This window comes from Eschrichtius robustus, chromosome 6 (assembly GCF_028021215.1).
Source record: "Eschrichtius robustus isolate mEscRob2 chromosome 6, mEscRob2.pri, whole genome shotgun sequence".
Classification (NCBI taxonomy): domain Eukaryota; kingdom Metazoa; phylum Chordata; class Mammalia; order Artiodactyla; family Eschrichtiidae; genus Eschrichtius; species Eschrichtius robustus.
In genome coordinates this window covers 60,009,492-60,081,580 of record NC_090829.1, presented here as the reverse complement: position 1 = coordinate 60,081,580, position 72,089 = coordinate 60,009,492, and the positions used below count along the sequence as shown (strand labels likewise).

The 72,089-nt window shown below is 35.6% G+C and overlaps 1 protein-coding gene across 1 annotated transcript; it reads left to right on the top strand.

Moving 5' to 3' along the window:
• The first annotated feature begins 24,148 nt into the window (after positions 1 to 24,148).
• Positions 24,149 to 69,341, top strand: CCDC39 (coiled-coil domain 39 molecular ruler complex subunit). The gene is made up of 20 exons (XM_068546289.1): positions 24,149 to 24,385; positions 30,284 to 30,403; positions 32,067 to 32,213; positions 33,345 to 33,503; positions 34,264 to 34,356; positions 34,452 to 34,580; positions 37,146 to 37,337; positions 39,937 to 40,040; positions 40,365 to 40,497; positions 43,583 to 43,777; positions 44,866 to 45,030; positions 47,861 to 47,998; positions 49,846 to 50,054; positions 61,506 to 61,629; positions 65,844 to 66,003; positions 66,430 to 66,536; positions 67,215 to 67,355; positions 67,500 to 67,679; positions 67,818 to 67,903; positions 69,061 to 69,341. Exons 1-20 carry the CDS (start codon positions 24,296 to 24,298, stop codon positions 69,212 to 69,214), a joined length of 2,826 nt encoding a protein of 941 aa, XP_068402390.1. The 5' UTR covers positions 24,149 to 24,295; the 3' UTR covers positions 69,215 to 69,341.
• Positions 69,342 to 72,089: the final 2,748 nt, after the last annotated feature.

The following is a 72,089-nucleotide window of genomic DNA, read 5'->3' as shown; positions in this document are numbered from 1 at the left end:
GAACCATTTCCCTATTGAAGAACATTAGGGGTTTTTTTTCACCATAATAAATGCTGTGGCAATGAACATTTTTAAATGCAATATTAGCCTTTGATTGTTTTTTAGGATACCTTCCTAGAAGTGGAATTGCTAAATCAAAAGTTACTCACATCTTGAAGTCTCTTAATAGATAATGCCAAATTGACCTTATACTTTATAACAATATTTTGAGTGTCCCCTGTGTTCTGGGAACATTGTGTTTGAGTGTTCCCAGAAAGCAGAAACATTTCAGAAAAAATGTCTTTAAATCAGGAGTACATAACAGATATCTGAGTTATGGGAAAATGGGTTTTGTTATTCACTTGAAAAGCAGCAGTAGATATACCTGCCATAAAAAACAAGTGCTTAGTGTCTCTTCACACCAGCTGAACGTAGAGCATTTACCACAGCCTAACAAAAGTGGAGACAGTGAAAGAGCTCTAGTATGAAATGATCTTATCATTTTGTTATATGGTCAGTGGAGAGTAAATTAGACAATACATGATCAAATGTTTGACTTATATACTTCCACCAAGAAATAAGTCAGACAGAGAAAGACAAATACTGTACGATATCACTTATATGTGGAATCTAAAAAATATAACAAACTCATGAACATAACAACATCCCTCTGTTAGAGGATGAAGAATGGAAGAGCCAACAAAACCTCGAAGAGGTATTATGATTGTGTAATGTTGTTACAGATGACTATATATACACAAGGTACACAAAGGAGAAGAGCACTTCAGAGGGAGGGAGCAGGAACAAAGCCCTACTCTTTAAATGCTGATGTTTTCAAATCTAGAGGGTTCACCTTCTGCCATCTTTTATTTCTCACTTTATGGGCTATCTGCTAATAGTCTTATCCACTCCAGAGGCAAACACTGGTATAGATATATTAGTCTCAAGCCTATATATCTATTGGATCACCAGAACTGTATTCTTAACTCACTGGATGGCTCCACTTGGATATTCAACACACACTTTATTTTATTTTTAAATTATTGTTTAATTGAATTATAGGTGATGTACAATATTATATAAGTTACAGGTGTACAATATAGTGATTCACAATATTTAAGGGTCATACTCCATTTATAGTTATTATAAAATATTGGCTATATTCCCTGTGTTGTGCAATATAACCTTGTAGCTTAGTTTATACATAATAGTTTGTACCTCTTAATCTCCTACCACTCTGTTGCCCCTCCCCCCTTCCCTCTCCCCGTGGGTAACCACTAGTTTTTTCTCTATATCTGTGAGTCTGCTTCTTTTTTGTTATATACACTGGTTTGTTGTACTTTTTAGGTTCCACATATAAGTGATATCCTACAGTATTTGTCTTTCTCTGTCTGATTATTTCACTTAATAACTCCAAGTCCTTCCATGTTGCTGCAAATGGCAAAATTTCTTCTTGTTATGGCAGAATAGTATTCCATTTGTATATATATATATACCACATCTTCTTTATCTATTCATCTGTTGATGGTCACTTTGGTTGCTTCCGTATCTTGACTATTGTGAATAGTGCTGCTGTGAACATTGGGGTGCATGTATCTCTTTGAATTAGTGTTTTCGTTTTTTTTCAGATATATACCCAGGAGTGGAAATGCTTGGTTATATGGTAGTTCTATTTTTAGTTTTCTGAGAAACCGCCATACTGTTTTCCACAGTGGCTGCACCAGTTTATGTTCCCACCAACAGTCAACACACACTTTAAATGAAACATGATTTGTTCCCTTCCAATCAGCCTTTCCTCCTATATGTACTTAGATTAACCGGATTTCAGAATCTTCTTAGATTTCTTACTGTTCCTCAACATTTAAAATTCTTTGAAAAAAAAAATCAATAGGAACTATTTTTTCTCTTTCTTGAATGTCTCTTGAATCTGCCTTTTCCTCCTATTCTTCCTGCTATTGCCTTAGTTCACGCTTTTATTATTTCTTATTGAGAATATTGCTCTCTAACGGTACAGAGCAATGTAGCATAGATATGGCAAAGTAAAAAGAATATAGGCTTTGGAGTTGAACAAACATTTAGAATATCATTTCCAACTCTTAGTATTTAAATAAATTTTTTGAAGTTACTTAATTTATTTGGGTCATGATTTTTCCCTCTATAAAATAAGGAATCATAATATTTACTTTCAGGGTTATTGTAAAGATTTAATATTATAATGTACATAAAGTACCCAGTACCATGCCTAGTATGTAATAGCTGTTTAATAAATGACAGGTACCTTTTGTATGCAGTTGTAGTGTGAAATAAATGCAATTAAGAGACAAACAAAAGAAGAATGATATTGACACATGTAACTGGGAATTTCAGGACACTGTCACCCAGGGCTGACACAATGTTGTAGAGCTCTTTTCCTTTCACCTCTATTTTTTCTCATATGTTGGCTTCTATTTTACACAGACTCTTTCTGTGTAATGGCAGGATGGCTGTTGGGAACTCTCAGCCTACATCTTTAGACTACGTTTACTGAAAGGATCCATGGCTTAACCTCAGGAAAGAACTCAGATTGGCTCTTCTTGAATCACATGCTTATCCATGAACCAATTGTGCATCCCAGGAAAATGCAGCACTAAAATTGACCCAACCTTGTGGTTCTGTGGGACACTGATTGACAGTCCCACCAAGACTGCACAGAGTGGAGAGGAAGTTCTCACCAGGAAATGAACACTTTCAGACAAAACAACATGCCCACCATACCTTCCCTACCCAATCTCCTTGTCTCCAGTATTTCTATCCAGCATATCCTCCATGAGATAAGATTATTTTTCTAAAATGTAGAATGTATTATGTAACTCTCAAAACCTTAAAAAACTATACTCTGCTTAGAGAACATAGCACCAACTTCTTTACAGGGCTTCAAATATGCACACTATTTGACCTCGGCAACCTTCCCTTCTTTCCCACTGTGTACCACCAATGCCATACAGTCCCTCAACATGCACTGAGTTTTCCCTCTTCTTGCTTTTGCTCAAACTCTCTGCTTGGAATGACTTTAGTTTCCATCTTAGCATGGGGGTAGCCAGTTTGTTTTTCTAGACTGCAGTGGATTTAATTCTTTTGGTTTACCCAGAACTCCTCTTTCTAGGAGAACCTGCTTCTCTCCTTTTGCAGTGATGTGTTTCTGAAAGCCTTGCCAATCACCGACCTAGGCCATATACATCATCATGCTTGTGGCCCCAGTGATTGATCCAAGGGTGAGCAAGTAACCCCAGCTGGGCCAGTTGGAGTCCTTCCAAGATTGAAGGTAGGTAAGGGATACCCTTTCTTTCTGAATCATTACTTTGGAATGATGTTTAGCCCAAAGCTGCCAGTGACCGTGTTCCCTACGACAAGGAGAAAGCTCACATGTAGTAGGAGACAATGAGGCCAACATGCAAAAACATCAGATAAGAGAGGTGGGAGACTAAGGGAGTCAAGGTGCTCCAGTCCTTGTTCTAATAGTGGTAAACCATAATCTCCTTTTTCCTCTTAAACCACTTTGAATTGAGTCTCTGTCGCTTGAAAGGAATAGTCTTCAGGTCCACATTAAGTATTTCTTCCTCTTTGCAGCCTTTCTAGACTGTAACCTTATAGACCTGCTTTATTACACAATTACCATCTGCTTTTTCCAAAGGTATAGTTAAGTATTTACTTATTCCACTAGGTTCAATCATTCAGTAACATTTGCCAAGTGTTACCATGTTTCCCACGGGGCTAGACTGGGAGCTTGTCTCATACCCCACTCAGCACAGTGCCTAGTACACAGTAGAATTTTAAAAAATGTTTATTACTTTGAATTGCTAAATGTTGTTCAAAGAAGGGTTTTCTTCCTATTGTGTCTGATGACATGTATTTCTCTCTCCATTCAGGTTCTGCACTGGTAATAGAATCACAAATGATCTACAATAGTTCACTGGAAATGTAATTTTTGAAAAATATGTGAACAAGTGGAGAACATAAGCTACATTCAAAGCAGAAAAGGTTAGTTTTCAAATAATGAACTTAAGCCATTTCTGTGTCTTACCTCTAAATAGCAGGTACAAATTGGTTTATTTGCATTTTCTTGGTTAATTACACATTTTGGAATGATCTTTCCATGTGGAAGTCATTGATAACAGGATCTAATGCCGGAGACCAAAGTGCCATTAGCTTCATTGAATTGAAGCATTTTCAGAGGTTGGAGTCAAAGCCTGGGAATTAGAAATTGTGGGTCTTAATTACATCTTGGTCACAGATTGGTTGTTTTCTTAGAAGCATACAACCTCAAAAAATTCAAGTGCCTGTAAAATGAAGATGAGAATCTTTTCCTCTTTCAACATCAGGCTTCTATGTGGTTTAATGAAATATTACCTATACACGCCTTTGATTTCCAAGGATGGTGTGTCTTACTTTCCTGAGCTCTTAAATAGAGTGGCCATGTAGCATTATGGACGAACAGGTAAATTAAGGCCTCTGGCGTGGTGGAAAGCAAAGTCTAGCTGTTTGTAAGTGAGGCTCAGAAACAGGAGAGGGAAGGGAGCCACCCTGAATTGGTGGCTCCTCTCCACGAACTGCGTGTTAACCAAGGGTCTTTACTTATCTGTAATCCTTAGAAAAGTTTATGAGATAAATAGAGAACACCTTTTACCCATAATGAGACCAAACTTCAGATACCTTAAATAATTTTCTTTAGGGTCACACAAACAACACCTGGATGATGGTCTGTGTGCTGGTCTTTGTAGAATTAATTATGCTGTCGGAAGGCTGTGCTTTTGGTGCTGGCATATTAAGCCATTTACTCATAACAGTTAATAAAAACTAGGCACCTGTTTTGGACATATTTTCAAAAGTAGTGCGATACATTTTATTATTGATTACTGTCAGCAATAAGAGGAACTTTGAGCTTCAGCGTGTTTTTGCTGTATCAGAATGGCTCATAAATTTAAAAAGTTAGCCCTTGAGTTTGTCTCTAGATGGGACTATAGGAATGCTGTGGGCAGTCTTTCTCAAAGTACAGATTAGGCATCCGATTCACTTGTGAAGCTTGCTGAAAAAACCAACCCTGGAGCCATTTCATGGAGATTCTCACTCTGAAGAATGTGTGTGTGTGTGTGTGTGTTTACACGCTCTTCTCTGAGATAGGAAGATAGCGATCCAAGAATGACAGGTTTCCCTGGGAGAAGACTAAAGCCAGTCCAGGCGAGGTGCATGCGTGTGGGAAGCTCTATGAAATCTAGGTTATCTGTAAGGTATCCTGGAGTCCCTAAACTGTCCCTCCAGTTGTACACATTTCTAAATTGGCTTTGGAATTGACCCGTTCTTCATAAAACTTGTGTGGCAGAGACAACACCTGGTCCTGACAGGTTATCATCGCTCATCCGGGAGCATGTTCAAGTCAAAACAGCTAACAGAGGGGAGGAGAGAGCACTCTGGGTGAACATGGGAAGCAGCGAAAGTGAGAATCCTTTGGCAGCAAGCCCAAAACCTTACCATTAAGGAGGCTGCACCCCTTTCAACCACCAGATAAGACAGCATAATACCTTCATGTTTCAGTTGGCCAGTTTATAATGTGGCACTCAAAGGGAAGCAAGTGTGTCAAGCTGGTGTCTGCATTATCTGATTTCCCCCGCACTGCCCCTGCCGTCCCCCATTGTGTCAGAAGTGCATTACTTGTTGGAGCAGTGAGGCTCAGCAAACCTGGAGGGTGGGGCTGGGAGGATTATGGGGAAGAGCAGTGAGGCTCAACTAATGTGGGGGAGTGGAGAGAGGCAGGGACACATATAACAACACACGCTCTGCTTTGACTCACATGACCAAATCCAGCTGAAAAGCCGGTTCAGATTTTAGTGTAACAACTCTATTGGCAAAAGACAGCAAGGGTTTTCACCAAGCTGTTTCTTCAGAATTCAGAGGAAACAGTGCTGGAAGGATGTAAATACTACTCTCTTAATTTATTTTATTAAAAAGAAGTTTAAGTGTGTGTGTGTGTGTGTGTATGCACACATGTGTGCACTCATTCATTCCTCCCTACACTGGCATGGAAACATGGAAGAAGTCTCTCTTGGAAATGGCCACAGTGTGCTATAGGATAAAGCTATTTCATTGATATTTTTCTTGTCCATAACACACAGAATTTAATCTGATGTTCCTTTCCCATGGAAACTGGCAATAGTCAAACAATATAGCATGGGTGTCTGATGAGGATTAGGGTGTATGAGGGTCCATAGCTTAATTTGAGACTATATGCAAAAGTCTATATGCAAAAACAAACACTGTGGCATAGCCAAAACAAGTATAGATTGACTATGGATTCTGAACAGTTCATACAATCATTATTAATCAATATAGGTATAGTAATCACATTGATTATGAAAACTGATCTTAGGGACTTCCCTGGTGGCACAGTGGTTAAGAGTCCGCCTGCCAAAAAAAAAAAAAAAAAAGAATCCACCTGCCAATGCAGGGGACACAGATTCCATCCCTGGTCCGGGAAGATCCCACATGAGGCGGAGCAACTAAGCCCTTGTGCCTGCGCGCCTAGCGCCCGTGCTCTGCAACAAGAGAAGCCACCGCAATGAGAAGCCTGCGCACCACAAAGAAGAGTAACTCCCACTCGCCGCGACCAGAGAAAGCCCGCGTGCAGCAACAAAAAGACCCAATGCAGCCAAATAAATAAATAAATAAATAAAATTTTTTAAAAAAAGAAAACTGATCTTAGAAAACCATAGGGATCATTTAAAACATTGAGGTTTAACAAGTTTAATAGATCAGATCATAAGTGATGCCCTTTTCCTCATCTCCTTATGAAAGAAAAATTTAAATTCTTCAGATGAGCATACCTGAAGAAAGTGCACAGTAACTTTTACTAGAGAATTCAACTGTACTTTTTTTTTTTTTTTTTTGGCTGTGTTGGGTCTTCGTTTCTGTGCGAGGGCTTTCTCTAGTTGTGGCATGTGGGGGCCACTCTTCATCGCGGTGCGCGGGCCTCTCACTATCGCGGCGTCTCTTGTTGCGGAGCACAGGCTCCAGACACGCAGGCTCAGTAGTTGTGGCTCACGGGCCTAGTTGCTCCGCGGCACGTGGGATCTTCCCAGACCAGGGCTCGAACCTGTGTCCCCTGCATTGGCAGGCAGACTCTCAACCACTGTGCCACCAGGGAAGCCCACAACTGTACTTTTAAAATGAACATTAAACAATAATAAGCAGTAATAATAAAACAGCTACCCTTTACTGAGTAACTACTGTGTACCTGACATAGTGGTGTTTTACATATATTATCTTAATTAATTCTCTCAAAAGCCATAGGGCTTAATGCTTAATGCTGTTAGTATCCCCGTGAAGTCTAGAGAGTTCAAGTTCACACAGCTAAAATAAGTGGTGGATTTAGGAATGGAACCTATAAAAGCCTGATCCCTGGAACCTGGCTCTTAACCATTACTGTATCCTAGAACCACAAACACCTTCAACATAACCCAGAGATGTAGCAAGAGGAGTTAAAAGACTTGCCATATTGATGGATCTAGGATGAGGTTTTCCAAATTCATAAATTAGGGTTGTTCAGTAGATCACATAACTTCATTAAAGTAAATCAAGTAATCCTCCTTGCTTGCTAGGCTGATATTTACAAAGGATGGTCCAGGGAGATAGATTTCCAGTTAAAGTTTGTTCCAAGCATGGCTTTTCCTATAAACTTATGTAATGTAAGCACCATCCCACTTTCAAAAAGACCCCAGAGAAACCTTACTACAGTCTCTTTAGGTTACTTTTAAATGAAGAATTGCTATTTAGAAAAGAAATATACTTTCACTGTAAAAAAAAAAGAAGAAAAATACAGATATATTCAAGAAAAAAATCACCCATCCATAACCCCATCACTGTTTAATTTTGTTGTTCTTATATTCTCCTAGTTTCTGTGTGTTCGTACATAAATTTCTATTGTTTTTTGTAATTTATTTAGTTATTTATTTAGTTTTGGCTGCGTTGGGTCTTCGTTGCTGCACACGAGCTTTCTCTAGTTGCGGCGAGCGGGGGGCTACTCTTCGTTGCGGTGCATGGGCTTCTCATTGCTGTGGCTTCTCTTGTAGCAGAGCACGGGCTCTAGGCGCGCAGGCTTCAGTAGCTGTGGCTCGCGGGCTTAGCTGCTCCGCGGCATGTGGGAATCTTCCCGGACCAGGGCTTGAACCCATGTCCCCTGCATTGTCAGGCGGATTCTTAGCCACTGTGCCACCAGGGAAGTCCCATAAATTTCTATTTTCAAATAAAAATTAGATACCCCATAATATTATTTCATTTACTGTCTTTTCCTGTCAATATATTAATATATGATTTAGCAGCCACAACCCAGCTTCACATCTTATGAATCGTGAAACTTTAGGAAAATTGTTTAGTTTCTAAGTGCCTCAGTTTGCTTTTTTGTAAAATAGAGATAATATAAATATAATGTTGCCATAAAGGTTTATTTTTAATATTTGAAAAATGCTTAGGGCAGTGCCTGGCACATAGTATTATAAAATAAATACCGGAGAAAATTATGTGCACCTTTTAAAGGATTCTCTCTGGATTCTTTTCTTACCTTCCAGAAAGAGTCTACCAATTTATATGCTTAGAGCACAGCATGTGAGTGGAGTACCCATTTTCCTGCTCCCATGGCATAGTGGTTAAGAGTGTGGGAGGTCAGGCCAAAATCTGGCTCCATTGTCCAGTAGCCGTGTTATCCTGGGAAAGTTGCTTGACCATGCTAAGCGTCACTTTCTTTTTCTGTAAAATGGGAATGACAATAAATATCTACTTTTTAGGATTGTTAGGAAGCTGAAATGAGATGATATAAGTGATTAGCACAGTGCCTCACATAGAGAAAGGGATCAATAAATGCTAACTATTAGTCTATGTTTGCAGTCCCTCCACATTAAAGATAAGGAAAATTAGGACCAGAAAGTATGTCATCCATGGCTGAAGAACTAAAGTAATAAGCCAAAATGATACAGGAAATCCAGTGAGAGGGATATTTCTGGTTCGAGGTGATAAATTTTTTTGTGCCTTGCTGACCAATATGGATATCTTTTAAAAAAAATATTTCCAGGTTGCCTTCCTGTGGCTAGTGCTCAGCATATATTCATTAGTGACGTGGACAGTGGCACAGAAAGTATGCTCGTTAAACCTGCCAGTGTGAGGGAGCGAGGGCATGAGCATCACCTTGAAAGAAAGAACCAAGAAAATACGATTCTACCAGGAAAGGTGATAGTAGTCTACTTGAAGAGAAAAATCAGTTGCCCAAGTACCACGTGCGAAATGAATGATTATGTTCAAACCAAGAAGAAAAAGCTCTATCAGCCAATCTGTGCGAAACAACTGTATGATGAATGTAATTCTACAGATTAAGTTAACCTGAAAGCCTTGAGTAGATAGACTGAGAACGGGGTGGTGTCCTGCTCTTTTGGGGCACCACTGATCAGCCTTTCAGATAAGTAACAACATAGGGTTACTTAATTGGGTTCCCTAATTAGGGATGGTCTTGCAGAGTGTAGGACTTCATCAGAGGGGACCTACAATACAAATGGCTAAAAAGATGAAAGAACCGCATTATTCACTTTGAGGAATTTGTCAGACATTTTTGTTATTTTTCAAGTACAGGCAAGACTCTCTTAGAAAGTATACAGTTGTTTATTTTCTCTGAGATTAGAACAATAGGAAGTGGATTTCAAACTGCAGCATGGAAGATTTAAGTTAGAATGATAGAAAAAAAACCTTACAAGTAGTGTGAAATGTAAAACACTGCAAATGATTACCAAGTAAAACTATGTAATCTTTTCAGAATTATTTAAAACAAGACTTTTTTGTATTAGTTTCAAATTATTTTAGTAGGTCTTAACTAAAGGCAGGAGAATAAGCTGGGTAGACTCTCAAGATTCCTTTCTATGATTTGATGATAAAAAAGACTTGATCCTATAAAGATTGCTCTGGCTTCTTTTCTATTGAGGCTACCCAAGGAACAGCTGTTGCCTTGACGACAAGGGACAGTCTTAGGTTCCTCATATGCTAATAGGAAAATGGCCAATTTTCTTGTTCATAAGAGAAAACTGTTGGTTAATGTGTGCATCTCTTTCTCTCTCTCCCCCACCCGTCTCTCTTTCACTCTCTCTGTCCTACCATTATTAGCCACCCTTACATGAACCTCAGTGAAAGTTAGAGTTCAAAGAAGATGAGAAAAAGGTGGTAGAATAGTTTGTATTTTCAGAAATACTCACCGAAACTTAAGAAACTCATTCACAAAAGACTTTGAAGTAAGGTAATGCTATAGGAATACCAAGAGATCAGCCTTCAATGTGTAGAAAAGAAAAACAACGGATGGCGTAAAATTCTTAGAATGTGGGCAGACACACTGAACAGATTCCAAGAGGAAGGAATCAATATACCTTCACTGATGTCTCAACATGGGATGAATGACATAACCATCACTTCCAACTATGTAGGTACACGTATACAGACATCACCCACTTTTGACTAAACTGAGTAGATTGTATATAGACCTAGCTTTACATAAGATTTATGTGAATAATACTACAGAACATAGTAGAAGAACAGCAGTTACTTCACATACAATTCACTAAAGTAATAGGCAACAGTTAGTTCCCCTAGGGCAAAAACCTTAGGATAATCCCTGCTTTCTCCTTTGCTACCTGAAATGTAGCCAAATGCAGGCTAGGAAACAGATTGACAGCTGATAAAAAGTGCTTTGAGTCAACTTACCCATATATTATGTGGGGAGCTATAACGCGTTGAATTAAAGTAGGCCAACTCTCTGCAGTGTCTCTTAAAGCCTCAATTATAAAAAAGTCAAGTTTGTTAGCCCAGTGGAGTGGTGCTTTTTCCATACAGCAGCATGGAAGGTTCAAGCTGCAGCTCTGTACCAGTCTTGTTTTTATTCTGCGCTCAAACGGATGGTGTGTTACAGTATCATGACAACACACATTTTCTTGTATGTTTACCCTACCTTTTTCTACATAGTGATTACACGGTGGGTGTGTTTTTTGTTTGCTGTTTCACCACTCCCCACTACCTCCCAAGGATTTTTTTTTTGTGGGGGGTGGTATTATTGTAGTTAAAAAGTATTTTTTTTCTGGTTATAAAAAAATTCAAGCTTGTTGTAAAGAATATGAAAAAAGTTCACAGAAGAACAAAGAAGGAAATGAAAGAATCTTGGTATTGTTTTGAAGAGCAGTACTGAAAGCAAAGAAAGCCAATACCAATATTTTTTTACTAACTGCTGGGATAGCATAAGACACAGGATATTACTTCCTGCCTGTTTTCTTTATTTTTCTGTGTCTACCATGGTCCCAGGAGAATAACACTCTAATGATGTGCAAAAACATGCAGGTACCCGTAGGCAATGCTATATATTCTGATGACGTAGAGTGGGATTGTCAAACACGTGAGAGAATATATAAGGTTTGAAAGGCCAAGCAAAACCACATTTACACTTTGATGAGATAATGTTAAGGATATTTTGAAAACTCTGCTACTTGTGGCACAATATTGCTGGCAGATTTTGGAGCTAGCTTTTCTCATCCGAAGCCTGATGGTCCCCAATATTTCCCACAGAATGAGAAGACCATCCTCTTGGTTGGTCCCACTTTTAAACAGTCACAAAGTCTTATCTTCTGCCTTTTTTCTCTTTACCTATTTCAGACCCTCATTATTGATCCCTTTTCCATTCATCTCCCCCATTTAAAATTATTCAGTGTGTCCCTATTGTCTATAAGAAAATATCTTTGTGTTGTGGTACCTTTCAATTCTCCCTGCCTCATCTCATGTTACTCTCCCAGGCAAATGCTACCCTCAAAAGTCACCCCATTCCCCTTTCAGTAGTGTTGAACTACTTGTAATTTCTCACTTCTCTTCACCTCTCAGGCTCAAGATTTTCCACATTATTACCTTTTTATTGTTATTCTCTCTACCTGGAACACACTTTCACCTCAGCTTTTCGCCAGGAACATTTATATCCCCATCTTTGAAGTTTCAGAGAAGATCTTATTCTTTTTTTTTATAGAGTGCATATATTTTATTGTTTTCTCATTGGTTACATTATTTTTTTTAATTTTTATTTTATATTGGAGTATAGTTGATTAACAATGATGTGTTAGTTATAGGTGTACAGCAAAGTGATTCAGTTATACTCATACAAGTGTCCATTCATTTTTAAATTCTTTTCCCATTTCGGTTATTACAGAATATTGAGCCAAGCTCCCTGTGCTATACAGTAGGTCCTTGTTGGTTATCTATTTTAAATATAGTAGTGTATACATGTCAATCCCAAACTGCGGATCTAGCCCTCCCCCCCCCCTTTTCCCCCTGGTAACCATAAATTCGTTCTTTAAGTCTGTGAGTGTTTCTGTTTTGTAAATAAGTTCATTTGTATCATTTTTTTAGATTCCACATGTAAGCGATATCATATGGTATTCGTCTTTCTCTGTCTAACTTACTTCACTTAGTATGATAATCTCCTGGTCCATCCATGCTGCTGCAAATGGCATTATTTCATTATTTTTAATTTCTGAGTAATAATCCATTGTATATATGTAGCACATCTTCTTTATTCATTCATCTATCGATGGACATTTAGGTTGCTTCCATGTCTTGACTATTGTAAACAGTGCTGCAATGAACAATGGGGGTGCATGTATCCTTTCAAACCATTGTTTTTTCTGGATATACACCCAGGAGTGGGATTGCTAGATCATATGGTAGTTCTATTCTTAGTTTTTAAAGGAACCTCCATATTGTTCTCCATGGTGGTTGTATCAATTTATATTCCCACCAACAGTGTAGGAGGGTACCCTTTTCTCCACACCCTCTCCAGCATTTATTGTTTTATAGACTTTTTGATGATGGCCATTTTGACTGTGTGAAGTGATACCTCATTTGCATTTCTCTAATAATTGGCGATGTGGAGCATCTTTTCATGTGCTTCTTGGCCATCTGTAAGTCTTCTCTGGAGAAATGTCTATTTAGGTATTCTGCCCATTTTTTGATTGGGTTGTTTGTTTCTTTCACATGAGCTGCACGAGCTGTTTGTAAATTTTGGAGATCAATCCCTTGTCAGTCGCATTGTTTGCAAATATTTTCTACCATTCTGTGGGTTGTCTTTTCGTTTTGTTCATGGTTTCCTTTACTGTGCAAAAGCATTTGAGTTTAATTAGGTCCCATTTGTTTATTTTTGTTTTTATTTTCATTACTCTAGGAGGTGGATCAAAAAAGATCTTGCTATGATTTATGTCAGAGAGTGTTCTGCCTATGTTTTCCTCTAAGAGTTTTATGGTATCTGGTCTTATATTTAGGAGGTAAGTCCTTATTCTAATGGTGTGACTGCTCTGCCCTTGATCCCCTCCCACCTGGAGACAGACATGCTTCCCTGATGAGTCTTGATAGCTTTGTCATACTGTGTGCACATGGTATGCTTTAGCTCATTTAACAAAAGTTCTGGAAGGCAGCATCTTACTAGTTTTGTTCATTGATACATATCACTATCACTTACTACAGAGAGCATGTCACACATTAGGTGCTCAATGACTATACAATGAGAATGAGTGAATGAAGGAATGAATGGATGTCTACTGTGTGCCTAGTGCTGGGGAGCCAGTGTTAAATCAGCTAGACCTCTCTGACCTATGTTGCTTGCAATGTAATAGGGGAACTCAGGGAAGTAAACAGAGGAAATGTCATGATAGCCGAAATATGATGCCAGGGGAAATGTACATCAGTCAGGGAAGGTTGACATTAGCTGGGAAAATATGGGAAGAGTGCCCAGGCAGCAGGAATAGATGTGCTAAGGCTTAAAGTGAGAGAGAACTTGAAGAAAAGGAAACATATTCACTCGGGCTAGAATTCCCAGTGTGAGATGAAGAAGAGTGAGAGACGAGATGGGGGAGGGAGAAGGCCCAGTTCATGAGGGCCTCAGAATCCATGTTAGGGAGGCCTTGGAGAGCTGGGGAGGGATGACGTGCTGAGATTTGAGGGTTAAAAAACTCATTTTGGCTGAGGCGTGGAGATGGTATTAGAGAGATCAATTATGGAGGCAGTTACCTGTTAGGAGACGGCTTTTGTCGTAGGTTTCCCCACTTGATGGTAAACTCCTTGAGGGAAAGGATAATCACTTTCTCAATTTTGTAAATTAAGGGCTTAGGTCAATGTTTCTTTAATGAATGACAAACTCTACATATGTCAATTATCGTACCTCAGAAAAACAAAAATAAAAAAGTCCCTTCTTTTAAGAAGTTGCATCCCCTGTGGCTCATCTAGTCATTGGGTCAATATAACTATCTCCAGGTAAGCTAGTTACACAAAGGAGATTTAGTGGCACCTCCACCCTGACCTTGCTCCTGATAGATACATAAGCTGATTTATATTACCTTACCTTGCCTATATCATAACTGACCATTTAAATTGTATTTTTTTGGCTTTTTCATCAAGACGTCATTCCTGGATTAAGATCATGGCTTTTCCATGTTGCATAACCTATCTAAGAATAATCCATGCAACTCTGCCTCCTTGTGTTTATTCAAAGACTGGTGAAAGAGTTAATGAAGATGTGAATGAAGGAAAGCATAAATGATAAATTAGTCATCTGAAAGCTTACTTCTGACTTCCCTGTATTTGTATTAGAATCTAGTCATTAAAGTGATATAATTCACTGAATAAAATCATTTTATTAAGCCTTTGGTCAGCAGATTATTAATACCTATATTATATATAGAACTCGTCTAAAATTAGTAATTATAGCTCTCATTTTTCTTTTGATACAATGAAAAGAGTAAAAGAATTTTCAAAGTATGTGAAAGGACTTTGTGAAATAACATCACAGTTAATCAAAATTTAATACAATAAACTAATAAAATAGTAAAAATGTTCTAATTTAATATTAGTAGTTGATGTCTTCTCCTTATCCTTATTTTATATACAATGACATTTTCAAAGCATTATAAATTTGTGAGCTAATAACATATCACAAATCTACAAAAATATGAAAAGCCAAAAAAATTGATAGCTTCTGATTCAGATTATATGTCAAGTTTCATTATTGTGTTTCTAGTAAATAAGTAACATAAATTAACTATTTGTAGGGTGGTGGGTGATATGGATTATTTTTCCTGATACCTAATTAGAGTACCTACTTTTCTAAAGCTTTCAGTCTTTCATGATTCACAATGAAACATTAATTTGTATGGTTCACTTAATCAGATTCAACAAACTTTGTTTATAAAATTTCATATACCTAAGTTTTTTAGCATATGTTATCTTCTAAATGGTTAATTTACATGTTGATCTATCCATGACAATCTTACATTTAAACTTTCATTGTTAATTATTATCATTGTTATGGTTGCTTCACATTAATAGCAACTAACAGTGTTTAGAAGAATAAAAGGGACTCTGATTTTGCATCTGGATGTTTTTTAATGGAATGACACAGAGTTCTGTGTCACACCAAAGATTTTGTCATTTTACAGTGAGAATGAGCTGGGGGAAAATAATTGTTAATAGACTGTTAGGTTGGTATTTGGGCCACAATTATTTCTGGGGGGTTTTCTCCTTAAGAACATCTTTAATACTGCACCCAGAGATTTGGCTCAGATGTCAGGAATAATGAACTTCATTATAAAGTAGACCTTGATGATAGTTCTGGCTAAAAAAGAAAGAAAAGATTGAAAAAAAGAGGTATTTGTGGTACTTTACATAGACAGACATGTAGCACCATCTACTGGATTAGAATAAATGAATAAAATCTGTATTTCCACTAGCAAAAGTATGAAACTATGAATATCAAAGCTTCCTATAGCTTGATAGGAATTGGTTTAGCCAATTCTTTTGATTTTGATGATTGTTTTACTAGTAGATGAGACTACTTTGCTATATAGGGCCTTCTTTTTCCCTTTGTCTTTGCATCTAGGAAATAGTCACAAAAAATTGTTAGCTATTATTTTAGGTGACCTATCTACAGCAATTGATTTTTCATGTACACACACACACACACGCATATCCCATTGTACCCAACTAAATCATGTAATTTTTTTTACAAGGCAGTGGTTGCCATTGGCAAAATAAATTTTGTGAATGTAATTTCCCAGAAAAGGATATTAGAAAGTCCATAATTAAGGAGGTCTTTCCTTTACTGTTTCTCTGCAGTAGAAAATGTTTTCTTTAAACATAGTTATGGCCTCCTGTTATCAGAAGAAATAAATCCTTAAAAATAATCCATTCAATAATTCATTAATTCAGCAAGTATTAATCAAGGGATTACTATGTTTCAGCAACAATGATAAGAACATTGAAAAAACAGAACAGTGATTTCAGAAATATTGCATAATATTTGGCTGTGAGGTAAGTGTTCCTTTGTAAAGACTTATATCCATCTCTTTCATTAACTGAGCAGCCAATTATCCAATATAGCCTTGTAAAATGTACAAGTTTGCACAATGTTATAGATACTGGTCAAAATATTCAGCACTAAAAACACATTTTGTATAGGGAGGGAAACTGTGGAACAGAACAATTATAAGACCCTTCTGACCTTCTTTCAATGAGACTGTTATCTCATTACCCAAGTCATTATCTACTTCATAATAAAATGCATTTCCTCAGGAGGGAGTGAGTATCTCAGCAATACAATAGCAGTGAAAAAGCATTGCATGTTGCTGAGGTGCACGTTGTAGCCAGGGGCTATCTTGGAAGTTTCTTCTAATTCTGAGGTTATATAAATGCCCTGAATCTAGTCATATGGAACTATATTAAGAATGAATTACATAAAAGAAAATCTGAGAAAATGGAGACATTTACCATATTTCTGGGTAGGAAGACAATACAATAAAAGTCTCATTTCTTCTTAAATTATGATGTATATTCAAGGAAATTTCAATGAAAAATCCTAGGGTTCTTTGACCTTTTTTGAACTTCACAACTTGATTGCAAGGAAGTGTTTGAAAATAAATAAGAGTAGTTGTGATGGTGGTGTTAGATGGTGTGCTTGGCCCTACCATAGTAAGAAGCTATGCTACTCAAAACAGTGTGGTACTTTTGTAGAGATAGATAAATAAATCAGTGAAATACCAGACATCTAGAAACATATCATTGTATATATGAGAATTTAGTATACAAAAAGGACCCATTTCAAACCACAGGAGTGATAGACTATTTAACAAATGGTGCTGGGAAAATTCCTATTTGTTTTGGAAAAGAACTATGACTCTATGTCCTGTCATACACAAACATAAATTTTATGTGCATTAGAATTTTAATGTAGAATATATAAATATAAAAGTAATTATATAATTATAAAAGTACTTGGGAATTTGGGGTTACCAGATGCAAATTATTACATATAGAATGGATAAACAACAAGGTCCTACTGTATAGCACATGGAACTATATTCAATAACCTATGATAAACCATAATGGAAAAGAATATATATAAAAAAAGAATGTATATATAGGTATAATTGAATCACTTTGCTGTACAGCAGAAATTAAGACAACGTTGCAAATCAACTATATTTCAATTAAAAAAATAAAGTTCTTGGGAAGCTGAAAAAAAGTACTAGAAAAATATATAAATAACTTATATATAAATATTTTAATGAACAACAATAAATTTTAATGAATACTAAATTTTAATATTAATATAAACTTTAATATTAAATATATTAAACTTTTAATAATAGTAAAATTTAAATAAATAAAATTATATGTTATATATAATACTTATATATAAATAAATAATATATAAAATAGTTTATTTTTATAGTCTTCCAGGAAAGGCTTTCCTTAGTGAGATGCAAAACAAAAGCTATCAAGGAAAAGACTGACAGATTTAACTATTTAAAAATTTAAAACTCCTCTTTTCATTTATATATTTATTCTCTCAGCAGATTTCTATTGAGCATTACCATGTGCAGGTATTGTTCTAGTTTCTGAATATAGTGTGAACAAAATGCATATGGTTCCTACTGTCATGCATATTATAGTCTAGTGGCAAAGACAGAAAATAAGTAAACAAAATAAAAACATAAGTACTAACTATGGTGAATTAGTCTCAATGTAATTACTAAATGTGAAAATTTTGCTATAAAACAGAGTAACAGGTAAAAGCTACATTTGATTGAATGGGCAAGGAAGGCCTCTCTAAGGCGATTATATATAAACTGAAGAATATAGAGGCCTGCAGAATACTCTAGAACTAGACATTATGGAAGAAAAATATTCCAGGCAGAGGGATCAGCACATATGAAGACCCAAAGGCTGGGAGACTCCTTGGTTTTTTGAAGCTCTAAGGAAATAATTTAAAAAATTCAAGGTGGCTGAAACATAGTGAATAAGGGGAAAGATGGCAAGAGATGAGCTTGGAAAAAATTCTTCAGGGATAAGATCACATAGGATTTTGTAGACCAGATTAAGGAGTTTGGATTTAATTCCAACTAAACCAGGAATCCACTGAAGAGTTTTAACTTGGAAGAAATCTGATTTAAGTTTAAAAAACGCCCTTAAAATGGTAAAACTACTTTGGAAAAGGTCTGGCATGTTTTATAAAACTAAACATACACCTACCCTGCTGTCAGCAATTGTACTCCTTCGTATTTATCCAAGAGAAATAAAAACATATGTCCTTGAAAAGGCTTGTACTGAGAGTACACATTAATAATTCTGAAACACATTTAAATGTACTTTGGGGTTGAAAAAATAAGTAAATGGCTAATGCATAGTGGGAGCAAGGTTTCTCACTGTCAGGAGGGAAGTTTCAAATAAGTAAGAAGGGAAGGCTAGAATAAACTCTGTGGTACTGGATTGGAGTCAGAGACATCAGTATGTACTAATGTTTAGCTTATACAGATAGACACAAAGATGATTATAGATTTGTATGAATTCTTGGGTTAGTATACATACATATATTATCTAGTTTTGTCTGCTGAGAGGGCCCAGAAGCACTGACAACCCAGTAACAGCAAACATGCCCAGAGCCCAGATCTTGATTTCTAAATGCCATTCTCCAATAAAAGGAATCAGAGCTCCTTGGAGAAATGGCTAATTCTCAGGCTGTGTAAGGGAAAACACAAGATGGCCTAGAGCACTTTGTAGGCCAGAAAGTAAGGAGGTGCTCAAAAAACAAAAAGATGAAGGCATGTCAAAGAGACAGGGGCCAATGGCCAGAGCTGGAACAAACTGGGTAACAAAATAGCATAGTTTGGATTATAATCCAAAGTATAAAATATATATGAGTCCCCAGTAATATAAATAAATAATTGAATATAGAAATAAATAAATGGAGAGGATAGACTCTTACTTACAGAAAAATTTCAAATAATACATGTAGATACTCTCTTTTTGGGAGGTAGAGTGTAATCTCTCTCCTCCAAGGCAGACCGAACTCAGTGAATCATTTAGAGTATGGAAGGGGAACTAGTAGCTTTGCAATGGAGAAACCTGGCAAATGCTATCTTAACAAAATGATCACAGGTAAAATCACCAGTAATGCCATGATGACGTCACGAGCCCTCTGATATGATGTGATGAGAAGTGTATTTCACCTCTGTGGTTTTCTTCCCCCAAACCCATAACTCCAGACTAATTATGAGAAAACCATCAGATAAAACATTAGAGACATTTAGAGAACTTCTATATGAAATAACTGACCAGTACTTCTCAATACTGTTCAGGTTACAAAAAACAAGAAAAAACTGAGAACTTGTTACAGACCAAGGAAGACTAAGGAGACATGATAACAAAATGCAATGCGGTATGCTAGATTATATCCTGAAACAGAAAAAAACATGAATGGAAAGACTGGAAATCTGGAGTTTAGTTTATAGTAATGGGCCAATGTTGGCTTCTTTCTTTTGTCAAATGTACCATGGTAATGTGTGATAATAATATTAGAGGAAACTGAAACTACATGAGGGATATATGGGATATTATCTTTGCAAGTTTTCTATAAATCAAACTTATTCTAAAATAAAAAGTGTATTAAAAATCTTGTACAGGAATGTTTATAATAGCTCTATTCATAGTTTCCCCAAACTGAATACAGTCCAGGCGTTCATCATTAGGAGAACAGGTAAACAGAGTGTGTTATATTTACATAAGGGAATACTATTCAGCACTAAAAAGAAATGAACCATTGATACTGCACTATGGATGAATATCAAAAACGTGAAGCTGAGTGAAAAAAAGCCTAACATCAAAAAGTACATATTTTTATCAGTCTGGGTGCAATCAGGAGAGAGAAACCACACAGCAATTTAATAGGGAAGGCTCAATATAAAGAATTGTTAACTGTAACAGAGGATGGAGTAACAACGGGCTGGCCGTTAAGAAGTAAAGAAAACTCTAAAGAATGGAGAAATAGCAGAAATAAGGAGCAGTTACTATCCGTAAAGCTGAGACAGTGTGCCCAGGGAAGAGCCTCTCCACCCGGCCCCCCAGCTAAATGAATGGCAGAGAAATCATGGTGCTGGTCGAACTGGCTGGAAATCTGTTCTTTGTGGTGCCAGGGAAATCTATTAAGGGGGTGATGTCTCACTGGGGGCACTCTGTTGCCAAACTACCCAAGTTGGGGTGGGGGTGAGCGCTAAGGGAAGCTGCTGCACACAGCAGGAGCTGGGAAGGGAGAAGCCACAAGCGCTGCAGGAGCCTGATGCTGGAAGAACTGCCTGAGATGCAGGAACTGGACGCTGAAGAAGCCGTGCGTGCTGCCAGGTGAGCACGCTGGAACTGGGGGAGAAAAAAAGGCTTTTCTCCTCCTGCAATGTCTCTCCTGTGCCCTTATTGGTAAAGCTTGATGTTGTGCCAGCTGTTGAAAGAGAAATATTTAAAGGGCCCATATCTGTTTTCACAGAGCAGGCAAAATGGGTGAATTTGGAGCTGAGAGGCAATAAATGGTAAATGTAGGAAATATAGCACAATACAGTACCTTTTCATTGATTTGAAGTTTTAAAAGAGAGGAAACTAATGTATGATAGAGAAAATATCAGAACAGGAAGTTGCCTCTCGGGGGTTAAGGGATGTGAGAGCAGGGATTGACTGCAAAGAAGCAGGCAGAAACTTTCTGGGGAAGTGGTGATGTTCCACATCTTGAGCATAGTTTAGGTTAACCTGGTGTATGCATTTGTCCAAACTCAAGATTTGTGTATTTGTTTGTACATAAATTTTACCTATAGAGGGAAGAATGTAAACAAAAGTAAACATATGCATAGTGAAGTCTTTAGGGGGGAAGTGTACTGATTACTGCAATTTACTTTGAAATGCATCAATAAATAACATGAATTGATGAGTGGATGGATAGATGGGTATGTAATAGCAAGAATAGTCAAACATTCATGGTAGGACCTAGGAAACATTTAGATCCGGGGAATAATGGTGCTCACTGTAAAATTATTTCAGCTTTTCTATATGTGGGAAATATTTCGAAATTAGATGTTGGAAGTAAAAGATTACCTTAACTGTTGAGGGAGAATGGATTTCGGGGGAACAAGAGTAGAAGTGGACAGATTGTTGAGGATGCCATTGCAGTAGTGCAGTGAGAGATGATGATTGTTTGGAGTGGTGGCAGTGGACTTGGAAGGGAGTCATAAAAGCCAAGAGAAGAAAATGTTTTAATAGGGAAGGAATAGTTGAGCTGAATGCAGCCCATAGATCAGGCAAGTTGATGATGAAGGTATCCACTGGAACATGAAGCATACTGATGGCAATGAGAGCAGATTCTGAGGTGTTGTATAGCAAAATACACTAAAAAAAGTTTTTAAAAAATCTCAAAAAAACATTAGGAGAAAAATACTCATACACACACACAAACATGCACAAAGAAACTACAACATAAAAAACACTGCCATATTTCAATAAGAAGAGACAACCTAATGGGAAAAAATGGACAAAAGATATGATAAATTCTTAGCAGAAGAAATGTGATGTTCAGTCTCACTCATTATTATATAATTGTCAATAAACAACAATGAAAAACCATATTTTTCTCTTTAGGTTGTAAAATATTTGATACTTCATAAGAATACTGTCATATTCTGTAGGTATGCAAAGACATTTTGAAAGATAATTTAGTGGTATCTATCAAAATAAAATTGCTTATACCTGTTTTCCATTAATTTTACTTCTAAGAAAATGTCATGCAGAAATAGTTACATAGGTGTTCAAGATTATATCTTATTCACCAAATATAACACTAACTGGGTTTCCCTGGTGGCGCAGTGGTTGAGAGTCTGCCTGCCAGTGCAGGGGACACGGGTTCGAGCCCTGGTCTGGGAGGATCCCACATGCCGCGGAGCAACTGGGCCCGTGAGCCACAACTGCTGAGCCTGCGCGTCTGGAGCCTGTGCTCCGCAACGGGAGAGGCCACGACAGTGAGAGGCCCGCGCACCGCGATGAAGAGTGGCCCCCACTCGCCGCAACTGGAGAAGGCCCTCACACAGAAACGAAGACCCAACACAGCCAAAAATAAATAAATAAATACATTTATTAAAAAAAAAATATATATAACACTAACTGAAAGATGCATTCCAATTTTGGAGATATTAAAATGTGAAAATAAGTATAGTCTAGAATTGATGAAATACAGCAGTAGAAAGGTGTTCATTATAACATTGTTTATAAAGTTAAAATTGATTGATGATAACTGAATTTTAAGCTGCCATTAAAAGACCAAAGATCTAATATACTGACACGGAAACATAGCCACTATTGTTAAGTGAAAAAATGAATTTGCAAAAGAATATTTACGGTCTTATTTCTATAGGAAAAATTAATATATGTATATACTTACAGCTTCATTTAAAAAAATGCTGGTAGGATAAACACCAAAATGGGGCAAAATTTTGAGAATGAGATTGGCATGGAGGTGAGGATATCTTTTCCTTTTACTTCATACATATATTTTTCTTTTTTATAAAACAAAGATCACGTTATTTTTGCAAAACCCCAAATCTCTTCATATTTTAGCCTTAACAACCTGATCTGGATGAAGTTATCTATTTGGGAATGAGATAGTAAAAGGGTAACATCTACCTTAGCATTTGGGGATTAAATTGATTATTTCATGGTTAGTGACAAGGCTTGTAAAACTTTGGGCTTTATTTCTAAATCTGAATGAATAATAATAGGGTTAGAATCTGGAAGCTGTAGAATTATAAAAGTGGGAAATGGATGATAGGAATACTGTGGTGATGAGGGGGAGAAGCAGGGATATTGTTCAAAGGCAGAAAGGTAGAATTGAGAGGATGCATGGACATTTTGTCCAAAATTCAACATTGTATAATCATTATCCTGAAATTCAGGAAATAGAAGCCTTGAGATATGGGAAATGGGACTCTTTCCAGGGATTTGGCTGCCAAAGTTCTTATGTCCTTGGGGCCTAGAGAAGTACCCAGCAAAGACAGCTGCAGTCATACATTTGGCAGGTACAGCTGACACTGAGAAGGGTGGATCAACAGATTGGCACAGGCGAAGGCAGCTGCCTCAGTATTCACATTTTAAAATAATCATTAAAAAAGGGACATTGCCATAACAATTTTTAAATATAAATAACTATATGCCATCTTAATATATGCTGGATATTAACATTTTCATTAGTAGTGTTGAGTAAACTATTATAAAATAAAAGATGATCTCTATTAAGGTTATTTAAGCTGTAAAAGTCCATTATTCCATATAGGTCAACACTCCCTCTACAAGCTGTCTTTCTCTTGACCACCTTGGAAATTGTGCTTCAAAATACCTGTCTACTTCAGCCTACAAGATTTCATCTACTAATGAAACTCAACAAACGCCACTTGAAAGGAAAGCTGGGTTTATTCTTTTCGTTAGCGCTCATCTTCCGCCCGCGATCGCAGCTGCGTAGCCAATGCAGGTCCGGTGCCCTGTGGTCCCCCGGAGACTGCAGGCGCCACCGATTTTATACCTCCCGGGAGCGCCGAAGGGGCTAACCGGAGCCGCACGTTGAAGGACTGTTATGCCGGTACCTGGCAATCCCAAGGAACCTCTGGAGGAGTAAGTTGATTCGCTTCTCTGGGTGCCCAAGAAGAAGAAGTTGCACTGGATCCTGGGAAGGAGTTCTCAACCGGAAGATTTGCCTGGGGACCTGAGCGCTTCCTGTTTGGTAACTAAGGGCGCGAAACGGTTGCTAGAGCTCCAGTAGCAACTACCCCGGAGCTTTGCGAGTTCCTGGGGTTGCCTCAGGTGCCGCTCACGGGCGATACGAGAAGGTGGATCTTACCTCTGCACCTTTCCTGAGGTCCCCTATCTGTTTGTCATCATGAGTAGTGAATTCCTGGCGGAGCTGAATTGGGAGGAAGGGTTCGCCATCCCGGTGGCGAACGAGGAGAACAAGATACTGGAAGATCTGGTAAGCATCAGGTGAAGAAGGCGGGGGAAGAAGGGGTCTGTTGGGGGACGTTTTCTAGTTGGCAGAAATACCCCAACCCTTTTATTTCTCTCCGTTCTTTCCTTAATCCCATCTCTTCTCGGTCTACCTCTCTCCGGCAGCATCTCCTTCCTCCCTCACCTGCTAGCCCTTTTCGGTACTTGCTAAAGCATTAAAATCAATCAATCAATCATCAATCAAATTGAAACGATAATTGATATTCACAACTATAAAGCTTGAATCTTTACTCCCTCCTCCTCTTCCACTTCTTGCACTCATTTCCAGCCTCCTGAGCAGTAGAGGGAAGGCTGGTTCTCGCGCCCGCTTTTTCCTTCCTCAGAATTAAGCGCAGTTTGCAAAGGGACTTCTGAGGTTTGCGTAGCAACAGTTATTTGCGGATGTTTGTAAACAAAACATGTTATGGTTGACATTTCTTTTTGAGTTACTGCCTATGATGTTTAAAGTTTAAAGTGACTCGAAGAAATGTTTTCCAGAGGGATGTTCTAGTAAGTATGTATAATGTGCAGTTTACAGCTTTTTAAAGTGAGGATTAAGTTGTCACAGAAATATATAAAATATTTTTGTAAGGAGTATTTTACACCAGCTTGCAACCAATGCATGGTAGTTGTTAAAAATAAAATTGCAACCAGCTCAGGGAACTTTGAAAACCCGTTAGCAGTCAGTCTAAAGTTCCATCACATGGCAATGTGTTGTGTGGAAGAGGGTCCAAGAAGACCGATGATGTTTACACTACTTTAGAGAATGGAAGAGAAGGTCTTCTCTCCTCTGAGAAATGAAAATGAAAATCCTCCACTTTGTTTTTTGAAAATATTTTTTTCAAACTCTTCTGACTTATTTACTTATATCTAGTGTAGATGGCTTCAGATTTTGTTTTTTGTTTTAAGTGAAGGGCAGCATTAGGAAATATAAGAGATCTAGCACTGAGTACTGAGGACTAATAATAAGTATCCAGTCTTGGGTTCTGATCCTGCTTACCAGCGTTGAGTCCATTTCTTCTTCTGTAAACTGGAGATAAGTAAAATAATTATCTCACAGGGTTGTTATACAGCTCTAAGGACTTTAATATAGGTTAAGTTCCATTCAAACGTTAGTTTTTGGTATTATTGCCATAATATTTGGCTCACAGGACTTTATATACACATTACTTGTATTAGCTATTTAGAAAAATATTAAAGAGCAATAAAAAGAGTAATGAGGGCCATAATCACTTCACCTGAATAAACTCCAATATTCAAAAAGCAACTCTTGAAAGTTTAAGATATTCAAACAGAAGAGAAGGGTATAAGATAAAAAATTCAAGATATTCCCTCCCCAAAGTACTCACTGTGTTGACCGTAGAAGTGGCTATCATGGCTTTAAACAAATATCCCAGACATCATGGTCTACAGGTATACAGATAGAAAAGACAGGAGTATTATAAAACTGGGATCCTATTACATGTGCTGCTTTTAACATAAAAATTTAAATTTAATTTTACTTGTGTTTAAAAGGAGAAAATGAACGGAATTGTTGAATTTCAGTGAGTATTACTTGGTTATAAGAGATAGTGGTTGCTAAAAGATTTCTTTAACATTAAGAAAAACTAAATAAGAAAAATGAAATGGTTAAATTAATTGTTTTTAAAAAACTTCTTTGCTTCATTTGTAGACAGTATGGGTTGACTCCCTGATCTTTCATTTCTCATCTTTGAAATGAAGAAATTAGCTCTCTTACCCTTCCTGCCACCTTCTTTTCCCCATTAAAAATATTGGTTTTATTATTTTTATAATATCAAGGTTTATTTTATTTTCATTCTATTCAGTGCCCTTAATTTATTACAAGTGTTTAGTCTTAGTTTTATATTTAAAATGATTTAATGGTTGTTCATGCAGCCACTTTTACTAAGTTTACCTTTTTTTGAATTTTTCACTTTGATTCATGTTTTGACTGGTTGGGTACTATCCATGTGTGGGTTTCAAGAAGGACCCACAGTACTGTGCTTTCAACTCCTCACAGCCCTGGCTGCCAGTCTGGTTCCTTGCATTGCCGACTTTACATTTATATTCCTTAAATCATAGTATCAGATCTTCAAGATACTTTCTCTCTCCCCCTACTCCTTCCTCCTGGGGTCCTGTGTTTCCCAGTATGGACTATTTTCCCACAGGCCTATTTCCCAGCTGTTAACTTGAGAATTCCCTTTCCTTTACTGGGTTGATGCTCTATTTCCTACATCACATAGCTTCTTTTTTCTTAGATTATTTTTCCCTTATTTTAATGAAATACTTTCTTGTGTCTCCCTAAGAAGGGTCTATGGGAGGTAAACACTGTGAATCTGAAAATGTTTTTATTTATCTTCACATATGATGGTAATTTGGCTGGGTAGAAGATCCTAGAATAAAAATAATTTTTCCACAGAATCTGGAAAGTATTGCCCTATTATCTTCCAGCAGTGTTGTTGGTGAGTAATCTGATATTAAAATGATTTTCATTTCTTTGTAGCTTACTTTTTTAATCTCTGAAAGCTTTTAGGGTTTTATTTCATCTTTACATAGCAATTTTAATTTTGGTAACTATATCAATCATAGTTTTAATTTTCAGGTTATTTGCTTATTGCTTTTTTGTATCACATGGTCTTGTTTTAGGGGTACATTATCATTTACAATCTCTCTGAGTGTGTGTGTGTCTGTGTGTGTGTGTTTAGTTCTTGTCTTTTGTGTCCTGAATTATCTGTTTTCTTTGGGATCTTTTTGTTTGTTTATCTTGATGTCCCTCACATTATGTAAGTTTTCAATATGTATCTGGTGGTCCTTGCATGTCCTTTTATACTTAAGAAAGAGGCAATAAAATGTTGTTTGGGAACTCTATGGGGAAGGAATTATCAAGTTGTGGAGAGTTAATCGTTATGCTTTCATTTAAAAAGCAGATGCTTTTGCTCTGGGTTCATTATGCAATGATAAAAGTCATAATTGATGAAGAAATAAAAGTGATAAAGCACCAAACATCACAACAGCGAAATACGTAAAAGTAAAAGCTATTATAAATGCAAGTAGGCCTTGACAAAAATATGTAGTGAGATACTTCAATATTTACTTCCTCAGAATTAGACAACTCTAATAGACAAAAATAAAGATATAAAAGATATGACTAATACAACAAAAATAAGGACATAGAGAACATATATCCCTTAAGTAGAATATGTTCATAAAACATTACAAAGGTAGATTATGTACTAGACCAGAACAAAAACCTAAAAATGAGTGCTAAACCTTAAATACAGTAGGCTAAGTAAAATAAGCTGGACACAAAAGGACATACTGTATGGTTCCACTTATATGAGATAACCTAGAGTAGTCAAATTGGTAGAGACACAAAGTAGAATGCTGATTTCCAGGGGCTGGGGGTAAGGGGAATGGGGAGTTGGTATTTAATGGGTACAGAGTTTCAGTTTGGGAAGATAAAAGATTTCTGGAAATGGATGGTGGTGATGGTTGCACAACACGTGGCAGTACGTAATGCCACTGTACTTAACGTACACTGAGAAAGGGTTAAAATGGTAAATTTTATGTTATCTATATTTTATAACAATTTAAAAATGAGTGATGGAAAACTTATAGGTCACATATTATGATCATAAGCCAATAGAATTTATAATAAACAATTTAAAAAATTATCCGCCATTGTTAGGAACTGAATACTTGCGTGCCTTCCCCACCCCCCACCCCCGCCCCATACATATGTTGAAGCCCTAACCCCCAGTGTGATGGTATTCAGAGGTGGGGCCTTTGGGAGGTAATTAGGTTTACATGAGGTCATGATGGCGGGGAAGGGGTAGCATGGGATTACTGTCCTTATGAGAAGAGGAAGAGAGACCAGGGCTCTTTCTGTCATATGAGGACTCTGAGAAGGCAGCCATCTGCAAGTCAGGAAGAGAAATTTCACTGGAACGGAATTGTCTGGCACCTTGATTTTGGACCTCCTAGCCTCCAGAACTGTGAGAAATAAATTTCCATGTTTTAGCCACCCAGTCTATGATATTTTGTTATGGCAGCCTGAGCTGACTAAGAGATCCATCTTAAATATTGATACTTAGGTGAGTTTCTCAGAAATATATTTCTGGATAGCTTTATATCAAAGAGAAATTGAAAGGAAAAAAATCACCTTTTAAAAAATAATAAAAGGAGACTGCTTCATGCCCACACCCACAGGAAACGGCAAAAATCTTAGAGAAAACTTATAGCCTTAAATGCCTTTATTTTAGATCAGTGTCTTAGCTTGGGTTACTACACCAGAGTAACATAGACTGAGTGACTTAAAAACAGACTTATTTCTCACAATTATGAAGGCTAGAAGTCAGGACCAGGGTGCCATCATAGCTGAGTACCTATGAGAGCCCTCTTTCTGGTTTGTAGATGGCTGCCTAAGAGAGAGAGTGAGCTCTGGTCTCTCTTCCTCTTCTTATAAGGACACTATTCCCATCATGAGGGTCCTACCCTCATGTCATAATTTAAACCTACTTACCTCCCAAGGGCTCCACCTCCAGATAAATATCACATTGGGGATTAGGGTTTCAATATATGAATTTGGGGGTGACAAATATTTAGGTCATAAAAATCAGTAAGACAAAAAGTAAAGAAACTAAGAACTCCTCTTAATAAGTTTTGAAAAAGAACAATAAAGTAAAAAAAAAGGGAATTAAAATAAAAACTGAAGTTAATGAAATAAAAAGCAAAAAATACGTATTTATTATTACAGTTGACCTTGAACAGTGTGAGGGTTAGGGGGTGCTACCTGCCCCCCCACCCAGCAGTGGAAAATTTGAGCACTGCTATCTCTGTCTCAAAAACAGGGAAATGATTCACCCAAGGGCAGGAAGCTGAAACAGTTTGGATAGAATCAGAAATCAAACCTTAGTTCTTTTGATTCCCCATATTGTGATCTCTAAGCAAACACAAACTTTTCCCCACACTTAGTTAAAGATCTGTAAAATGAAAATATAGGTACTATATTTATTGAAAAAAATCCCCATATAAGTGAAACCACAGTTCAAACCCAGGTTGTTCAAGGGTCAACTGTACTTAGTAAGTTTAATAAAATATAGGACATAACAAATGAGTAAATTAGTATTTATTTTCTTTCTTCCTTCGTTAAAAATTCAAATATTTCTTCTGCACTTTAGTGGACGGTGTTGTGTACCTCCTGGGTTGTAGCCCCAACATGGGGAACCACAGCTCCGAACACTAAGGAAGCATATTTTTTGTTGTTGAGCTTTTATACTGCTTTGAGGGGTGACATACTCTAGTGGTCCTGAGAATCTGTGTTATAATTTCCTAAAGGTTTGTTTGTTTGCTTGCGTTTACACTGTTTTGTTTCTACTCAGGGTTCTTATTTAAAAGACACACAAAATTTATTAAGAAACAGGTTTTAAGCATGTGAGAGTTAGTTGTTCTGTTCTGTTAAGCTTAGCCTAAGTCTGTTGGTTTTGAACAGGAGTTCAGGGAGGAGCTATTATGCTGCATGTACAGCTACTTTTCAAATTTATGTTTCATGCTCTGTGTTTTTGTTACATCTTGTTGCTATGCTCTGTCTGCTTTAGCTATCTTGTGGTTTAATTACAGAATAGAATCTTATTAAATTGCATTTTAGCAGTGGACCTGCTAACGCTGTAAATCTGAGAGAGATTTCTATTCTCTTTTAATATGGTGCTAATTTTCCCACAGAGCTATTTTATAATATTTAAAAGATTAGTAGATTTTAGAAGTTTAAATGGATATTGAAAGAAGTGAAGTAAATGAGGATTTAATTTTCTTTTGATTTTAGATCCTTTTAATATGGTAAAAACTTAGTAGGACTTTGGTTAATCATATAATTTATTATTTACAGTTGTCAAAGCTGCGGGATGAAAGGTCAAGCTTTCAAGATCAGCTACGTGACTATGAAGATCGAATTAATGCTATGACTTCTCACTTCAAAAATGTTAAGCAAGAATTCTTATTTACCCAGGTACAATAATGTTGAAATTCACATTGATTATATCATGTGTAGTCATGGAACATTTCACATTGCATTTACATCTATGATTTGATTTTAGAGATATAATAGGAAACTTTCGCATAACTAAATAATTATGAACATAATCTTGAACCTGAAAGTAGGTAGAAAAAAAGACTTTTAGGAACTCCACTGCCACCAAATTCAAGGAATAATTAGTTCATTTGAAAAGAGAAATCATCATTCAAACAGCCTGATATAATATTAGTCAGCTGATTATATGAGAAGGGTACAGTGATGGTAGTGAGAAACTATGGCATTAAGTGGAAGCAGACCTAATAAAACACATAATAGAGTTTCTGTCTACTTTTAAATTTTTCAACACAACCCCCTGGAGCCATTTTGAGTGGAGGCAAATAGTCCACACACTTCAGTAGCCCTTAGGACACAATGGTATTTTAGCATAGTTTAAGAATTGAATTTTATAATGACAATTCTGAGATAATAGAAAAGTTAAATTATATTCAGGAAACTAAGGTAACTGGGAACAGTACAATGCATTTTAGAAATATTGACACAAATAATAAAAATTAAAAGTTAGAGTGATTAATTAAGTAAACATCTGTTTTATGGACAATCTATTCATGTGTAGAATCTCTTTCCCTGATGATGCCCAGGAAATCAGAAAGCTCTGTAAATCAGCATTGGAGAGTTTACTAACTTCCATCTGAAGCTATTTTTTAAAAAAATGCATCAACTTTCCTTTGAAGAAGTATGTAATTCTTAAAAATGAAAAAAGTCATGTTTTTAATACCAATTTATACTTAATGTAGGTAAGTGTTTTATGGGTTTTTACAAGTCTTATTAGAAAGTTATAAATTTAATGAACTTTTAAAAACAATCTCAAGATTTTTGTATCCTGATGTGATTTAGTAACTAATAAGCAGTTTGGAACATCTTTTCTTCAAGTTATTAAGCCACTGAGTTGGGGAATTGAGAAACAGAGATTTTCTGCAGGTGTATTTCATTATAGCCAAACCTCAATTAAGTAGGACAATAGAGACAAAAGACAGTAAACTTCCTTCAACACTAACAGCCTTAATAATGTAAAAATAATACAAATGGTGATAACTTTGAAGCCCTACAAGATCAGTAGTCAACAAATACGATTTTATTAAGTAAAACTTAACACAAAGGCATCATTGTATATTAACATACTCTAGGACATATTTATAACCATCACTGTTTACATAATTACTTAAAAATTATCTCTGTTAATTAGAATATGTGATCAATTCTTATAAACATACCATTTCCTAAGTATTTTTAATTAGTTTCATTTTTTATTTTTAAATAAATGAATTATATCTTTTAAAGTCTCAGTATATAAATTTTGGTTTTCAGCAGTTTCCCTAGACCAAAATAATAACTGAAAACTGCTGACAACATTTTTTCCTAGCACATTCCATGAACTGACTTCTTACAACTAGTAAGCAACACCGACTACACTGAATCACAAAGTCTAATGTGGTGTAGGTTTCAGAGAAGTGGAATTAATAGTACTTGATCTAAGCATTTTGTGGGAACTTTGTTATTTTCTGTCTAGTGGATTATTATGACTATTTTATAATATTAAAATTTAAAAAATCTTTCTGTCTTGTATATTATTCTCTAGTCTCTTTGCAAAGCCAGGGAGCATGAGACTGAAAGTGAAGAACATTTTAAGATGATTGCTGAAAGAGAACTGGGACGAGTGAAGGATGAAATGCAACGACTGGAAAATGAGATAACTTCAATACGGGAAAAGAAAAGTGATAAGGAAGTATGTGTTGAAATGTTATTTAACATTGTGTGCTATTGTTCCTCCTTCCCTCACCAAATAAACATTTTTTTTTTTCTGTACGGCAAAGGCATTCTTTAGTTTCCTGACATTCACTTATGTTGTTTTTTGGACAATGAAACTCACATGGAGCTGTAATTTGAATCAACAGTGATAGAATGTTACATTTATTTTCTCAATATTCATTTACCAAATAGTCATTGAGCCTTACTATGTGCAAAGTACCATGCCGGCTGCCTGTTATATACCACACTAGGCATAATTTATAAGTGCTACATTTTTAAAAGCTACATTAAAAAAGTCACTTGTAATTTTGAATTTCATTTTTCAGTCAAAATTTTTACTTTTCATATTATCAGCTGGTGATTCTAATATTAAGCTACTGTAACCTATTTTTCTCTTTCTTAGTTTTTAGTTACGTGGCTGGGAGCTCTTTCCAAATTCAATTCTTATCTTTACATATACATATACTTATGGAAATGTATATATCTGTATCTCTCTATATGTATACATGTATGTATACATATGCATACATATCATATTAATTTGTATATGTTTGCATATTGATCTGTTTTCTTTTTGTGAACCTAGATTTGTTAAATGAATACATTGACAGAAATATTTTTATCTGCTTAACTACTATATTTATTTTAATTAGACATGCTTCCAAAATTTCTATATAAGAGGTCTTTTAGAGGCAGCAATCTGATTGGAAATGGGGCTGAAGGGGACTTGTCTTGGGCTTGAGTTAGCATATCAAGTACATTATTTTTATTAAGGTTGTGGATCAGCTTGGGGTAGTTTGGGTGGAGTGACTAATGAGATTGCTCTAGGGTAGCTACCCTGAAGCCTTTTTAAGCAACCTTTGGCTCAACTACTATTCTCAACTTTGTATAATCATCTCCCCTCTATTTCACAACTGAATAATTAAAATATTAGTATGATAGTTATACAATTAAATATGGTATTTATATACATCTGGCCAGGGACAGAGACAGGATTTCTTTCTTCCTTTTAAATATGTCCTGTAATATGTAATGTTATGTTTTATTTTAATTTGTACAGTAAATAATGTTTTGTAATCTCCCCATGCCCCCTCTCTTTGGAAATTAGAATTACATATTTAAAACTACTCAAAAACTGGATGGTTTGAAATGTCAAATGAACTGGGACCAGCAAGCATTGGAGGCATGGCTGGAAGAATCGGCTCATAAAGATAGTGATGCCCTCACTCTTCAGAAGTATGCACGACAAGATGATAATAAAATTAGGGTGAGATATTATAAATCGTAGTGTTAGATTTTCTCTGAATCTGTAATATATCAACCATTTAATCTAAATTGGACTTCTAATTTTAAAGTAGTTCTTAAACATTTTGGGTCTAATAAAGCCAATTATCCTGTCTCTAGAAAAATGACTATACTCAAATATCCACAAAATTTTGCTGCAAGTTTTACAGATCCTCTGAAGCCCTTTGACCATTTAGGGCTCTCTGGACTCCCGGTTAAGAATCCTGATTGAGAAGGTTTCTCAAAAGCATTTCAGAAAAGAAAGTTTTGTAGTAGAACTATGTATAAGTATTTTAACTTCTTTTGTGTAATAGTTTGAATGTTACAGATAGTTTTTGCTGATTTGAGACTATAGTGCTATTGATTATTTAATATATTATTATAACCGTTACTTAAAGATCTACTTGTAATTAAATCTGGTAATATTTTAGTATCATGAAACATGCTATTTTCTAATAGATTAATACCACATGCATTAGTTAAAATAATTTTAAATGGCAAATTATTGTTTAATCTTTTTTCTAACTTACTTTAAAAAGTATTAAAAGTCTTTTTAGAAACAATTGGGTTATCATTGCAGCACTATGTGGCTAGAAGATAAAGAATATATATATTATTTTGTAGTTATTTTAGATGTCAAATAAATATGTGTAATATAATAATACTTAATGTGAGATAGGCTAACAGCTTTTATGTTAATAAAATGATAATTATGAATATTTTTGCATGTAATTACATCATAGGCACTGACCCTGCAATTAGAAAGACTGACAGTGGAATGTAATCAGAGAAGAAAGGTACTTGACAATGAACTTGCAGAGACTCTAAGTGCACAGGTTGGTTTAGTAAAGATTTTTACTTCTTAATTGTCAAAGTGATGTTTAAAAAGCACTTAAATTCACAGAAATATTATTTGGTCTTCATTTGACAGTTAGAATTGGATAAAGCAGCCCAAGATTTTCGTAAGATTCATAATGAAAGGCAAGAACTCATTCAACAGTGGGAGAACACAATAGAACAGATGCAGAAGAGAGATCGAGACATCGATAACTGTGCCTTGGTAAAGTAGTTGTTTGGTCCTTGCAACATTCAGCTGTATTTATCTCTTTTGTATTTAACTCATTCATTTCAAATGTAAATCGCACTGTTATTTGAAAGTCACTTTTGTAGCAGGATTCAGTAGTTTTGGTAAATGTTTTTCAAAGCTGACCCTGTATCCATTTAGAAATGAGATTTTATGAAAATTATTTACTTATGGTATATAATGCTGAAGACTGGATCCTGACATCTCTGAAATGTGGGACAAGAGAAGATCAACAGATAATGTTATTGCAGTAAAACCAATGCCCTGACTTATACATGGTTGTCCAAGGTGCCTTGGATTTAACATGTGTGCTATTTGTGTGCTAATCAAAGGTGTAGGGAAAGGAGCCTCATGGATAGCCAAGAAAGAAGGACTGCAATAAATTTTCCCTTTTGAAACTGAGGTACCCATGATGGGGTGAAAGCTCAAAAGTGGAGGAACACCACACTGATTAAACACAGACCTAGTGTTATCTTTTGCTACTTTCAGAGGTAATTTAGGAGAACTTTTTTGGGAAATCATTAAGGGGTAAAATAGTGGTGAGTGAAAATGGGAAGATGACGGAAAGTTGGGAAGGAGAGAGAATTGAGGAGGAAAGAAGGCAGATGAGAAAATGGGCGAACTTCCATTCTGAATATACTCCATGGAAAGGCATTAGCAAGCAGCTCAGGTCACTGGGAGTTTGGAACTCTGATATCTGGATGTGGTTTACTTGTTATATGTAACCTATACGTAAAATGTGATTTCTTTATTTTAAACTTCTGTAAGTAATCAACATTTTGTCAACAAAATGGCCTATGCCTCCCTAAGGAGGGACTTGGGAGACCCAATCTTAACTATGAGTTCCTCTTATTTCTTAATGCTGATGTTGGTTTCTCTTTCTTGGCTTCATACTACTTTCAAACATCAAGTCCTGACTGCTTCCTCTGTGTAAATCAAATGTGTCAGATCTAAGACTGCAGGTCCATAATCAAATTGTCATACAACCCTGCAGCTAAATTGACTCAGCCTGCTGATTTGGCAGAATCCACAGCTTGTAGCTCTCTGGTCATATCCTCAGTGGGTCCTTATTTATGGGGTGACATTTCCTGGCTGTATGTGTTGAAAAAGACTAGGGAGGGAAACAAGAAGTGATTCCATGGGTACTGGGATGCTTCTAAGTGTTTAACAACTGGCTCTCAATTTGTGGTATTTCTGATTTCTGTGGCATCACCTGTATGAAAACTTAACTGTGAATAAATTGCCCTGTTAAAAAATGTGAACGCTGAAGTAGGAATTAAAGCATCTGATTAAGTGGTAGAAAAATTAATATACGGCAAGAAATTCTAGAATAATCATTTGACACATATAAACTTAGGAAGTTTTGACCTCCTAAGGCTGAATGAACATAGTAGATATATGGAATGTTACAATTATAGAATATTAATTGTTATATAGTTGGGAATACTAGATTAAACAAATTTAAAATGTTTTTTAAAATGCAGTGAATCTCAGATATATATTGATTTAATATGCTAATATGTACAATATTACATGCAGCATTTCTAAAACTTACTGATTTTAGAACACATACTCTCCCCTGACCCAATCTCCTGGGATTAGTTGTTTGATGGGACCCTATTCCAGAAAACTTGGAAGAAATATATTTTAGGGTAAATTTTGCTTCTCCCTCCAATTCAGTTAACATATTGCCACCAGAATCACCCGTAAAAACCACATATGATCTTTTTACTCCCCAGCTCTAAAATCTTTATTCCATGTTGCTTAAAAGCTGGCCCTTTTTAACATGGCAATTGAAAAATTGAATTCTTCACCATTTGGCCTTAACCTCTACCTTTCCAGCCTAATCCCTATCATCTGCCTCCACCCTTTCCTATTATGTCCCCATTCCATCCCCGCCCTCCCACCCTGCACCTTAACCATGTTAGAGTCTTTATGCATCCCCATTTATCTTTTTAGGCCCAATGCAAATGAAGGCTCTTAGGTAAAGCCTTTTAATGATTTCTCTTGGGTAGACTTCATTATCTCTTTGCTCCCATAGTATTAATACTTTGTCCATACCTCAGTCACTACGTTGTATATTCTAGTTATTTTGTATCCCCAAGACTAGCAAAAAGCCTGCGTGCAGACATTCCTACTGAAACCAATAACAAAAATAATATTCTCAAAAAATGAAAAAAACTGGTCTTGTGAAATACTTGGAAAATTTCATTGAAATCCAACTTTCTGTGTGAAAACTATTCAATACTGTTATATTTTTTTACATGTCACCTTTTGTTGAGGAAAGATTGACATTTTTCTCATCCCTTTAGCAAAGTACCAGATGGATGAAATAAAATACAGAGATCTTTAAAAAATGAGCTTATAGATATTAGTGTGTGGCATATTAATATTTTATTTTATTCATATAAATTAGTCTCTCTTTAAAAAACATTTTCTTAAGTTTTGGTAAAACAAATGCTATAGAAAAACTAAATTCCTTTTAGTTTTAGTTTTGTTTGTTATATTAAATATATATTTAACATGTATTTTAAATCCTAGGCATTAGCAAAGATAAAGCAGGAAATAAGAGAAAAAGAAAATTTGGTTAAGGAAAAGATCAAGTTTTTGGAAAGTGAGATTGGGAATAACACAGAGTATGAGAAAAAAATTTCTGTTGCTGATCGTAAAGTTTTAAAATGTAGAACGGAATATCAATGTCATGAAACTAATCGAATTCAGCTGAAGGATGAGGTATGTCAACTAAAAAGACTGGTTTGTGTGTTTATAACAAATTACTACACAAATAAGCATAAAGCCTTTCCTTTGATTAAGAAACTGCCTTCTAGTTCTTTTTGTTACATCCCTTCATGTTGTGGCACTTTTAGGATACTCTAATGAGACCTTGCTTGGATGAAGGCAACAGGGGGCTGTCATTCATATCACAGGTGGTGTGAAGGGCTCCCCCTGGAGTTGTGCAGTGCCCAACTTGACTGTCACACATGGTGTTCTGTAAGTGACCCAAGGCAAAAGGCTCCTGAAGGGTCTAGGCTGGAAATCATAATTATAAGATAACCGACAAATGAGCAAATGTGAAGATGAATTATTGACATCGGTGATAACTTGAAGTGTCCTTCCAGTGCTACATGTGTATGGTGGTTTTAACTCTCAAATTCTAGGTGGAACTACCTGCTGAAGTTCAGTTTCTTACCTTGTTAAGGGAAAATATTTCAGTGTGGTAGTGGGACAATGTAGTGGTATAATGTCTTTAAACAGACTAAGAGAGAATAAAATTCTCCTGCTTTGTTCTTTTCTTTTTTTGAGCATACATGCCAACTAGATTATTCCATAGGGAGAGTTAGCAATCCCCTTAGTTAGCAATAAAGGGATCTTTATGAAATTTGTGCCTTGAGGCCATGTTATCTGAAGTTACTGCTATTTGGGTGGGAAATTGGAATATTGCAGAGCATTTTATTCTATAAGTTGTTATACTTTATATTCTTGATAAAGAAGGAAAGATTTTTTTTCTGTCTGAAGAGAATAATTAAGATCTTGAAAAAGTAAAATAAATGAATTTCTTGCATAAATTAAACGTCACTGCTAATAGCTCATTCTCAAAATTTTTAAAGTTTAAACCAATTGCAGAAAAGAATGCAGGTATTCATTCATTTATCATTTGCTTATTGAAATAAAATTCACATATCAAATACACCCTTTTGAAGTGTACAATTCAATGGTTTTTAGTATTTCACAGAGTTGTGAAACCATTACCACTATCTAATTTTAGAATATTTTTGTCTTACAAAAAGAAATCCCATACCCATTAGCAATCACTTTCCTTTCTCCCCTCCTACCAGGCCCTGGCAACTCCTGATCTACTTTCTGTCTCTATGATTTGCCTATTTTGGACATCATACAATATGGTGCATTTTGTGTCATGATTCTTTTACTTACATAATGCTTTCAAGGTTCATACAAGCTGTAGCATATAAGAGTACTTCTTTTTTTTTTCCTCAAAATTTTTTTATTGTGGTGAAATACATATAATATAACACACATTTACCATCTTAACTGTTTTCAGGTATACAGTGGTATTAAATACATTCCTAATGTTTTACAACCATCACCATCACCCATCTTCATAACTCTTTTCTTGTAAAGCTGAAACTCTGTACCCATTAAACAATAATTTCCCATTTCCCCTTCCTCCCAGCCCCTGGAAACCACCATTCTACATTCTGTCTCTGTGATTTTGACTACTCTAAGTGCCTCATATAAATGCAATCATAAAGTATTTGTCTTTTTGTGACTGGCCTATTTCACTTATTTTACTTAGCATAAGGTCCTCAAGGGTCATCCCTGTTATAGTATATGTCAAAATTTTGTTCCTTTTTAAGGCTGAATAGTATTCTATTGTGTGTATATACCACATTTTGCTTATCCATTCATCTGTCAATGGCCTTGGGTTGCTTCCATGTTTTAGCTATTATGAATAATGCTGCTGTGAACATGGGTGAACAATTATTTCAGAATTGCTGATCATATTGTAATTATATTTTTAATTACTTGAGGAACTGCCATACTGTTTTCCACAGTGGCTGTACCATTTTACATTCCCACTAACAGTGCACAAGGGTTCCAATTTCTCCACGTCCTTGTCCATACTTGTTATTTTGGGGTTTTTTGATAGTAGCTATATTAATTGGTGTGAGGTAGTATTTCACTGTAGTTTTGATTTGCATTTCCCTAATGATTAATGATGTTGAATGTCTTTTCATGTGCTATTTGCCTTTTGCATCTCTTCTTTAGAGAAATATCTATTCAAGGTCTTTGCCCATTTTTGAGTCAGGCTGTGTTTTTGTTGTTGTTGTTGTTGAGTTTTAGAAGTTCTCTATATATTCTGGATATTAATCCCTTATCAGATATATAATTTGCAAATATTTTCTCCCATTCTTTGGGTTGCCGTTTTGCTCTGTTGTTATTGTTTTTGTTGTACAAAAGTTTTTAATTTAACGAAGTCCAATTTGTCTACTTTTTCTTTTGTTGCCTGTGCCTCTGGTGTCACATCGAAGAAATCATTGCCAAATACAATGTTGTGAAGCTTTTGTTCTATGCACTTTTAACTCATACATGTAGGTCTCTATAATATGCCAGGATTTGCAAGTTATTTAAAATTTAATATCAGATCAAAAAGAAAAATTGTTAAGTATGTATTACAGCAACATGGTTATTATGTTTGTGGTTGTGATGTAGGTTAGAAATTAATGTGTTCATAGTAGAACTTCTCAGAAATGATATTAATTTATAAGATATAGAGTAAATATATAATTTCTCTCTGTTAACTAATAAATAGCTGGATTCTTTAAAAGCCACTGTGAATAGAAGTTCCAGTGATTTAGAAGCTCTGAGGAAAAATATTTCCAAAATAAAGAAGGACATTAATGAAGAAACAACAAGGTAAGAAAAAAGGTATTTAAATATGTTTATAGTTTTTGACTATTTCTAGAAAAATTATTGAATATTTGATTTTTTGGTTAAATAACTGTAAAATTATAACTACTAAATTATTAAACTTAAAAAAATTTTCCTGGGTTTTTCAGTACAAAGGCTTAGGAGCAATATTTTTATGGTTTATTAAATACACATTGGTAATAAAAAGATTTATGGCAAAAGAAACTTTCAAGTTATATGAAGAAATCTTAGGATAAACTGTTCCTTATTTGTTTGCATTAAGTATCTTTTAGACATGTTTTCTATTTTTTCCTTATAAATTCTCTATAGGTTACACAAAATTAAAAATCATAATCAGATTGTAAGAAAAAAATTAAAGCAGATAACTGAGAAAACTACATCTGTAGAGGAGAAAGCTACCAACTTGGAAGACATGCTAAGGGAAGAAGAAAGAGGTGCGAAAGTAAGTTTAGTTTCGGTTTTTTAAAAAAAATCACAGCAGGGCTTCCCTGGTGGCACAGCGGTTAAGAATCCGCCTACCAATTCAGGGGACACGGGTTCGAGCCCTGGTCCGGGAAAATCCCACGTGCCGTGGAGCAGCTAAGCCCGTGCGCCACAACTACTGAGCCTGCGCTCTAGAGCCCGTGAGCCACAACTACTGAAGCTTGCGTACCTAGAGCCGGTGCTCTGCAGCAAGAGAAGCCACTGCAATGAGAAGCCTGTGCACTACAAAGAAGACCCAACGCAGCCAAAAATAAATAAATTAAAAAAAAAAATCACAGCAAATTTAGCAATAGTGAATAAATTAGACTCTTGAGATCAGAGGAAGGAGGTCTTCTAAGAGGCTCTGATTTCTGGGGTGATTGCATTTGTAATTAGATTGTTGAGTTGTTGGACCTTTTTTTATCTTCAGCTCCTAATTCTCCATTTGCTTCACTTTCAGCATTTAACTTTGTCTTCTTTTAAAGATATAGCCCTTCTATCTTAAATTCCATGTCTTCTCAATGCCTACTGTGTCCCTGTCCCTGTTTGCCATTCGTATACATGTTTTTGTTTTTTTTTTTTTGGCTGCATTGGGTCTTTGTTGCTGCACGCGGGCTTTCTCTAGTTGCTGCGAGCAGGGGCTACTCTTCGTTGCGGTGCTCGGGTTTCTGATTGCAGTGGCTTCTCTTGCTGTGGAGCACGGGCTCTAGGCACACGGGCTGCAGTAGCTGTGGCTCGTGGGCTCTAGAGCACAGGCTCAGTAGTTGTGGCGCAAAGGCTTAGTCGCTCCACAGCATGTGGGATCTTCCCGGACCAGGGATCAAACCCATGTGTCCCTGCACTGGCAGGTGGATTCTTAACCACTGCGCCACCAGGGAAGTCCCTGTATATATGTTCTTATATTGCAAATGCATCTTGAAAAATGCCCGTGTTTTACAACTTATTTCCACCTGATTATCATCTTTTTTGTTTGTTTGTGATCAAGTTCCCCCCAGTGGTCTACGTTCATTGCATGTATTTCTTCATCATCTGCTATCTCTTTAACCTCTTCCAGTCTGGCACCATTTATTGGTAAACAGGCTTTTAAATGCTAACACTTTTACTAACTTCACTGGCATACCCCTTCTACCTTAACCTCTTTGGCATTCTGGTAGAATTAAAGCCGATTTTTGAGGAACTGGAAAAGGCTGGTTCACCGTTCCCTCTTTGAAAACTTCAAAATGATTTGTGTGACCTATCACTGTAGGCACTACTTTCTGCTTTTACTCTTTTTTTTGATGGGGGAAGAGGAGGGGTAGCTGAAGGTGGTGGTAAAATACCCCATTTGCTGAGGCTTATATCAAGCATGGTTTCATTTATATTTGGATAGAATCCAGCTTCCTCAGTGTGCTGTTGTATGTTTAAAATTCCTGAGTAGTGAAGTCATGCAACAATCTTGACTTGAGTGGCATTTGAGTCCAAATCATACAACATTATTAAAAAAAAAAAGTTGTGGGTTTTTTTCCCCCTAAGAGCATGATTTTCTGTAGTACATGGAACGAGGTAGTATTAGAACTTATTAGAAGTCTGTAAAGACTGTGAAGTTTATATGAAATACACCTTCTGAAGACATAATTAAAAACTAGTGATATTTTTAAAGAAATTAGCTGAATTAGAAAACAGTAAGATTGGCAGCATGTGTACTGATTGTGCTGTAGCAGGGCTGGGTTCATAATCTTGGTTTTTGTAGTTATTGGGGTTTTTTGTTTGTTTGAAAAAAATCTCAACTCTATATATTTTGCTGTGTTATTCACCACCAAGCACTGACTTTAAAACTCTGCCAAGCAGTCTCAGAAGGTCTTAAACCCAGTGAAAATTGTCTATTATATGAAAAATAATGTATTTTATAAGGTTATATCAGATTATATTTCTTGATTTGTGAAAATTTAAATGTGCCAGTCAGACTTCTTTTGTTTCATATTGAGGTTCATTGGATGCCAAAGGGAAATATGCTTATCTGGGTATAAGAGCACAGAGGGAAATTATTTCAACATTTTAAAATGAGAGCTTTCAATAGATCTTGGAATGGGAGATCTGTTTGAAACCTAGAATACATTGATGTGACACTGTGAGATCAAGACGGACCTGCCTCCTGAGAAAGGAGAAGTGGGAATGGGGTACTGGTTTCTATTTCCTAGAGGGCTGCACACGTAGGGAAGTCAACTGCAGGCAAGGTGTGAGTAAGGGATAGTGATAGTGCCAGTAGTGTGTTGGGGCCAGCGCTCACCAGCTCACAAGAGCTGATAGTTAAATTTTCTGGAATTTTTTACGTCAGCTGCTAAAGATAGCTACTATTAAAAATCAAATTATATAGGCTTACAATTAAATAAATTATATTAAAAATAAAAGTAATATGTACTCAGCACATATCACTTCCAAATTATTTTACTGCATTTTACTGTTATCTATGCTTTTAAGGTTACTTAAGACTATTAACATCTGTTATATCCGTCTAGTAGATATACTGCATAATGGTCTGCTATGGCATATCTCTTCCTAGCTCTGCATTTAGAGGAATCATGTTAGTAGCTTGAAATTGGCCATAGTGGGAATAAAATAATCATAGAAATCAGCCTCTTCCCCGTAACCTCCCATCTACTAGAAAGCTGACGGTTAAACATTTATCTGCTCACCACTGGATCGTGCCAAAAAGAAGGTGGGAGATTTCTTCCCTTAACACTCTCAAGACTTTAGTAAACTTTATGAGCTTAGAAGCTGTGTGTCTTCAGTATATTTTATGTTCTAAGGAAACCAGTGGAATGGTCAAGTTCTAAGGCTAAGGTGACATAGGATAGAATTAAGATGACAGATCAAGGTCATGACACAGGAATAGAAAACTACTATCTAGTCTACTAGACTAGAGTAGACTACAAGCAATGTTGGGGATTTGTTGAAACTGTGGGAAGGGCTTTATATTCTTAAGGGCTAAAATGAGGGTTCGTTTATGACCCCCCAATTATAATATTCATGCAATAAAACATTACAAGGTATTATATTTCATTAATCATTGTTATTCTTATTATCAGGAAGTAGAAGTTCAGTTGAACATAGTGAAGGATGTGCTATTTAAGAAAGTTCAGGAATTACAGACTGAGACAATGAAAGAAAAAGCTGTTGTATCTGAAATTGAAGGAACCCGTTCTTCTCTAAAGCACCTCAACCATCAGTTACATAAACTGGACTTTGAAACCTTACAGCAGCAAGAAATTATGTACAGTCAGGTAGATGTTACTCTTATGAATGTCTTCATATTGATTTGTTATAATTGTGATGGTCAAGATACTGCAGTATCCTAAGAAAACAAAAATTTCTAAGAACTCTTGGGGTTGGGGGATAGACAGATGCTGAAGATGGGATATCATGTTAGGTCAGTGAAGGGTGAGGGGGCCTTAAAAGCTATTTTTTTCTTGATCTGAAATAAATGGAGAAGAGGATCGACAGCTCTAGTGAGGGAGACCATGCTTTAAAGGAACCTGGAGCAAGTGGACCTGGAGTAAAACAAAACAAGGAATGGGATGTCTGAAACCTAGAAAAACTGTATGTTGGGAATTCCCTGTCAGTCCAACGGTTAAGACTCCATGCTTCCACTGCAGGAGGTCCAGGTTCAATCCCTGGTCAGGGCACTAAGATCCTGCATGCCACACAGCGTGACCAAACAGACAAACAAAAAAACCCCCCAAACCCCTAAGACTGTATGTTGTGCAAACATCGGCATCCCCATCCCCACCCCCACCCCTGGACGAAAAAATATTTTTAAATTTTTTCCTTTTTTGTTCTATTTATATATTCTGTCTCATGTTAATTTCTTAATGTCCTCCCTCTCTACATCTTAATTTCCCCATCTAATATGTTCTTAGTTTCTCAAAATTACAGATGCTAAAGTATAATTTTCAAAATAATTCTTTAGAAGTTCATCATATTTGAGACTTTCATGGCTAACAATTTGTGACTCTTTTTTTGTACTCCTTAGAAAATGCACCCTCAAAAAATCCATGTCCATGTAAATCCAGTGAATTTACTGATGTTCCATCATGGGAGTATGATAATTGACCACCTAGCTGCTTTATTATATTTTCAGAAGATTAGTTCTGTGTTACTATCACATACTCTGGTTGTTGAAGAATAGTTTGCTCTTTCTCCCCTTACAGTAAGAAAGATTTCATCCTATAAATCACTGAAGGGTGAAAGTGACTTTAGTAAATGGTGACATCAGGCCAAATTCATAAGAAAGTATTTACAGTGTTTTTGCATTTATAGAAATGGTTTTAACTGTTTCTCCTTACTAACTTATCTTTAAAACCGGTAACAGGATTTCTACATTCAACAAGTGGAACGCCGAATGTCACGGTTAAAGGGAGAAATTAACTCAGAAGAAAAACAAACCCTTGAAGCAAAAACTGTTGAACTTCAAAAGACATTGGAAGAGAAAAAATCTACATTTAACCTTTTGGAAACACAGATCAAGCAGCTTCATGTAACTTAGCTAAAATACTTTTTATGCTTCAAATATCCTAGTCATCATTTTGTTTTAAGTCAACATGTTCCTAAGACTTGACTTTGGATAGGATAATTGCCAAGCTACCCATATATATAACAAATGTATGAGCTAATGCTTATATTTCTATACCGACTATGAGAATGTAACATTACCATTGATTATGCATTTACTGTATGCTAAGTATATGCCTTTAGTATTTTATTTCATTTAATCCTTATAAATGTCTTGTGATGAAGATATTAATACTTGTTTTACAGATTAAGTAACTTGTCCATGATTACAGCTAGGATTTGATCCGTGGTCCATGTGACTTAAAAATAGTCTTAAATAGTACATGATTGAAAAAATTGATAAATTCCAGTTTTCTATTATGTATCTGCCATAATAACTTGATTGCTTTTTATCTCTGAAGTGGCATCTAAAAGAAGCTGCTCTTTTATGGGTCATCTATTGTTATTCAAATATTTACTTAGTTACATATTTCAGATGACTCAATTTTGTTAATATGGTAAAAATGTTCTTCATCTTTAGGTACTTTAATGTTTATGGTAATATAAAACCTGTGTTAGGGGAACCTATGTAATATAAAACCTATGTTAAAGTTTAACTGGGAAGTAAGAGTGAAGGAGTGAAAACATGGACCTGAATAGGGGGAGAACTCCAAAGGTTTTAAATGTTAAACAGCTGGAAAGGCTAGTGATGAGTGTCCTCTAGTGGTTTTAAGAAGAATTGCCCTGAATTCCTTAAGGGCTACAAAGGTGAAAGGGAGCTACTACTTTTTTAAATTAGGGGGAAAAAAAATTAACATGACAAAATATTGGTTTGGAGTGGTTTGTAGCCTGATTAAATTTTTAAAAGACTGTTTCCTTGGTTTAGTGGAAAAGAGCAGAACCGGTTTTGAATGTCAAGGTTACACCACTAACTGCTATTTTAACTTTTCTGAGTCCTAGTTTACTCATTTTAAAATGGAAAACAATATTTAATATTATTTAAGGGCATTTGGGAGAATTAGAAGCAATATATGTCTTAACACAGTGCTTTTAGTAGGTACTCAATAAATGGTATTGTTTTAATTACATAGACTATGAGAATATTAGTGCTACAGAATAATAGGAGGGTGACATTTGTATCTGGACATGTTTTTTGACCCTAGCCTGAATTGTGTCTGTTTTCCTGTGTGAGGATGGTTCTAGTGTTCTCCCTTTTAGCTACCCTGGGGCTCTGTCCATTATGCAGTAGGCTAGTACTTATGCCTATCCCAGCTGGTTTTGACAGAGAGGTAAACAAATTAATAGAAATGCAAGTGAATTTTTAAAGATATTAAAGCTAGTTAACCTTCTAATGAAGGTTTTCTCTTCTCAATAGTAGCATTAGATTGTAAAGTCATTCTGCATTCTCTTTCCCATGCCACTCCATCTCTTATTTTGAATAGTAGAGACAAATTTCTTCTGGTTGAAAACTGCCTTAAATTAAAAATTTCATTCTAAAAGTTAATTTTATGAAATCACATCTTTATGTGAAAAAAAATTCTTAATGTCTTGCTTCAGTCTTAAGTCCTGATAGTTCAGAGAAATACAGGCAGTGAGAAGGGCAGGGGAGGGAGGAAGGAAGGGACAGAGGAGGAGAGAGAGAGAAGGGAGACAGATCTTGGCAATAGAAACTTTTTGCTTTATGTCCCCTAAGAGGGACTAAGGGGGACAAAGGGAACAAACCTTGTTCTGGTTCTGAGTGGGAGGGAGGATACAAACTGGTATAAAGCTAGAAAACTAATCTCTGAGTATGTATGACCCATTTATTCATTCAGTGGAATTAGATCTTATCTAGCATTTTTCTCTCCAGCAGTATGTGATTATATATGTAATAATAATAATAATAATAGACATTTCCATGTGTCAAACATTGTTGCACATATCCTTTGACAGTAAATTCTTTAACCCTCACAACAACCCAGGTAGGTAGGCATTGTTATCATCTCCATTTTGGAAACGAGGAAACTGAGGAAGAGTATGCTGCCCACTGGGGTTGGATGGCTAATATATAATTAAGGCTGTCTGATTCCAGAGCTTGTAGTTAACCAAGACCCTGTGCTTTCTCAGACTGTTAATGTTTTTACCTTCTGAGACTTGGGTTGAATCAAATAATGAACTCCAGAAGGTGAACCATGTGTTTAACCAAAGCTTGAACTCCACCCTCCCATTTCTCCCCATAAATGGCAACCACCTAATAATTCAGTTTGAACTGTAATCATACATAATATTTCCTAGAATTATTGAACTCAAACTGAACCCAAACATCAATAGATAATAAAAATGAAAATGCTTCTATGTGAATATCCATGTATATTCTATTAGAGACATAAGAGCATGAAGGGTGAGATTTATATTATATGGGCTTCCTTGGCGGCGCAGTGGTTGAGAATCTGCCTGCCAATGCAGGGGACACGGGTTCGAGCCCTGGTCTGGGAAGATCCCACATGCCGCGGAGCAACTAGGCCCGTGAGCCACAATTACTGAGCCTGCGCGTCTGGAGCCTGTGCTCCACAGCAAGAGAGGCCACGATGGTGAGAGGCCCGCGCACCGCGATGAGGAGTGGCCCCCGCTTGCCGCAACGAGAGAAAGCCCTCTCACAGAAACAAAGACCCAATGCAGCCATAAATAAATAAATAAATAAAAATTATAAATTATAATATTATATTATTATAAATATTTAATGGAGCATATAGTTTAATGTAAGTCATGTTTAGTAGTATGTATTTAATATTGTTATTTAAAACATGTATTTATGTACTTTTTTTTCCTCTTTACAGAATGATCTTTACTTTATCAAGAAGTCAAATAGTAAAAATCGTGATGAAAAACAGTCCCTCATGACCAAAATAAATGAACTAAACCTCTTCAATGACAGATCAGAGAAAGAACTTAATAAAGCCAAAGCTTTGAAACAGGTGCAATAAAATCATATGTATATATAATACTAAAAACCACATATTTTCATGCTAATTGTAGAAGAATTTTAAATACCAAATTATAAAGAATATAAGTCACTATAATCACTGTACAGAAGATAAACAGTGTTACAGTATATTATGTTCTTTCAGTCTTTTAAAGAAAATTGGCTTTATATATTGTATTCAAAAATTTAAAAGTATATCGCACATGTCTCCTAAACATTAATTATCTTTAAAGGCTTCCTACAGTCCATTGCATGAAGTTACCATAATTTATTTAACCATCTCCTATTTTTGGATATGTATTTGTTTCTAGTGTTTGGCTATTCTAAATGGTGCTATCATGTACTGTGCACATATTTCGTTGTACAGTTGTTCATGTAGCTCCTTAGGATAAATTTCTAGCTGTATAATTATGGTTCAAAAAGAATGAATATTTTTGGTGTCTTGAAACTATTTTCAAGCCAAATTGCCTTCTAGAGGGTTCAATTACTACTCCTACCAGCAGTGTGTAAGCATTCTATTTTACTCACCACCACCAGGGCTGGATAATATAATTCATAAAATTATTGTTAATTTGATGGGCAAACATGGTATCTCATTGTTTTTAGTCTGTACTTTAGAAATTGGTGACATTTTAAAACATTTTATGTTTAAACATAAAATTTAAAATATTTATGTTTCAATTAAAATGTTTAAACATTTTTTTATATTGTTATGTTCCATAATTTTTCTTTTGGATTTCTAGTTCATTTTCTTGTCCATATTTCCATTTAGGAGGTTTATATGTTTATTTATTTATTTGGTTGTGCTGGGTCTTAGTGGTGGCAGGCAGGCTCCTTAGTTGTGGCTCGTGGGCTCCTTAGTTGTGGCATGCGAACTCTTAGTTGTGGCACGCATGTGGGATCTAGTTCCCTGATGAGGGATTGAACCCGGGCCCCCTGCATTGGGAGCGTGGAGTCTTATCCACTGCGCCACCAGGGAAGTCCCCAGGTGGTTTATATTTTTAAAATGCTTGGCAAAAGATCTTCGTATGTTAAAATATTAACTCATAAATATTAACTCATAAATATTTGTCCCATTGTCTTTAAATTTCTATTCAGTTTTTTTTGACATAAAAACTTTTTTTTAACATTATATGTTTAAGTGTTTTTCCCTGTATAATTTTTATGCTTAGAAACTTTTTCATCACACTAAAAATCAAACAAATATTTACTATTTCTAGTGGCTGCACTGGTTTAATCTCTTACATTAAGTTCTTTCATTCATCTGGCATTTATTTTTGGTACATATGAGATATGGGGATCTAATCTTTTCTCCAGCTAACAAGCTTTGTTTTGAATTAGTAAAATCTTATATTCTGGAGTGTTTTTTCTGGGCTTTCTATTCTGCAAATTGATCTGTTAGTGTGATCTTGTGTCAGCACTCTACTCATGACTGAACTGTTTTAAAATAAAAATGTATTTACACATTATTTTGTAAGATTTAGTTTAGAATATAAAAATGCTCATCCATTGGGCTTCATATATTTGCTGGACATTGTAACTTTCAATTTTAGGAATAACTTCTTCTTTTTGTTTTTTTAGTAAACTTGAATTTAAAATTGAATTATAATAAAAGACTTGGAATAACCATAAACCCTTTCCTTAAAATAAAAATAAAAGGAAAATCAGTCATGACTCAGAGCAATCTAAATTTAACCCTAATTAATATCTTGGTCAATGGTCAAATTAGAAAAAGTTATATTTTCAAGTTTGACTTTTGTAGCAATAAAAAGGAAACATATTTTGGTTTGGATATGCAAATGATTATTTCAATATTTGATGATTTTGTTATGTTGATAGGATTTGATGATAGAAGACAATCTTTTAAAACTTGAGGTTAAACGTATTCGAGAAATGCTTCACAATAAGGCAAAAGAAGTTCTTTCTCTGGAAGAAAGAAAACAGCAATTACACACGGCTATGGAAGAACGGACCGAAGAAATTAAGGTTCACAAAAAAATGCTTGCATCACAAATAAGATGTGTTGATCAAGAACGGCAAAATATAAGGTAATAATTAGAGTTTTAAAATCCTGCTCACGAATTTTGAAAACGTTAAGAGTAATGTCAGAAGAACTGACTGCTCCCTCCACCACCTTGGATGTCCATCTTTTTCTTGTTTGTTTGAAAAAACTTTTAATATAATACATAGGCCATACTTTAGCTACAAATCTATGCTTTTCCCTCTCTCTTTCCTTAGGCTAACTCCTCATTCTTTAGATTTATCCTTTTACCTTAAGATCATTAATCCCCTTGGAACTGATTTTTGTGTATGGTTTGTGGTAAGGGTCCAATAACATGCTTTCCCTTATGGATACCCGACAGCTGCATTTATTGAAGCAATTTTCCCCTAGAGATTTCGCATATCTTTTGTAAGATTTATTCCTGGATACATGCTATTTTTTTTTTAATGTTACTGTCAGTGTTATCTCCTTTTAAAACATTTCATTTTCAGTTTGTTGCTGGTATATAGAAATGCAGTTGGATTTCTGTATATTAAGTATTCAGCAGCCTTGCTTAAATTTTTATTAATTCTAACAATTGATCTGTAGATTCTACTTTCTAGGTATTTCACTGACATCATTTGCAAATAACAGTTTTGTGTCTTCCTTTTCAATCTTTATAACTTTTCTTGTTCTTACTGTATTGTCCTTGTTATCTAACCTCCAGTTCAAAGCTGAATAGCAGTGGCGATTGCAGGTACCCTTGTCTTGCAGGTGGTTGATCTTAAGGGGAAAGTTTTCATTGTTTTAAGTATCAAGTTTACTATAGTGTTTTTTTGAGATTCTCTGTATAATATTAAGTGAGCTCCCACCTATTTTCATTCTTTGCTAAGAGGTTGTTTTAATTTGTTTAATCAGGAGTGAATGTTGACTATTATATGCTTTTTTTGCACTCACTGATATGATGTAGCTTCTTCAGTCTGTTAATATAATTGAATATATTGATTGCTTTTTCAAAGTTAAAACAAACTTACATTCCTGTAATAAATACAGCTGTCTGTTACATATTACATTTTGTATGTATCTAGATTTTGTTCACTAATATTTTTATACAATTTTTGCATCTATGCTTATAATTCTCTTTTTCTCTCCTGCCCTCATCAAATTATCAGGTTATTAAGGTTACATCTACTTTTATAAAATGATCTTTGTGTTTCTTATTTTTCTACACTCTGGATAAGCTTGTAAGAGAGCAGAATTATATCTTTCTTGAATTTTCAACTACCTCACCAGTAAAGCCATTGGACATCTGGAGTTTTCTGAGGAGGATTTTCAACTGTTGGTTCAATCAATTTATTGGTTATAGGACAATGAAGATCTTGTATTTTTTTCTTGAGTCTGTTTTAGTAAGTTATATATTTTTTCCTAGGAAAAATTTTCCATTTCATCTAAATTTTCAAAGTTATTCCATAAAGTTGTTCACAATATCATTTTATTATATGTTTAATAGCTGCAGTGTTCGTAGCTTTTCATTCCTGATATTGGTTATTGTGACTTCTCTTTTCTGGGTGGGATAAGTCCTGCCAGTAGTTAATGAATTTTATTACTCTTTGAAAAGAATAAACTCTTGCTGATTTTTTTCTATTGCGAATTCATTTTCTATTTTATTAATTGCTGCTTTCACATTTACTATTTCTTTCTTCTATTTTTGTGGATTTATTTTGATGTTCTTTTCCTAACTTCTTGAGATAAGATGCTTAGCTAATTAGATTTCAACTTTGAAGGCTAAAGCAATTCCCTGAAGTATTACCTAGCTGTATCCCACACAATTCTCTGTAACGGCCAGATAGTAAATATTATAGGTTTTGCTGGCCATACGGTCCCTGTTGCAACAACTTGACTCTGCCACTGTGGAGTGTAAGCAGCCCTAGACAATATGCAAATAAATGAGTGTGGCTGTGTTCCACTTTGTGGACACTGAAATTTGAATTTCATAGAATTTTCATATCTCATGAAATAGAAACTTTCTCTTGATTTATCAACCATTTTACATTAAAAAATGTAAAAGCCATTCTTTGCTCGTGGGCTGTACAAAAACAAGTAGCAGGTGTAGGATGGTTTGCTGACTTTGGCTTTTTATCTCTAAGTGGTACTATTCCATTGTATGTGTCTACCCCAATTTATATTTACCTGTTGATGAATATTTCAGTTGTTTCCAGTTTGGGGCTATTACAGATAAAGCTGCTATAAACATATGTGTTCTTGGTATGGACATATGCTTTCTTTTCTCTTGAGTAGATACCTAGAAGTGGAATAGCTGGATCATATGGTAGGTATTCTCTTTGTCTGTTCTTTCATTGGTTTTACTGAATTTTTTCCCTTTTTTCCTCTTTGTTTGTAGTATGTATATTCTAATTTAAATTATTTTGTTTATTTTTAAATTCAAAAGAAATTCTAATCTTCCTATCTCTCTGAATACTGAAGATTAGTTACTATTATTTTTTCCTTCCTAAAATAGTTATGACTTTTAGCATGTTTTACTGCTGTATTTCCTTTCTCCATCTTTCATTTATTATTGAAATCACAGATTATAGTTTTGGGTTGTTATTTGTTTTTAATATTATGTCTCTACTTTGAAAAGAACTCCTTTCTTATAACTTGTACATTAAACTGTACAGCCAATTGCCAGCAATAATTTCAACCTAGCTATGTGTTTTACTTGTTTATTGGTTTAATATTCTTTCATGTATCTTTTGTCATTCTACTTCCTTGGATTCTCATTTCATTTCTCTGGAATATGTTTTGAAACTTTTTCTCAAGAACTGATGTTTTCTGAAATTTTCGAGTCCTTGTATGTTTAAAACATATTTATTCTTCCCCATATTTGAATTACAGTCGAAGTTTGAAAGTGTTGTTTCATATTCTTCCAGATTAAAGTGTTGTTTATGAGACGTCTGGTTCCAGATAGGGAACCTGGTTTTTGTTTTCTTTCTGGAAGCTTTGGGACAATGTTTTTATTTGGGGGATTTCAGAACTTTCATGTGTGCATCTGGGTGTTTTATCCTTTTTCATTTTTCTTGTTTGACCCTTGGTGAGCTCCTTCAATTATTTCATTCAAGTCTTTCTTCATATCAGGAAAATATTTTTCTGTTAGTTTTTCAGTCTTTTTTTCTCACACCACTCTCCCCATCTATTGCTCATTTTTAGTGGATGCTTAGTCTTCCAGATTTCTTAACTTTTCTCTGATTTTAATTTTTTATTCTTTTTATTCCACTTTTTAAGATATTCTCTCTCTCCCCATTACCATCCTTTCTGTCTTCTCCCCATTCCCTGCCCCTCTGTCTTTCTCCTCTCTCTATATCATTGATTCAGTCTTTTGACCTGCTTCGTTTCCAACCTGGGCCGGTTCACCCTTCCTTAGGCAACCTGGTGGTCCCCCTCTCCCGGGAGGTCACCATGTTGAGGCCCAGCTTAGTGTGGACACCCAACTGGCCTAGCGCACTACAGCCCAGAGCTCGTGGGCTCAAGAGATCCTCCTGCCTTAGCCTCCTGAGTGGCTGTCACTACAGGCATGTACCCACTGTGCCCAGTATTCTTTACTACTTTTAAATTAAAAAGTGGAGATTATTTGAGAGAACTCTTATTCTTTCATTGGTTCTTTCTTTTCAGAGCAGCCCATTCTTGTTTTATGGGCATTTTTGGATGCAATATCCTTTCATGTTTTAGAAGATACTAATTAGAATACTTTGAAGGTTTTTTTCTATCCCATACATTATCTTTGTTTCTCCTAGGGTCTGTTCTGTCTTTGGTCATTTTGTTCTTTTCATTCATACTGTTAGCTTTTCATAAATGCTGATAATCTTTGGCTCTCTGTTATATTTATTAACAAATGCTTAATTAATAATCATGATGATTGGTATAGCTAGCTGGTATGGGTTTCTTCTGCAATTAGGTAGATTGCTTTTTCTAACAGGTCTCTCCCCTAACTGGGAGGGCTGACTGTAAGCCCTGGGCTAGTCTGTCCTGTAAGGAGCATAAGGGGTTTATTTTGGGCAATGAAAGCTTTCATTCCTGGCTGGCATTGCCTTTCTTTTTTATTAACCTCCACTACTGTGGAGGCCTGGAATTACTTCATGCTCTTTTTTGCTTTTCTCTCCAGCTTCAACATACAATGTTAGGAACTCTGGTAATTTTGAGGGTTATCATTGGAGCATAAATAATTCCTGCCAACATTTCTATGTACTTTGAGGGGTTGAGGAGAGTGGCCCAGATGTTCTATAGGCAATCCTTTTATTAATTACCTTGACAGTAGCCTCAGAGATCACTCTTGCTCTTTTTATTTCTTATTACTGAGTTTGGATTTTCTCCAGACTTCTTTGCTGAAAAATGGCTCTTATTTCTACATAATCTTCTGAATCTCCATTTTTTTTCATCCTGTCAATCATATCCCATTTGTTTTCCATTTTTCATGAATTCGTGAAAAAATTATCTTTCTTTTCCCAGAGCTGTGGTGGGTTTTTTGTTTTTTCTTTCTTTTAATCTTTTCCATTTTAGGAAGGAGGAGAGAGATGCTTGTGCACAGTCTACCATCTTAAGCTAGAAGGCCAACAAGACTTGTCTTTTAAAATCACATAAAGGATGAGTAAATATTTTCTGATGAAATAACAGTAATACTTAAAAATAAGCAAAGCTGTAACTTCTGATACTTAATATAATTTACCATCAAATTTCTTTAGGAGTAGGAACCTGGTATGTTGAAGATTTCTTTTCACCATGACTGGAAGGCTTATTTTCATGAAGTTGTAGCAGGCAAACAAGTCACTCTCCATGTTGCTGTGCATATAGTAACATTATTAGTATTATTATTAAATAAGTTTAAAAATCGTTTAAAAATATAAATTTACTGGAATAGAAGGAAAAAAGTAACCAGCAGATTTAAGAATCAAAATCTTAGGAGACAATATCTCCAACGGTTTCTCATATTTCTGCATGCCTTGCAAGGAGAGGCACTGGCTTTCCTGTTCTGGAAAGACAAAGGAGCAAGGTAAAAACCTATAAGACCAAATAAATGAAGATGAAATAGGCAACCTACCTGAAAAAGAATTCAGAGTAATGATAGTGAAGATTATCCAAAATCTCAGAAACAGAATGGAGAAAATACAAGAAACATTTAACAAGGATCTAGAAGAACTAAAGAGCAAACAAACAGTGACAAACAACACAATTACTGAAATGAAAAATACTCTAGAAGGAAACAATAGCAGAATAACTGAGGCAGCAGAATGGATAAGTGACCTGGAAGATAAAATGGTGGAAATAAATGCCAGGGAGCAGAATAAAGAAAAAAGAATGAAAAGAATTGAGGACAGTCTCAGAGACCTCTGGGACACCATTAAATGCACCAACATTCGAATTATAGGGGTCCCACAAGAAGAAGAGGAAAAGAAAGGGTCTGAGAAAATATTTGAAGAGATTGTAGTTGAAAACTTCCCTAACATGGGAAAGAAAATAGTCAATCAAGTCCAGGAGGCACAGAGAGTACCATACAGGATAAACCCAAAGAGAAACACGCCAAAACACATGTTAATCAAACTATCAAAAATTAAATACAAAGAAAAATTATTAAAAGCAGCAAGGGAAAAGCAACAAATAACATACACGGGAATCCCCATAAGGTTAACAGCTGATCTTTCAGCAGAAGCTCTGCAAGCCAGAAGGGAGTGGGAGGACATATTTAAAGTGATGAAAGGGAAAAACCTACAACCAAGATACTCTCCCCAGCAAGGATCTCATTCAGATTCGATGGAGAAATTAAAACCTTTACAGATAAGAGAAGGTTAACAGAATTAAGCACCACCAAACCAGCTTTACAACAAATGCTACAGGAACTTCTCTAGGCAAGAAACACAAGAGAAGGAAAAGATCTACAAAAACAAACCCCAAACAATTAAGAAAATGGTAACAGGAACATACATATCGATAATTACCTTAAAGGTAAATGGATTAAATGCTCCAACCAAAAGACACAGAATGACTTAATGGATACAGAAACAAGACTTGTACATATGCTGTCTACAAGAGACCCACTTCAGACCTAGGGACACATACAGAGTGAAAGTGAGGGGAAGGAAAAAGTTATTCCATGCAAATGGAAATCAAAAGAAAGCTGGAGTAGCAATTCTCATATCAGACAAAATAGACTTTAAAATAAAGACTATTACAAGAGACAAAGAAGGACACTATATAATGATTAAGGGATCAATCCAAGAAGAAGATATAACAATTGTAAATATTTATGCACCCAACATAGGAGTACCTAATACATAAGGCAAATGCTAACAGCCATAAAAGGGGAAATCGACAGTAACATAAAAACAGTAGGGGACTTTAACACCTCACTTTCACCAATGGACAGATCACCCAAAAGAAAATAAATAAGGAAACACAAGCTTTAAATGACACATTAAACAAGATGGACTTAATTGATATTTATCGGGCATTCCATCCAAAAACAACAGAATACACTTTCTTCTCAAGTGCTCATGGAACATTCTCCAGGATAGACCATATCTTGGGTCACAAATCAAGCATTGGTAAATTTAAGAAAATTGAAATTGAATCAAGTATCTTTTCTGACCACAATGCTATGAGTCTAGATATCAATTACAGGGAAAAAATCTGTAAAAAATACAAACACATGGAGGCTAAACAATACACTACTAAATAACCAAGAGATCACTGAAGAAATCAAACAGGAAATCAAAAAATACCTAGAAACAAATGACAATGAAAACACAATGACCCAAAACCTATGGGATGCAGCAAAAGCAGTTCTAAGAGGGAAGTTTATAGCAACACAATCCTACCTCAAGAAACAAGAAACATCTTGAATAAACAATCTAACCTTACACCTAAAGCAATTAGAGAAAGAAGAACAAAAATACCCAACGTTAGCAGAAGGAAAGAAATCATAAAGATCAGATCAGAAATAAATGAAAAAGAAATAAAGGAAACGATAGCGAAGATCAATAAAACTAAAAGCTAGTTCTTTGAGAAGATAAACAAGATTGATAAACCATTAGGCAGACTCATCAAGAAAAAAAGGGAGAAGAGTGAAATCAATAGAATTAGAAATGAAAAAGGGGAAGTAACAACTGACACTGCAGAAATACAAAGGATCATGAGAGATTACTACAAGCAACTATATGCCAATAAAATGGACAACCTGGAAGAAATGGACAAATTCTTAGAAATGCACAACCTTCCAAGACTGAACCAGGAAGAACTAGAAAATATAAACAGACCAATCACAAGCACTGAAATTGAAACTGTGATTAAAACTCTTCCAACAAACAAAAGACCATGACCAGATGGCTTCACAGGCGAATTATATCAAACATTTAGAGAAGAGCTAATACCTATCCTTCTCAAACTCTCCCAAAATATAGCAGAAGGAGGAACACTCCCAAATTCATTCTATGAGGCCACCATCACCCTGATACCAAAAGCAGACAAAGATATCACAACAAAAGAAAACTACAGGCCAATATCTCTGATGAACATAGAAGCAAAAATCCTCAACATAATAGTAGCAAACAGAATCCAACAGCACATTAAAAGGATCATACACCATGATCAAGTGGGGTTTACCCCAGGAATGCAAGGATTCTTCAGTATTCGCAAATCAATCAATGTGATATACCATATTAACAAATTGAAGGATAAAAACCATTACGATAATCTCAATAGATGCAGAAAAAGCTTTCCACAAAATTCAACACCCATTTATGATAAAAACTCTCCAGAAATTAGGCATAGAGGGAACCTACCTCAACATAATAAAGGCCATATATGACAAACCCACAGCAAACATTGTTCTCAATGGTGAAAAACTGAAACCATTTCCTCTAAGATCAGGAACAAGACAAGGTTGCCCACTCTCACCACTATTATTCAACATAGTCTTGGAAGTTTTAGCCACAGCAATCAGAGAAGAAAAAGAAATAAAAGGAATCCAAATCAGAAAAGAAGAAGTAAAGCTGTTAGTGTTTGAAGATGAAATGATACTATACATAGAGAATCCTAAAGATGCTACCAGAAAACTACTAGAGCTAATCAATGAATTTGGTAGAGTACCAGGATACAAAATTAATGCACAGAAATCTCTTGCATTCCTATACACTAATGATGAAAAATATGAAAGAGAAATTAAGGAAACACTCCCATTTACCACTGCAAAAAAAAGAATAAAATACCTAGGAATAAACCTACCTAAGGAGACAAAAGTCCTGTATGCAGAAAACTGTAAGACACTGATGGAAGAAATTAGATATGATCAAACAGATGGAGAGATGTACCATGTACTTGGATTGGAAGAATCAACATTGTGAAAATGACTATACTACCCAGAGCAATCTACAGATTCAATGCAGTCCCTATCAAACTACCAATGGCATTTTTCACAGAACTAGAAAAAAAAAATTGCACAAAAGACCCTGAATAGCCAAAGCAATCTTGAGAAAGAAAAACGGAGCTGGAGGAATCAGGCTCCCTGACTTCAGACTATACTACAAAGCTACAGTAATCAAGACAGTACGGTACTGGCACAAAAACAGAAATATAGATCAATGGAACAGGATAGAAAGCCCAGAGATAAAACCAGGCACATATGGTCACCTTTTCTTTGATAAAAGAGGCAAGAACATACAATGGAGAAAAGACAGCCTTTTCAATAAGTGGTGCTGGGAAAACTGGACAGCTACAGGTAAAAGTATGAAATTAGAACACTTCCTAACACCATACACAGAAATAAACTCAAAATGGATTCAAGACCTAAATGTAAAGCCAGACACTATAAAACTCTTAGAGGAAAACATAGGCTGAACACTCTATGACATAAATCACAGCAAGATCCTTTGTGACCCACCTCCTAGAGAAATGGAAATAAGAACAAAAATAAGTAAATGGGACCTAATGAAACTTAAAAGCTTTTGTACAGCAAAGGAAACCATAAACAAGACAAAAAGACAACCCTCTGAATGGGAGAAAGTATTTGCAAATGAAGCAACTGACAAAGGATTAATCTCCAAAATATACAAGCAGCTCATGCAACTCCATATCAAAAAAACAAACAACTCAATCCAAAAATGGGCAGAAGACCTAAATAGATATTTCTCCAAAGAAGATATACAGATTGCCAACAAACACAGGAAAAGATGCTCAACATCACTAATCATTAGGGATATGATTAGTGATGTTGAGCAAATCAAACAAATCAAAACTACAATGAGGTATCACCTCACACCAGTCAGAATGGCCATCATCAAAAATTTACAAACAATAAATGCTGGAGAGGGTGTGGAGAAAAGGGAACCCTCTTGCACTGTTGGTGGGAATGTAAATTGATACAGCCACTATGGAGAATAGTATGGAGATTCCTTAAAAAACTAAAAATAGAACTACCATATGATCCAGCAATCCCACTACTGGGCATATACCCTGAGAAAACAATAATTCAAAAAGAGTCAGGTACCACAATGTTCTTTGCAGCACTATTTACAATAGCCAGGACATGGAAGCAAATTAAGTGTTCATCGACAGGTGAATGGATATAGAAGATGTGGCACATATATACAATGAAATATTACTCAGCCATAAAGAGAAATGAAATTGAGTTATTTTTAGTGAGGTGGATGGACCTAGAGTCTGTCATACAGAGTGAAGTAAGTCAGAAAGAGAAGAACAAATACTGTGTGCTAACACATATATATGGAATCTAAAAAAAAAAGGTTCTGATGCACCTAGGGGCAGGACAGGAATAAAGACACAGACGTAGAGAATGGACTTGAGGACACAGGGGCTGGTGAAAGGTAAGCTGGGATAAAGTGAGAGAGTAGAGTTGAGATATATACAGTACCAAATGTAAACTAGAGAGCTAGTGGGAAGCAGCCGCATAGCACAGGGAGATCAGCTCGGTGCTTTGCGACCACCTAGAGGGGTGGGATAAAGAGGGTGGGAGGGAGACGCAAGAGGGAGGGAAGATGGGGATATATGTATGCATATAGCTGATTCACTTTGTTATACAGCAGAAAGTAACACAACATTGTAAAGCAATTATACTCCAATAAAGATGTTAAAAAATTTTTTTTGGTAAAAAACATAAAATTTATCATCTTAACCATTTAAAAATGTACAGTTAGTAGTGTTAGTATTTTCACATTTTTGAGCAATAGATCTCCAGAACTTTTTCATCTTATAAAACTGAAACTCTTTTAAAATTTTTTGGTAAAAAACACATAAAATTTACCATCTTAACAATTTTACAATGTACAGTTAGTAGTGTTATATATTTTCACATTGTTGAGCAACAGATCTCCAGAACTTTTTCATCTTGTAAAAATGAAACTCTATACCCATTAAATATTAACTTCCCATTTCCCCCTTCCCCCAGCCCTTAGTAGCCACTATTCTTTCTGTATGAATTTGACTACTTTAGATACCTCACATAAGTGGAATCATGTAGTATTTGTCTTTTTGTGACTAGTTTATTTCATTTAGCATAATGTCCTCAAGGTTCACCATGTAGCATGTGACAGAATTTCCTCTTTAAGGCTGAATAATATTCCATTTTATGTATCTTATTCATTCGTCTGTCCATGGGCATTTGGCTTGCTTCTGCATCTTGGCTTTTGTGAATAATATATGAACATTGGTGTGCAGATTATCTCTTTGAGAACCTGCTTTAAATTCTTTAGGATATATACCCAGAAGTGGGATTGCTGGATCATATGGCTCTTCTATTTTTAATTTTTTGAGGAACTGCCATGCTTTCCATAGCATTTGCACCATTTTACCGTCCCACTAATAGTGCTTAAAGGTTCCGTTTCTCCACTTCCTCACCAATACTATGTTGGTTCTTTTTTTTTTTTTTTTTGTCTTTTTGATAGTAGCCGTTTTCATGGGTGTGAGGTGACATCTCATTGTGGTTTTGATTTGCACTGGACCATCTTTTAAAAGATGTTTGGATAGTGAGCAGGCTTGGGAGCTAGAGATAGTATCTCCCTCTGCAGCAAAGGTTAGGTATGTTTGCTTATTTCCCATTATAAAATATTTGGATTAACTAAGCTTGAGGTTCTTCAGTTGTGACATGAACCTGCTGTATGTGCAGCATCCATTTGAGCTCCTCCTCACCTGCATGGCACTTTGGGAGCGAGGGGAACTAATGCAAATAGGAAGCTCATGCTACTTGGTATGCCATGAGTGATAAAGGCTTTTTCCTCTGACCCAGAAATCTTGTGTTTTTTGCCAGCATCCATGAAACTGTGTCAGGCTAACTTGTTAGCTTTCAAATTGGGTGAAATCTGAGACCCTTCACACTGAATTATAAAATTGTAATGTGAGAATATATTTAAACTGTTTGAGTTCAGTAGTAACACAAAACTGTCTTCTGTAAGAACAGTAGTCCTTTAAAAGTATATTGTTTTTCAGTGTTTAATTTTTCTTTTCCTTTTCATACTAGTGCTGAGTTTCATGAGCGGCTAAGTAAAATTGATAAGCTGAAGAATAGATATGAAATTCTTACTGTTGTTATGCTGCCTCCTGAGGGAGAAGAGGAGAAAACGCAGGCCTATTATGTAATAAAGGTAATCTCAATGGATTTACAGTTGTGATAGAATGAAGTATTCATTCTTTCTTAGCTCTTTGTTAAAAACCAAAATGGCAAATTTTTTTGCCATGAAATTTCAAATTTCATAGCACTCCAGTAGCTATTACACTTAATTAGGTCATAAAACATGAGTTGCTAGATGGAGGTACTGAAGCATTATTAGTTTTATACACGAGGTCAGAGAGGTCTGGACCACTCTGACACTGTTTTTTCTGCTGTCATTTGTGTCATGTCTTTTTCCCTCATTTATTCAAGGTTCATAATCTCTTTTACTCTAAGACCCACTATCACTCTGGGTGTCCTTAACATGTTGTGACAACCTGTTCAAAACCTCAGGCTCAAAGCTTTACTTCACTGTAGTCATGCACTCATATGACCACAGCTTAGACTTTAAATAGTCACCTAGAGCTACACCACCTCTGAATCTTACATTCCAGTTTGTCATTGCTGTCCTGGTATGGCAGATATCCAGAGAGGAAGAGGGCTGTTCCTTTGCTTTCGTTTTAGGTGGGAGACAAACAGATCAGGTGAATCTACTGTTTTTTCTGTTTTGAGAGTTGTCTGCCATCTCGTGATTATCTTTACCTTGTAACCCTAAAGGGAAATTTAGAAGTGATCAGGAGTTGGATGCAATTTCCTTCCTGACTACTGCTATATTCATCTTTCCCTTGTAGAAAATACCCTGAACAGGTGTGATTTCCTTTGCTGAGAGGTCTGGGAAGTTACTCAAAACAGTTCAAAGTAGGAATGGAGATTGTAACTTTAGCTCATTTTTCCTGTATACATACATGGATAGGAGTGGGAAAGAGATCTCCAATTCACACCTTCAGAGGATGGCCCTTGTGGATGCACCCTCCATTTGGACTTCTACTTAATTTTCTAAGTTTCCTTCTGTAGCCCTTCTTTAAGGCTGCCCTTAACATACTACACTGTGTGATATGTCTGCCACTTTGCCTCAGGAAATTCCACCCAACCTATTATGAGAAATGAGTCCCAGCTCTCAAACCCTTCTTATAACTCATCAGTCTTTAGTACATGAGGCTTCTGCCCACTATGAACAGGACTTTCCTCCTCTCAGGTTTTGAAGGTTCCCAAGGGGTGAATTGTAGGCTCTAGTCTGTTAAATGATGGGAAGTAGATAGATGTTGCAATTCCAGCTAAGTTTCTCTACCAACAAGGGCTCTGATGAGTTACATAAAAGCACTGGTGTTTTTGTCCATGCCTTGGTTCTATCACTGATTAGGTAGGTGACCTTGAATAAGTTATTTAACCGTTTGGGGCCTTAGTTTATTCACTTGCAAAATTAGGGTAATACTGTTACTTTTGTTGTAAGAAGTAAATGAGAAAATATATGTAAAGCCCTTAAAACAGAGCTTGGAACAAAATGAGCTCTCAATGAATATTAGCTATCATTACTGTTATTGCTGTTATGATGATGATGTTGATGAAGTATCCACTTCTCAGGAAAACAGGCAAATTTTACGAGGGAGAGTATTCCTTCTGTGCCACTATAGTGAATATGTGAAATTAATCAAGGCTATCAGTTGCCCTTGTTAATTTCCTGATGTCATACTTCACTTTCCTCCAGGGTCCATAGCTTGCCACACAGTTATTCACATTTTTTGTTGTCAGCATATTTAAATGTTTTACTCATAACACTTCACATGTGCCAGATGTGTAAAATTGAAACTTTTCTTTATAACTAAAGTAAATCTGGCTTACGTTGAGAAAAATTATCCATGGTCTGAAAATGGGCAAAAGCAATCAGTGGGTGTACAATGATGCCACTGCACGGTGACACCAAAGACTTGGCATTTTCTAGTGGGCCCTCCAGGGATTATCTGATTCTACAGGAGTGCACACCTCTGACTGATTTTCAGTTTACCACTGTTTAGAAGTCTAAGTTATTTAGGGAATTAGATTAGGATTTTGTATAAATGAACAAATTCAACCCATTTATTTGACAAACAAACTGACCTTGGAGTAGGGAAGTAAATGACTTAATGTTACTCAGCTTACTAGTAGGAAATCCACGACTAAAATCTAGCTGTTTTGATTCATTCTAGCTCTTTCTCCCACTACACTGTATTTTGAATGAAATGTTTGCTAATTCTAGACTCAACTTGAAAGAATTAGATGTAATTTACCTAAGAACGTTATATTTTTTGCTAAGCTTAATTTTTTATTATGTACTATTTGCTATAAAAATGTGTAACATATCTTGAAGCATAATAAAACAAATAACTGAAAATGTTAAGAATTGAAACATTACCAAAAAAAATTTCCAGTGACCACATTCTGGTTTAAGTACAGATACTTGGGATTAAATAAATTTAACAATGAAATTATTAGTTGATTTTGACTAAAAATGGGTTTTGGCACTTTATTTTTTTAAATTTTATTGAAGTATAGTTGATTTACAATGTTGTGTTAATTTCTTCTGTATAGCAAAGTGATTCAGCTATATTCTTTTTCAAATATTCTTTCCCATTATGGTTTATCACAGGATATTGAATATAGTTCCCTGTGTTATACAGTAGGACTTTGTTTATCCATCCTATATGTAATAGTTTGCATCTGCTAATCCCAAACTCCCACTCCTTCCGTCCCCCACCCCCTCCCCCTTGGCAACCACAAGTCTGTTCTCTATATCTGTGGGTCTGTTTCTGTTTCATAGATATGTTCATCTGTGTCATATTTTAGATTCCACATATAAGTGATATATGATATTTAGCTTTCTCTTTCTGACTTACTTCACTTAGTATGATAATCTCTAGGTCCATCCATGTTGTTGCAAATTGCATTACTTCATTCTCTTTTATGGCTGAGTAATATTCCATTGTATATATGTACCACATCTTCTTTATCCTTTCATCTGTTGATGGACACTTCGGTTGTTTCCATGTCTTGGCTATTGTGAATACTTGCTGCTATGAACATAGGGGTGCATGTATCTTTTTGAATTATAGTTTTGTCTGGATATATGCCCAGGAGTGGGATTGCTGGATCATATGGTAGCTCCAGTTTTAGTTTTTTGAGGAACCTCCATACTGTTCTCCATAGTGGCTGCGCCAATTTACATTCCCAGCAACAGTGTAGGAGGGTTCCCTTTTCTTCACACCCCCTCCAGCATTTGTTATTTTTAGACTTTTTGATGATGGCCATTCTGACTGGTGTGAGGTGGTACCTCACTGTAGTTCTGATTTGCATTTCTCTAATGATTAGCGATGCTGAGCATCTTTTCATGGGGGCACTTTTAAATATATATGCATGCTATCCCTCTCAACCCTTAACTGGAGTTCTTTGGAACCGTTTGGGTACAACTCTAGAAGGCCTAGCCCAGTGACACAGTTAAGCTGGAAAAAGTCACTGACTATGTTCACTCACTGAGGAATTTTTGGTTTTCAGCAATTTACAGACTTCATTTTTTCTAGCCATATTTATCACAATTATCTAATTAAAACTTTTTAAAATGTGATAATATATACATAAAATTTGCTGTTTTAATAATTTTTAAGTGTACATTTCAGTGGTATTAAGTATATTCATACTGTTGTACAGTTAACACAAGAGCCATCCCCAGAACTTTTTTTATCTTTCAAAACTGGAACTGTACCCATTAAACAGTAACTCCCCATTTCTCCCTCTCCAAAACTCCTGGCAACCACCAATCTACTTTGCTTTTGTGAATCTGACTACTCTAGGTACCTCATATAAGTAGGATCGTGCAGTATTTTTCCTTTAAAAAATATGCAACACTTTATGGGTATACTTTGTTCACCTCTTTTACTACTAAGACTTAAAATGAGAAAGTGTGCCAAGCCTCTTTCAGGTGAGAAACATACATTCTTTTTATTTAATATCTAGTTTGAAACCTCTTCTAGCTAACCTTATTTCTCTTCTCAGTAAAGTTTATACCTGCTTAACTTTTCGTTCATTTTTGTTGGAGAGTTTTCATGTAAGCTTTGGTTGGTTACTACATTGCCATCATGCTTTTGTATCCTATGTGCTATATTTGGAAGGCCTTGAGGATTTGGTCTTTTACTTTAAATCAGGTGAAAGAAATAAATGCTTGGTGCTGCATGTAGGCCCCAAGGCAAATTGGTATTGTTGTGAGTTAACTATTTCCTGCCCTGAAAACAGACATTCTCCCCCATGACACTTTTAACCAATCTATTCCGTTTTTCATAGGCTGCTCAAGAAAAAGAAGAACTTCAAAGGGAAGGTGACAGTTTGGATGCTAAGATCAACAAAGCTGAAAAAGAAATCTATGCTCTAGGAAACACCTTGCAAGTGCTGAACAGCTGCAACAACAATTACAAACAATCTTTTAAGAAAGTGACTCCATCTAGTATGTAGGAATTATTAAAACTTTTAAAATATACATGCAATGAAAGCTGTACAATTATTTATTTTAAAAAGAGGAACACTATGAGACAAGGAAAACAAAAGTGTATCATGTTTGACTCAGTTGGAAAAACTAATCATCCCCCTCCTTTTAAAATAAGTGCTAAGGTGTTATTTCCATTATTACTTCTAGTGATATGGCATATCACTTCTCTAGGGAGTTAATTTCAAATCTGAAGAGAACAGCATATTGGCTGCTCTATGTTGACAAAATAAAAATAGTTATTTCATGCCCTGTTTTTCAACAACTAGACATAAGGAATTTAACCTTTCATAAAAAAAAGGTTAAAAGTTTAACTTATGTAAGACTTTAAGCTTGCTTTCTACACAGCATGTTAAAAATTTAAAGCAAAAATTCTTTAAATTCTAGGTGCTGAGTATGAGGTAAAAATTCAACTAGAAGAACAAAAGAGAGCTGTTGATGAAAAACACAGATACAAACAAAGACAAATCAGAGAACTACAGGAAGATATCCAGGTAAATTCTACAGGCTTTAGTAGTAAGACCTTAGTAAAAGTTAACCATCGTTATTCTGTCTTGTTATCTTGTACAAAGACAATTTTTTAGAGAATTAGATAGTGAGAGATGTCTCATTAAATGAGAAAAAAAATAAGTGATCAAAGTATTAACTAAATTAGTTAAAATCCCAGTGCTAAAGTGTAGGTTAGACTCCTGACAATTACTTGTTGATTAGCTGATGAATCATAGCTAGCCAATTATGATCTATCCACTAACCTTTTATTCAATGAACTTTATTTCACTTAAATCCTTTAAGATCACCTTAAAGATTGTTCCTTAAAAGTCTGAAAGATAAGAAAACAACGTGCTTGGTAATAAGCAGGCTCTATAAACATTTAGATTTTTTTTTTGACTAATAAAGTTGAAGGAACAGGTGATATGAATTAGGAATCTTTGAAAATTGTATGCTTTCAACAGTCATTGTTTGAATTATTTTTCTCCCAAATACCATAAAAATACTTTCCAGTGGAATTATATATAAAACTTAATCCATAAAGCCATTATACTTATTATCTACCAACAGAATGTACATTGTATACAAAAATAAATGAATCGAAATTAAATGAATACTTGGCAAGTTATAAAAGTTACTTCTGATCCTAATCAATAAGTATGTTAATACTTTATTTTCTGCAGAGCATGGAAAATACTTTAGCAGTTATAGAACATTTAACAAATAATGTCAAAGAAAAAATATCAGAGAAGCAAGCTTATGCACTTCAACTAAGGAGAGAAACTGAGGAACAGAAGCCAAAATTAGAGAGAGTAACTAAACAGGTATTGATAACTTTTAAAAACTGACCTGTCATATTTATATTTTTTTGGAGCTCCAAATGGTAACCCCAAACCCTCCTTCACCCATTAAAAAATATTAAGTTCTAGAAAACAGGTTTAAATAATAACACGACTGTTGACCAACAGTGTGCAAAACTCATCAAGGAAATCCGTCTTTTGAAAGACACGAAAGATGAAACACTAGAAGAACAAGACATCAAACTTCGTGAAGTGAAACAGCTTCACAAGATCATTGATGAAATGTTAGTTGATATCACAGAAGAAAATGCTGAGATTGGTATTATCCTTCAAACATACTTTCAACAGGTAATGAGTATCTTCTAGTTAAATATAAATATTTCTTAAACATTTCATGAAAACTTTATGGTATTCATCATAAAATGAAGTCTAATGAAAATTATTCTAAAATGCAGTGGTACTGATTGCTATTGACTATCCTTCCAGAGTGGTTTAGCACTACCTACAGCTAGTACTAAAGGGAGTCGTCACAGTTCTAGATCTCCTTCCCAGACTTCACTGGTATCAGCAAGGTAAGTGGAAGGAGAAAACACCATCTCCTTACTCACAGCTTCCATCCTAAGTGAACTCAGCTACTTCCACATGCCACAGCTATAGCATGTGTCAGTGTCACATACACAGAAAACACCAGCAGGGCAAGACTCTTTCCTTCTGACTTCTGTCTGGTGTTATTATTTTCATTTTGACATAAGTGCTTTGTGACTGGCAGCTATTTCAGTAGGATAAAAGCAGGGTGAGATTTTGGAGGGTACATTTAGCATGGTCATCCCTGAGTATGGGGAGAATTTATTAAACCATAAAAGGGCAACTTGGTTGTACAGACTTATTAAAATCCATTGTAAAATCTTCAGGAGTCAGAATTTTATTTATGCTGCTTAATTTTGCTAAAAAGGAAATTATTCTTTACTTCTGCAGTTTAGTTTTATACAGAATTCTATCATCAAGTAGACATTTAGTCAACATTCTTGTGCTTTGCTGACAAAATAATAATTATTAATGATGATCCTAATTTTAAAATTCCCAATCCCCCACATTCAGCAGCCATATTACTTTTCATTACTCCACGAAGAGATGTCATGAAAGGATTTCCTAAAAGACAGTGCTTAAGTAAAACAAGACAAAAACACTTTCTATGTAAACATGGTGAGCAGCCACTTGAACATCCCAGTACTTTCATAAAAATATATATTTAAAAATCTTAGTATTTACAATCGTATGGATAGTTACCACCACTTTATCCTGTAAATAGGCCTTTCACTTTCTTCTTTTTGGTTTAAATTATATAACCTATCATTTTAATCACTCTTGCCAGCACCCAAATTCCCATGCCTGTTTTTGTTATCTTTTAATGATTTTTGCAAACTTTTAATACCTAATGATTTTATCTCTAAATTGGTTATAGTTGAAAACATTTTTCATATATCAATAGAAATATATTTGTTGAACTATTTTTCTACTGGTTTGAAACTTTATCACCTTTTCCTTTTTAAACTAATTTCTTGATATTACTAATGGTGATGCTTTTAAAATTATTAGCACTATTAATAGTATATCTTTTTTGATCTCTTTAATTACTTGTGGGATTATGGCATCTTTTGCCATTAATGAGGGGGTCTCTACTAAAATAAAAATTTTGAATTAAATTACAGTAATTCTGGTTTTATTCTAGGTCATCTAAGAGTACAAGTACTTCTGCTTCTCAGACTTCAATTAAAGTATTAGAGCTGAACTTCCCAGCCTCTTCACTAACTGGCAGCACTTCTAGACCAACTAGTGCTAGCAGTGGCTCCAGTAATGGTAAAAGCAAAAAGAGCAGCAAATAAACATTTTAATCTCTCTTTTGAACAAGTTGTAAACACAACACCAAAAATCTCATAATTTTAAAATAGTATATCCCACTCACTCTATGCTTTTGGGTGCCTTATACTGATATACAGGCCTACTGAAATAGTGTTAGAAATACAAAATGACCAGACAAAAGTTTTATCCAGTGGAAAATATAAAAACTGTTAAAAAAAAAAAAAAAAAAGTCAAGCTATTTGGGTCCAAATAAGCCAAAGAAATGTTTAATTTTCTTAGCTTTTTTCCTACTATTTTTTTCACATAGAGGGAAAGAAGTAAGAACAGATTCTTAACAAGGATACGTGTTATACAAGCATAGGGTTATGATATTTTCCACTGTCATTTTGTTTGTTGTATCTCTTTTACCCTGGAAGATCCTGAAATTAGGTTTTATTAAAAGAAACATACTTCCCAGACTTTGGGGGAAGAAATGTTAGTTTCTTCCTTTAGCATAATTAAAAAATTTTTAGTCAAAAATGTCATTACCTCTCCCCCTCCCCCCACCAAGAAAACAACTGATAGGAAAGAGAACCACTGTATCAATAAAAGTGCAGCTTAAATTTCTAGGAAGTAGTCCATTCTGATCTTGAAAGAAGTCAAACACATTAAAGATTTTGCTCTCGAGATACAACCAAGAATGTGTTTTCAAGATTTCCTTGATTTAATAAACAATTTAAAGAAAGCTAAGCATAATTAGATTTACAATAGGAATTCCATAAATTTGCAGTGAAGGTAGACTATCAGATTAAGAATTAGTTATTTCAGTCAATACTTTATCGTAACATGTGCCCAACAGTTTGAACTCCTGAAGTATGACTATGATGTTATAAAACTGGTTTTCAAATAAATTTATCAGGATCTATGTACCTAAATGAGTATTGTCTCCTTCAAACCTTGGAAAAAAATATTTGTTATGACAATTGTCATTGTTTAGAACTGTCACTTGCAATTCCTTCTGAAAGGCAGTAGTGGTTTCTCCTGATCACTGGAGTATTTTATTATCATTTTTAGTAATAGCCAGCAAAAGGCATAGCCAAATCCAGTGAAAAAGATGGGTAAAAAGCTGAATATTGTTTTGTAAAACACTGTTCTGGTAAGTGAGATTTATAAGATCTAAAAACTGATAAATTTTATGGTCACTTCAAATGTTCAGAGTTCTCATTCTCTGCCCTATTTTACTTTGTAAATTACTTGTAAGTTGAAATATTAAACACTGTATTCTATGAAGGCAGGGATTGTATCTTACTAGTTCTCTGACCTTGGGAAAGTTACTTTATGCTTTTTTCCTCATTTGTAATATAGAGACAGTAAGAGTTATCTATATCGAAAGTTTATTGAAATAATCAGATAATATATACAAAGTGCACAGGGCCTGACACATTGGAATTGCACAGTAACTTCTACCTATTATTGAGTCACCAACCAAAGCCTAGCACAGTATTTGTGGAATGGTTAGGTTCTCAAGCCAGCATGCAAGTCTACATTTAACTCTTAAATAAAGTAATAGTTCCAAGTTCAGTGTAATAATGTTAAATGGTGAAACAAGGGATCAACCCCATTATCTCCAAATCTAGAGAGTTATCCTAACATTCACCTGCTGTGTTAGAAAGTCATCTACTTATACAAACCAAGATACTGCCTGGGTACGTACAAACTATAGACATAATGTTCAGGGAAAAAAAGTGCTGAAGATACCACTAGGGATTCTTCACAAGTAAATCTCCAGTAATATATTTTTTTCTGTGATAGGTTTCCTGAATATATCCTTATAAATTGTCTTATATAATCTGCTTAATATATCCCAGGAAAGAAGCTTTGGGGAAGATGGAATTTCTAAATTCAGGCAGGCTGTTGTATAAGATACTATCCTAATTTTTTGTAACTGAATGTAACATTAAGCCACAAAAACGCTTTGGAAAATGACAATGCTGGTTGATAGTGTTGCTCAGAGATTTTATTAAATAAAGTGTGGGTAAAATCCTGAAGCTGTGCTAGCAATTCCTAAAGGTCAAGGCGTAGAGTTTCCACTCTTTAAAAACACCACTATGTAGGACTACGCAGGGATGATACCAGAACTATTAACACACAGAAAGAACTAGGGACTCTTTTCAGATAAATTTCTTGGTGCAAAGACTAATGCCCAAGTGACTGACTGATTTCTACTGCCATTACCTATTGTTTTTGACCAAGGTTTCTTTTTCTGTTCCATTGTAAAACAAATTTTAGCTTTTTCATTAGGCTCCCATCACTGAAGTCTGAAGGTCACAAATAGTACACATCCAGTTGTACTAACTTTCAGTATTTTACTGTTAGCAGGAACTCCAAGACAGAACAAGGACTGTCTTCTTCCTCTATCATTCTCTGTCACTTAGACCTTTGTAGATGGATACTCACTACCCTCCAACCCCATCCAGTGTCATCATGAGTTGGAAAGATCCTAAAGCCCATTATAAACACCTAGGACTTCTATTTATATCTATCTCTATCCCTGTCTATACTGTTTTCAATAATTTGGGGAGGATCCTTACGATCCAAGTCCATTCCTTCTTCAGCTCTAGTTGCTGAAATTTATTCTAAGCCCAGGCTCTGTCAGCCTAGTCATTTATTCAGACTCTAAGAAAGGAGGTATCAGAGGAGAGGTGTTAAGGAAGAAAAGCAGAAATGCAGGCCAGCTCTAGGCTATTTAGAAACAGGCCCAGTGCCTTCCCAACTGGACATTTGCAATACTAGGACTGTTTCCTAACTTCCTTTCCCGTAGTGGAAGACCAGATTTATAGTGTGTTTCACTTGCCACTGCTGTTTTTGCTAAAAGAACTCTTTCCTACTCTGATCTATTTTTGCCTGGAATGTAGTCTC

Excerpts from the sequence above, each read along its gene's own strand:
- CCDC39 (XM_068546289.1), top strand. The coding sequence starts at position 24,296 with ATGAGTAGTGAATTCCTGGCGGAGCTGAATTGGGAGGAAGGGTTCGCC. Across the intron at positions 40,498-43,582 it reads AAGAAGAAAGAGGTGCGAAA|GAAGTAGAAGTTCAGTTGAA; the intron begins GTAAGTTTAGTT and ends TCTTATTATCAG. Across the intron at positions 45,031-47,860 it reads CACAGATCAAGCAGCTTCAT|AATGATCTTTACTTTATCAA; the intron begins GTAACTTAGCTA and ends TCCTCTTTACAG.